The sequence below is a fragment of the Rhododendron vialii genome, chromosome 12a, assembly GCF_030253575.1.
Source record: "Rhododendron vialii isolate Sample 1 chromosome 12a, ASM3025357v1".
Classification (NCBI taxonomy): domain Eukaryota; kingdom Viridiplantae; phylum Streptophyta; class Magnoliopsida; order Ericales; family Ericaceae; genus Rhododendron; species Rhododendron vialii.
The window spans coordinates 23,129,230-23,198,698 of record NC_080568.1 but is presented as its reverse complement, the minus strand read 5'-3'; the positions used below and the strand labels follow the sequence as shown (position 1 = coordinate 23,198,698).

At 38.6% G+C, this 69,469-nt stretch overlaps 8 protein-coding genes across 10 annotated transcripts; 4 read left to right on the top strand and 4 right to left on the bottom strand.

The window, feature by feature from the left end:
- Positions 1-4,619: 4,619 nt before the first annotated feature.
- Positions 4,620-11,931, bottom strand: LOC131310640 (putative potassium transporter 12). Its single transcript, XM_058337782.1, has 9 exons — positions 11,372-11,931; positions 10,067-10,295; positions 9,736-9,984; positions 8,183-8,233; positions 7,119-7,379; positions 6,905-6,957; positions 6,640-6,754; positions 6,293-6,547; positions 4,620-5,870 (listed from the first exon to the last, which is right to left on the bottom strand). Exons 1-9 carry the CDS (start codon positions 11,600-11,602, stop codon positions 4,813-4,815), a joined length of 2,502 nt encoding a protein of 833 aa, XP_058193765.1. The 5' UTR covers positions 11,603-11,931; the 3' UTR covers positions 4,620-4,812.
- Positions 11,932-26,508: 14,577 nt separating this feature from the next.
- On the bottom strand, positions 26,509-27,168 carry LOC131311554 (uncharacterized). Its single transcript, XM_058339050.1, has 2 exons — positions 26,750-27,168; positions 26,509-26,670 (listed from the first exon to the last, which is right to left on the bottom strand). Exons 1-2 carry the CDS (start codon positions 27,074-27,076, stop codon positions 26,572-26,574), a joined length of 426 nt encoding a protein of 141 aa, XP_058195033.1. The 5' UTR covers positions 27,077-27,168; the 3' UTR covers positions 26,509-26,571.
- A 5,058-nt stretch (positions 27,169-32,226) lies between these two features.
- On the top strand, positions 32,227-33,611 carry LOC131311743 (uncharacterized). Its single transcript, XM_058339311.1, has one exon. The coding sequence runs from the start codon at positions 32,229-32,231 to the stop codon at positions 33,489-33,491; it is 1,263 nt and encodes a 420-aa protein (XP_058195294.1). The 5' UTR covers positions 32,227-32,228; the 3' UTR covers positions 33,492-33,611.
- A 2,671-nt stretch (positions 33,612-36,282) lies between these two features.
- Positions 36,283-48,170, top strand: LOC131311741 (U4/U6 small nuclear ribonucleoprotein Prp31 homolog). 3 transcript variants are annotated; one of them, XR_009195558.1, is made up of 11 exons: positions 36,283-36,461; positions 37,275-37,323; positions 38,414-38,479; positions 38,612-38,749; positions 39,044-39,936; positions 40,051-40,121; positions 40,338-40,440; positions 40,688-40,763; positions 41,807-41,932; positions 42,340-42,440; positions 47,970-48,170. XR_009195558.1 is itself a non-coding variant. In XM_058339307.1 (10 exons), the coding sequence occupies exons 2-9, from the start codon at positions 37,321-37,323 to the stop codon at positions 41,912-41,914; spliced, it is 1,458 nt and encodes a 485-aa protein (XP_058195290.1). In that variant the 5' UTR covers positions 36,283-36,461; positions 37,275-37,320; the 3' UTR covers positions 41,915-41,932; positions 42,340-44,761. The 3 variants fall into 3 exon arrangements, 2 of the variants coding, with proteins under 2 accessions (XP_058195290.1, XP_058195292.1); XM_058339307.1 differs by lacking the exon at positions 47,970-48,170 and having other exon boundaries at positions 42,340-44,761; XM_058339309.1 differs by lacking the exon at positions 47,970-48,170 and having other exon boundaries at positions 36,327-36,461; positions 37,279-37,323; positions 42,340-44,761.
- Positions 43,493-46,751, bottom strand: LOC131311742 (probable xyloglucan endotransglucosylase/hydrolase protein 33). The gene is made up of 4 exons (XM_058339310.1): positions 45,755-46,751; positions 45,558-45,658; positions 44,553-44,761; positions 43,493-44,196 (listed from the first exon to the last, which is right to left on the bottom strand). The coding sequence occupies exons 1-4, from the start codon at positions 45,981-45,983 to the stop codon at positions 43,791-43,793; spliced, it is 945 nt and encodes a 314-aa protein (XP_058195293.1). The 5' UTR covers positions 45,984-46,751; the 3' UTR covers positions 43,493-43,790.
- A 4,688-nt stretch (positions 48,171-52,858) lies between the features above and the next one.
- Positions 52,859-55,387, top strand: LOC131311739 (U-box domain-containing protein 18-like). Its single transcript, XM_058339305.1, has one exon. It carries the CDS (start codon positions 53,069-53,071, stop codon positions 55,112-55,114), a length of 2,046 nt encoding a protein of 681 aa, XP_058195288.1. The 5' UTR covers positions 52,859-53,068; the 3' UTR covers positions 55,115-55,387.
- A 348-nt stretch (positions 55,388-55,735) lies between these two features.
- On the bottom strand, positions 55,736-59,477 carry LOC131311740 (probable receptor-like protein kinase At5g59700). Its single transcript, XM_058339306.1, has 8 exons — positions 57,971-59,477; positions 57,709-57,744; positions 57,527-57,637; positions 57,320-57,433; positions 56,692-56,910; positions 56,490-56,605; positions 56,130-56,390; positions 55,736-56,053 (listed from the first exon to the last, which is right to left on the bottom strand). Exons 1-8 carry the CDS (start codon positions 58,629-58,631, stop codon positions 55,811-55,813), a joined length of 1,761 nt encoding a protein of 586 aa, XP_058195289.1. The 5' UTR covers positions 58,632-59,477; the 3' UTR covers positions 55,736-55,810.
- A 3,068-nt stretch (positions 59,478-62,545) lies between these two features.
- On the top strand, positions 62,546-67,058 carry LOC131311738 (equilibrative nucleotide transporter 1). The gene is made up of 2 exons (XM_058339304.1): positions 62,546-63,202; positions 66,129-67,058. Exons 1-2 carry the CDS (start codon positions 62,653-62,655, stop codon positions 66,857-66,859), a joined length of 1,281 nt encoding a protein of 426 aa, XP_058195287.1. The 5' UTR covers positions 62,546-62,652; the 3' UTR covers positions 66,860-67,058.
- Positions 67,059-69,469: the final 2,411 nt, after the last annotated feature.

Here is a 69,469-nt window from a genome sequence, read left to right as displayed (position 1 = left end):
GAGAGGAGTATTATTGTCTTCAACACCATATATTAGGACTTATTCTTTTCCTATTCTTTTCCTTTCCATGTCTGAACAATTCCAAAAAAGTGTCATGAATTGGGAATAAAGTGCTCCAACCCCCGCTGAACAACTATTCCCCTTTTACTTTTTTTTGTCCATTTGGAAGTTGGGCCCAAGTTGAAGAAGTGGATAAGATTTTGGGCTGCTCAGCAGAAGGTTTTTTTTTTTTTTTTTTTTGACAAAAGTGAGAGGTATTGCATTGATAAAGCCCAACGGCACTAACACAACGAAATTTCATTACAGATAATTTGAACAAAATCAAACTAATCATCTAATTGATATAAAACGAGAAAGAACGAGATGATTGATGTATTTTATCCCCAGCCCAGGCATGTCAGTAGAAGGTTGAACTGGTGAAATATTCTTTCAAATTAAAAAGTCATGCTCGTGGAATAGAGAATAAATTCTTTACACCGCCAGTGTAAACATTTGTTTCATCCAAATCAATTGCATTGCGACACGTGTCAAAACAGTGATCCCACTTAATAAAACATGTCGACGTGATGCAATGTAATTAATTTGGAAGAAATAAATGTTTACACCGACGGTGTAAAAAATTTATTCTATTTGGAATAGGTTTGTATCTTGGGTAGAATGAACCCAATCCAACAACCCAGTTTGATTCATGACAATGGTTAGTTTGATTCATGACAATGGTTGGTTTTTAATTTCTGTATATATGCATTTCTGTTTCCTTATGCATTTCCATTAGGGTCTCATAAAAGTCACGTGATGTAATAGATTGGAGTAGTAAAAGATAAGTTATGTGATCTAGTATAATTGTCCTAGTGTGTCCTAGAAGCCTCCATGAGGCGGACTCAGATCCTGTCCATTTGGACGGCTCAGATTTAAAGAGAGTGTTTTTGATTTTTTTTTTTTTAAAAAAAAACACTTTTTTAAATCTGAGCCGTCCAAAATACTTTTGGACGGTTCGGATGCACCAAATGGACCAAATTGGTCAAAAGCAAATGGACAAGATCAAGCCCCCAATGACGCCTATTGTAACGCCCCGAATTTTGGGTACGTTAAAGAAAACATTTTATTACAAAAACAAGGTGAGTCTAGCTCATTATTACAACATAACTCTCATGAGAGTACTTTTATTACACAAGGGAAGGGAACTAAGGTTCCTAACTACAGCTCCGCCTGCTCCTCCATTCGAGCCAGCTCTTCAGCTCCAAAGGCCTCCAAGATGTACTGCTCACCTTGATCATCTACAAAGTCTGACACATTATACCAGCGTCGCCACCGATATAATATGTCAGGGTCACAAAAGGTAACACCGTGAGCTACAAAAGCTCAGCAGAACAAACCCATAACCGCTAACCCATAACTTACAAACAACAGGTTATACAATCATCGATTTCCACATGATACATGTATATACAGCTAACAATGACACATCCATATTCGTTAATCATCTATCGTTGGTGTCCAAGATTTTCGTGTTTCTCCTACGCGACTCGTCGTAGACCGTGTCAACATTTTCATTTACAAATCAATCTTTCAAAAACCATTTGTTTAACACATCCAACCTCAGTTCCGCCGTTCCGGGTTTCCGAGTATCCTCACAATGGTTCCGCCGCACCGGGTTCCCATTGGCACACAAAATCTTGCATTGGCTCCTCTCCGCGGATAACCAAGCCATACCTCACCATGGTTCCGCCGGTCCGGGTTCCCATGGGAACGCACACAACCTCACAATGGTTCCGCTATTCCGGATCTCCATTGGAACACCCACAACCTCACAATAGTTCCGCTTTTTCCGGATTCCCATTGGAACACACACAACCTCACAATGGTTCCGCTTTTTCCGGATTCCCATTGGAACACACACACCCAACTCACATTATGCCACCAAAACCGGTCATAATGTAGTTTCAAAAATATTTCCTTCCTCGGAAAACATTTCCTTTCATTAATCACACCCTAGGTGCCATGTTTCTACTTTCTCGGTTCTCGTGTCTCGTTTACATGCAAAGACTCTGCAGTAGGACAAAAGTAAGCATGAAACATTCTAACAAGATCATCCAATTCTATAATATACCACAAGTAACACATTCGATTTATGTATGCAAGCTCATACTCCTTAGAATATCAAAATACGAATACTTCGATTCACATGGTAACGTTTTAACTTTCGAAACCGTTCTTTCTTAAAGATCAAACAACATACATTTTACTTGGAATAAGTAAGTAAGTGAGTAAGGATAAACTTAGAGTTAGGGGTAAGAATAATCTACCTTGATCCGAAACTAGTCGGGGCCGAATAAGCTAGTTGGAAGATTTTACGGGTGGTGAAACTCGCAAATCTGGACCGAACTTTAAATGGCAGTAACTCGGTCAGTATTTGGCCGAATATGATCGTTCTTGGGTCAAAATTGAAGCTCTCGAAGTGCTCTACAACTTTCGTGAAGGAAGTTGATCCTAGAAACTACTTTAGGTAGGAGAAAAATGGTGATAAAGGAAGAGACAGTATGCTGTCTGGAAATGGAAATCCGAGATTTTTACTGAAATTCGGATGCCAATATCTTTGTCATTTCTTCACCGATTGGGGTGGTTCTTGGGTCTAACTTGAAGGTTTCGAAGTGCTCTACAACTTTTTCGAAGGGAGTTGGTTCCAAAAACTACTTTAAGCAGAAGAAAAATGAGGATTCGTGAAGGGCAGTAAGCTGTCTGGAAAATGAAAATGGCAATTGAGTGAGAGTGTGAGTTGAATGGAAGACATGGGATGCTATTTATAGCCAACACTTGAGCTCCTCCTCCCTCCTCTATGGCCAGCCATATCTCTCTCTCCCATGGATTTGCTCCATTGAGTGGTCATTTCAAGTCTTTCAATCAAGTCATAGCCTTCCATGACTTGTCACTTCTATTTTAGGCCAAATCTTAGGCCATCATGAAGGGTTTTGGACTTGTCAAGTCTATGGGGAGGTTGCTTGTAAGAAAGAATAAATCATTGGCTAACTTTGTACTTTGAAAGACTAGAAATGGGTTGGCAAGTGGTCAAAAATAGGCTTAAGGCTATAAATGTTGCTTGTGTAAGTAATCAAAACTCATGCACACACTCCACCCCACTCTCTCACTCTCGGCCTCTCTCTCCCTCCTAGGTACATATGTCTAGGAAAGTAAGTCTAGAATTATTAGGTTTAAGTCTAGAACATAGGTGTGCATGCATGGCAAAGCTAGCCTTAATTCCTTTGGAAGCTAAATGATGAGATTCCAAGTATGACTTGTCTTGTCATGCTCATTGGCAAGTCAAAAGTCTATTAACCAAGGGACAAAAATTTTCCTAACAATTATGAACCAAGGGGTAAAGGAATATTGGTAATAATTAGGGTTTGAAATGACTTGTCATGGGAGTAAAATGATTACTCCTATGGTCTAATGGTCCTATAGGGTTTGGAGGGGTTCATAAGGCTCAAAGATGGTCTAAAAGGTCCAATTAGGGTTAGGGTAATGTAACTAGGTGAATCGGTAGTTTGGTTTGTCCAACTAGTCGGTTGGAAACTAACCTTACTCGCCAAGTAGGATTTCTAGCCAAGAAATATAATTTAAAGATTTTATCTAACTCGTTAGGAAAATATACAAGTGCTTTTATAAGCATACTTGTTTTTAGAAAATGACTAGATTGCTCGGCGTGAAAGATATAATTTTATAAGTCTCAAATCTAATTATGACGGATTATAAAAATTAAAAAAAAAATTTAGTAGCAAATCCAAGTAAATAAAAATAAAATTTAAATATTTAACGAAATTTTTATTTACCAAAAATCAGGATCGTTACACCTATACAAACTCAAAACTGTGTTCTCTTTACCTATTCCTTTTTCCCAGCTAATCATTGTGTAATTCCGACTATGCAAATATAGCATAATAGTTCCGAAGTAATGCTCAGAGGGATGGTGTTAAGAAATAGAGTCCCACATTACTTAGGAGTAGAATGAGTGATCACTTAATAACATTTTAGACCTCTTCACTCATTGCTAATTAGTTTTAAGATCGATATAAAGTTTCTACAGATGACAACTTCAGAAAAATTGCCATAAGAAACAAATTGCTTCGCGCAACAAGTACGATTTAGAATTCAATAGTACTTGGGGGGGAAAATTTATTTGGCAGAAAAACAGATGAAAACGGGTTGTGCAGCTTAAAACGACCCGGTCACTAGAATTTCTCCAGGTTAATGTGATTAATCCCCTCTAACTAAGGTGCCAAGATTGTTATAATTGGCTTTGCGGATTGTGGTACTGGTACAAGACTTGGGCGGCTGGGCCGTCACCTAGCGGGTGGAATGAGTCAGACTTGGGCTGGTACCCAGGGACTGGAATGAGTCCTGAGAAGATGTACCAGTCTTCATCGAAAGTATCTGCAACAAAAAATTAACTGGTGCGGGGTACTCCAGCATTAAAATGTTCAAACCGGGTGGTGAAATATCTCGCATGGATCAAGTTTTTGTTGCAGACCGAGCTGAAGATGGTCGGTCTTTGCAAGACCCAATTCAATGGGTAATCGCTGCAGTCCTAAATCATTGAAGATTTCGGCTTCTGGTCATGTATGTACAGGGGTCTACTTATCCAAACATAACATTAGGTCCCAAAAACCCACCCAGATATTTCTGGTGGTACAAGTCATGTTGTTTTCAAGAATTTTCCTAAACCTCTCATATATAGGCTTTATCAAGAATTTTCCTAAACCTCATAAAGGCTATAATAGTAGCCAATAAAAAGAAAATTTTTGATTATATACTAGATCAAACCATGTATGTCATTCCAACTCGAATTATATTGGTATGCGGAACCTTCATAGTAGCAGCACCGCCTCTGCAGTTCTTCCTCAGGAATGCATAGAAGTAGTTTATAACTAACTTCTTGATAAACCAAGAGCTTTTCTTCGCCTTCACGGTACCATCTCCAAGCAAGTAAGTAAATCCAGACTCCATGGCTTCGCGAAGAGCTGAAAGCTCATACTCAAGGCTTGGATCCTCATCTGATGACATTACACTAGACGGCAATGCCGCTGACAGATGTTCGAACGAAGCTGAGCTTCCCGCTTCGTCCAATCTTTGATCACCCATCAAAGGAATCCTGAGCTCCAATGTCCCATAAACTTGTGGGAACCCAGAGTCCCTTGATTCCCTTGACTGTTCAGAAATACTGTCGATCTCCTCCAAATTGCTCTCCAAGGCAAAATCTTGAGCCTCCCTTCTCAAAAATTTCTCTAGGCTTTCGACCAGAAGTTGCTCAAACGCACGGTGATCTTCCTTTCTGACATCTTTGTAGCCGTACCGTGCAACACACCGAAACATATGGTAGTCTTTAGGGCCAACCCTCCGGAACAGAAACCTTTCTTCTTGGGGGACAACCGGAACCGGGACATACTTGATGCAAACGAATACGAGTGTAGAGTGGATAGCAGGAAGGTCCAATAGGAACTGTCCAAAAACCGAAGGAATCCCTTGGACAAGCTCATTGTACATTAATCCCATTCCCGGAACCCTAACTGTACCGAGGCTGGAGCCCAGCTCAATTAAGAAATCCATTGAGATCTTCTCCCTTACCTCACTTTGGTACTTTAACACGCTCCCATAGTTCCAAGTGTACATCACACAGAGAAAGATAGAAGCAAAAGCAAGGGGAAGCCAACCGCCTTCTAAGATTTTTGATAGGACTGCAGATAAGTAGATGAGCTCTACTGTTCCAAATACAAGTGGGAAACACAGGGCCAGAATCAAATTGGTTTGCCAAATTAGAAGCATCACAAGTGTCACCAAGGTCGTGGTGACGATCATCACACCAACTTCTGCTATGCCTGCAAGGGAAGTTTAAAGTCTCAGTAGTAAAAACAAAATAGGTCACAAAATTGGGTATCACCTGTAACAGCAAGCTTGTACTTCTCATTCTAATGTCATTGATCCTATGCGATAGCAAAGTATCAAAAGAGTCAGGTACTTATTAGGTCCCAGAAACCATTTAAAGCTTTTAGCATCGATTTATTACATACATGTTCGCACAAACCGTAACAATGAATAATGAGAAGAATTGCATCATCAAGTAAACAATGTCAGCCCTAACTAATTCCCTAGATTTTGCATTTTGCCAGAAATGTTTACATAATTTTTTGATTAAAAGCATTTGAATAATTTCAAACGAAAACTAAGCCCAACCTTTTTAGACAAGACCTTTTGTTACCATTCAAAAAGTACCTTAAGAATGCTTAAACAAAAGCTTTACCATATGCATTTGCAATGTCAGTGGTGCTTCGAAAGGTCGCGACGACCAACACACACATGGTCATCAGAAACCAATTGATCACAGGGATGTATATTTGACCCATCAGCCGCCTTGAGGTGTGAACAATTTTAAGCCTTGGGAAGCATCCAAGAGCCATGGATTGTTTGACACATGAAAATGAAGCAGATATCATGGCTTGACTGGCAATTATTGCAGCAATTGTGGCGATCACAAAAACAGGCCAAAAAAAGACCTCTGTATGATGAAATACAACACCCGTCAATGAAAAGAACATTTATCTTCATTAGGGATTTGAACATCAGCCAAATTATGGAGCTCTACATTACCTGGGATAGAATCATAAAAAATTCGTTCAACTGAATCTGGGTATTTCATTAAATATGCAGCTTGACCAATATAAGCCAACAGAAGGCACGGGAATACCACAAAAGTGAAGGCAATCTGTTGAAGACTCGAAGTCAGTAGAGAATATGTGATAAGCTACTCTTTTTCTTTTTTAATAAAAAATTAAGCTATACTCTGTTTATGCAATTTATGAGTAGATCAGTGCGGGAGCCAAGTCATTGTGGAGTACTAAGGTGAAACTGGTACCTGTATAGACGGTACAGAGAAATGGCCCAAATCAGCAAACATTGCTTCTGCTCCTGCAAACATAGATCATAGGCTGTGTCATGTAACTAGAAGTGAAGTGGTCAAAGGGACTAACTGTTTCTCATTGTGATTTTGAAATCCAAAAGGCATCCCAAACGCAGCCGAAGTAAAGTAACTGCTTCAAAAGGAACATGGGGCTCAACATATTACATACCTGTAATGCATAAAACACAACCACCAAGAGCTGACCATGCCTTTCCAGTGTTCCTCTTGAAGAAAAAATAGATATAAGCTGGATTGAAGGCCCTCAAGACAGTGTAATCGTGCGTAATCAGGTTGTAAAGTCCAATAGCACCCAAACTAAAGAACCACAAAGCAAGTGCAGGAGCAAATGTAACACCAACTTTACTAGTCCCAAACTGCTGTATGCTAAACAACCCCACAAGGATAACAACTGACACAATAACTAAAGCACCTGCAAACAAATTAAAAAAAATTGGTATAAGGGCTCTATGTTAGCATTTCACACCAGTCGTAAAACAAAAGTTCTATGAGCTTCTCGCTGAAAACTTTCATGGTAAGTCTTGCTGCACCCAAGGAAATACCATAAATTAGCTTCCAAGGAACAAAATTCCTTTCTGTTTCCATTGGAACTGCCGATACATCTCTGTTTTCTAGGAGATCCAAACGTAACATTAATGGAATCCCAAAATTCCTAAGTTTCCACCTACACATACCAAAACGCACATGTCGATATTTTACGAAACAAGTCAACACATTGAGTTCTTCGACACCTATTAGAATCATGCACTATGACTTTTGCACTCATTCTCAATCTCATTTGAAATTTCTACCTTTTTCAGCCTATGTTTTCGAAACGTCTCTGAAATGTAGCTAACAAAAGCATCATGCCAACATGAAAATCTGAGCCTTAAGAGCTGCTCAAATTTTGAGAGAATTCGTGGTTTCGGCCGCTCGGCATGGCCTTTGAACTACCTAGGTCAAAAAGGCTACTCAACCATCTCGTAATGAATAGTAGAGCAACTGATGAAAATCTGAGCCTTAAGAGCTGCTCAAATTTTGAGTGAATTCGTGGTTTCGGCCGCTCGGCATGGTCTTTGAACTACCTAGGTCAAAAAGGCTACTCAACCATCTCGTAATGAATAGTACAGCAACTGATGGGAAAACAACAATCTGAAAAGTAAGTTATCCCTCCGCTGAAATTCAGTCAATACAATTGCAATTCAATACAGTTTGAGAGAAGAACAAGTTACCCACTTGTACCGAATCCTGAAATTTTACCCTGAAGACCACTCACAGCAGACATGACTGCAAGAGAGAAAAGCCAAAATCAGAATTCAACTCTTAAGCAAGTTGGATCAATAAAATTCCACAAAGGAAACATGATGGTGAATGCACATCCATACTTAGAGTAAAAGGTCAAATTACACTTTCCTAGTGAAAAAGGCGGTGCTGTGATAAAATTTAGCATCCCTGGCCACGATGATTCCAACCAACAGTTGAAGGACAATGAAAAAATCTGAATGCCATACACACATTGATGTCCAAGATACTTCAGTAAGTTTTAGGTTCAGTTTCAACCTTCAGGTGAAAAAGCTCAGGCATTTCAGGGTTTTATTGTTTCCACCATTCAGAAATGAGCATAGTTTATAATTGGCACGTCATTCCTACCGCACACATCAACCAGACAACCACCATGTAAACCTTGATATTGGGTCTCCTGGAATATGAGTTGTTTCTTCCCTCATAGATTGTGTGAATACTTGTCGTAGGACCTTTTACAAAAGTTATTGCAAGAGTTAGAAGTTGTCCCACCCGCCTCCTAAGTTGATAGATCAGCCTTGGGGGCCTCTCTGTCCATAGTGAAGTGGTTTAAAGTTGTATGCTTTAGCACCAAAACAGAGCTAGGCTTGGGGGGGGCTTTGGTTTAAGACTCAGTTATTTTCCTAGTAATTAGTTCCCCCATTGTTCGTGCCATAAGTGCACCAATTTACATCTCGGATTATGTCTTCCAATTCTATTGTCTACCTCTCCACAAGTGGGTTAGAGTCTCAAGGCTGGTGTTTAAAAAATTGCCACATCAGAATAATAGCATCCCCCATGTAGTATGTGAGACTTGGGCGTTTTGAGCAAGAAATTTAACAGCAGACATGTGATTGTGACTCCATAAGTGAGATGGGGGCATATACTTCTCATCCAAGCAACGTTTTCTCCATAACAATTTATTCAAAGCAACCCAAATGGTATTTGTTTAGCTAGGTGACTTTCTACAGGCATGCATTTTTGAAGATTTTGCAGATAAGAGATAAGCTAACCAATGGTTAGTTTAGTTTGCGAGATAAGCAATTTAATGGTTAGTTTAGTTTGTTTTATAAGTAGCAAAAAGGAATATCTAAGTCAGAACTCAACAAAGTGTTAGTCTCAGTTGATTAGAACACATATCATGCAGTGGAGCTCTATAACCTCCACCAGACCAGGACCCCAGGTAATATTGGTTTTCCTAAGGGTCAAGGCTTTATCAAAAAATCTGTTGCATAAAGATACAACTAGTAGTCTAGTTCAGAGTCTTCATACGGCTAGACTGAATGGAGCTTCTGACAGCATTTTAGTACTCTTCAGAGTTAGTCAATACAAGATACTTGAGGTCTTGCAACTATGAGTCACAAATCTTCATTTGCCAATGAATATTAGCCTTGTTACAAAAGCCTACTTATTGCAACCCTTTTAGCTCAAGGCCTCCAGTTATCTCGCAAACATTTCTGTATACCCTAAATTGTGCTGGAGATGGACTTATATAGGAAACAAATCACCAGATATTGCCGGGGTAAGAATGCCATCTCCTATCACCATGGAAGTTCCCATCAGAACCAACAGCAAGAGAAGGGTCTTCATGGAGGATTTCCGTTCCAAGGTCTCTTTTATACCCAAAGCCCTTTCTAACTCTGGAGTTGGCAGTTTCAGCTTAAAACTGGAGATTAGTTCATCAGCCGGCTGACGATTTGGTAGCCGATTCACCTTCGCGTACCGGCAGATCAGTGAATATAGAGCAAAGGTTCCTCCTAAAAATGGAGTAATCAGCTTGTCAGTAGATTTATGGATGTAAACGTTATTAGAAAATAATTTGGGGATGTGAACCCATACCTTCACCATTATCATTAGCTTTGAGCACTACAAAAACATATTTTGCTAAAGGCAGAAGGGCAATTGTGTACATTACTAGGGATAATGCCCCCAAGATTTCAACCTCTGACTTGATGGGCACCTTGCTGAACACATCAGCAAAAACATATAGAGGGCTTGTGCCCATGTCACCATATACAACGCCAAGTGTTTGAAATGACAATGCAAGAGTTTGCCAAATGGAAGAGTCCTGTTTTATGAATCAATAAGTATTGTAAGAGGCCGATCACACACACACAAAAAAAAAAAAGTATGCAAGAGAAGGATTTTATTCTTTTACTGGCATATAAACCTTTCAATGCAAAGAACTTTGACATTCAAGTGTTAAAAGTTAAAAGAAACATCCTTTATCCCAGTTTTGACAGCAATAGGGTCCTTGTTATTTTGATTCCTTGGCAGGGAAAATAGCCCGGAGAAATAAATAAAGGAGTGCGCATCACAATATAGTAGAATCCTAATTGACAGCAAATAAACCGCCCATGAGTCTGTCTCGGAAACAAAATGGAAGAAAGAATGACTACCGAAAGCCACACACTCCGAATGTGCACTTTCTTGAGTTACAATGTTTGTTTCCCTGAGTTTGACAAGCAAAGTGCCTGGAATGTCACAAGTTAAAAGTGTTTCCTGTCAAGTGTATACCCAAGCTTCATTAATTTGTAGTTGCTTTGGCTATCGAGTAAATGGCTTATGAGATTTGCGTTCCACACACACATACAGACAAAGAGGGTTAAGTTTATCAACAATACACTTGCAATTGGGTGAAATTGCTTAGAGGAGTTCAATTACAGTTATATACTTGGTCACAAGAGTTTTGCAGAACGCCCGTTTGCTAGTGGTTATTGGAATCAACAGAAATGGAGGAACAACAAAGGCCGTGGTCCCCAAATATCGTACAAATTCATTTCAGTTCTGCATCAATCTTAGCCCATCACAAGACAGCATAAGAAGTGCACATATCAGTCCTATGCAACTGATAAAAGTGCAGTGCTACCAACACAGATGTGCTTGGAGCCGTTCAATACATGTGAGTCTTATGTAGACCCCACACGCATCGAACAGGTTCATGTGCGTCCGGACATCTGTGTACAAAGCATTTCCCTGAAATAAGGGCAATTAGAAACTTAATTCCAATACCTAAACAACATACGCATCCCCAATTAGTGCCAGCCCCAACATTAAAGGGAATAATGACATACATGCCTAATTCCAAGGGCCATTGCAGAGATCCATATTTGAACATATGATCCAGGGTTTTTTTAACATTACCTTGGAATGGTGGCCATGAGAACCAGCAATTTCCATGGCTTCGACATCGAAGGAATCAACTCTCCTGGCCTTCTTGACCAACCTCCTCCTGACAGATCCATACGCTTCACCACTCTCATCATGCAACGACCACGGCGTGGTCTCCGAGTCAACTTCACTCCCATCAACCCACCTGGTCGACCCAGTTCTCAACAACCTCTCACTGCTCTCCTCAATCCTTTCTTCTTCCATAGACCCACAAAGAGAAAAACTCTCTTCTCAACCTAGAACCGGAAAAAAAGTTATGAATTCATCATTTTCTGACACAACCCGGAAGAACCCAGGTGTTAGAATTCCCAAATGTTTGGGCAAAACCCTGTTGGGTGCTGTTTTACTTCACCAATAGCAAATCACCAATGGGTGATGTGACGGAAGAGGAGTATTGAGTATTATTTAGGTTTCTTTCTGAAGATCGCGTGCAGACAGGGAAGAAACAGGCACGTTCGTGAGCACAGAGGAGAGAGAGGGGATCACTAATTGGTAACGGACAAAACAACAACAACCGAATCGAAATAGGACATCTGCGGTGACATGTGTGGCCCTAATTATACGAGAAAACGGGATCCTCCTCACAGGTTCGGGTGTGCCCGTTCCAGGCGCTCTTTTTTTTTTAAACGTGGAAAATTATTCACTCTTTTTCACTTTTTTATCTCTTCATCTACAAAAACTTTTTACACCTTGTTCCATAAATTTTCTGAAAAAATAAACAGTTTATTTCACATTTTCAAACTAAAAAATAACGTAAATGAAAAATTATTTTTTTATTTTTTTTGCACCGTATAAAAGATCTTAATGAGATCTATCAAACAAGATTCATATTGGTAGAAAAATTATTTGCGTAAACATATTATTTTTAAACTTAAAATTGCCTTTTTAAAAAATAAGTATTTATTTATGATTCTGGAACGGAGCCTACATGAACTGTCGGGCCATACACGTTCACAACATCTTTGCTGATCTAAAATGTCCTCCTGCTCGTCTTCAATGATCATGTCGTACAAAATAATGCAAGTCTTTCCGATACAATTAAAATCTTTTTGAAATCGTTAAGGCGTAAATAAGCTGAGCCTTGTACAATGGAAAAGTATGCTGCCAGCACTCCAAATGCCATTTCTACATTCTTTCGTGCGCCTCTTACATTCTTGTAAATAGTTGCCTTTTTGTTCTTTGAGGTTGAGAAATCCTTTGAACAAGTGTTGCACAATGAGGTTGGAAATTTGGTGATGGTAGTGAAACATTGGTGCAACGTTGCTATTATATACTAGTAATAACCAGGGACGGATGCACTATGGTCACGTGCTCCCATTCAATTCAAATTTTTTTTTACAAAAATTAATCCAGAAATTAATTATGAAAGTTCTAGAGCTAAAAATTAATTATGATTTTTAAGAATAAAATGATCAGACAAATATGATCTTCGCATCGGTTCAAACGGATTGAAAATTGGAACACTTAAGTATCTGCTCTTTATTTAATTCTACGGCTCTCTTAGGGTTCTCATTTGAAAGCTCTAGAACCAAAAATTAATTATGACTCTTTAGGATAAAATAATCAAAAAAATAAGATCTTTGTACCGATTCAAACGGATTGAAAATTGGAGCACTTAAGTATCTGCTCTTCATTTGGTTCTACGGCTCTCAATAAGATCTCTAAAGACAAAAATTAATTATGACCCTTTAAAATAATATGATCAAAAAAAAAACTTTGTATCTATTCAAATTGATTAAAAATTGAAGCACTTAATTTTTTAAACAATGTAATAAACACACACAATCACATTATAAATAATTCACTAATGAAAAAACATGAGCATTATTTTTTTCAATTTTGCCCCTTGATGGTGGCTCTCATTAGAGAAGCCATAAAGGGATTATAACCCTTTTTTGTGTTTATTTTTAGGAATTTTTTGAAATTATTTCCCCTTTCTCATATGATGAAGTTTAAATTTGGAGAAAATTTCTTTTATATCCCTTCAACTTTTGTCTAAAATTCAATTTGGTCCTTCACCTTTCAATTTGGACAAACAAATACTTCGACTTTCCAATTGGTTCCAATGTCACCCCTTAGTTGGATGCTGTTACATTTTTGGACGGAAAATTTACATGTGCCCAGCACGTGACTGTTTTTGAGGGGTAGAATTGTCCATTCCTCTCCTCCCCCAAAACCCAAGTCTCTCTCCTCCCTCAGCCATCCATTCCTTTCTCCCTCTCTGCAAAACCATGCCCAAATATTTGACCGTGTTTTTGAACTCGCTTAGTGATTAAAGCCAATTTCATGGTGACCCAGTTGCGGGTTTCAATTCAAACAATCGCCACTGTTCTTGATGTTCTTCCATTTCGTGCAATCAAGGTGTCATGTGAAATCAGGGAGTTAATCGAATTGGTTGCCAAGCAAGTGAGGAAGGCGAAATGGAAACTCGGCCCAGTTAGTAAAACCACGATTAATTGAGTTAATTTGATGATGAATCAATTCAAGCCCGACCGGAGCTTCACCAAGCGAGTTCTCGATTACCTCGGGATTAAAGAGCTGGAACAAGTATCAAAGTTAAATCAAACGTTTGGGTGAGGAAATTATTTTAGAATGCGTACATGGTAATGAGAGAGAGCTTCCTTTCCTTTGTTGAGTAGTTTAGTTGGGTTTATGTGCTACTGTGAGGATTCCTGTTCAAAACAGGGGACCATGGGACATTGTATCAAACAGATGGTAGGTGTAATCTGGAAACATTTTCATGCTTAAATTCAGAGGATTTTCGGTGCCCATTCCCTCAAGCTAATGACCAATCTGGTAACGGTATCTACAGATCAAATTAACAATTGGATTTCGATTCAAAAGTGGCTACAAGCTTGAAACCTACTCTATCTCAAAACAGGGGAGATTGTAGCGAACCCAGAATTACTCTTTCTTGGAGTTAGAATTTTAAGAAAGGGTTTTTTTTTACTGGTTTTTTGTTTGGATATAGATGGAGATGAGGGACGAAAGAGAAGGGGAGGAAAGAGAGACGTCGAGGTAGAGGGGTGGTGGTTAGTAGGTGACATGGAATTGGTCAGAGGAGATGGAGGCGGGGAGGAAGGACTGGAGGAGGGAAGGGGAGGAGGAGAGACGTAGAGGGAGAGGGACAGGAGGAAAGGATGGGTGGGGGAGGAGAAAGAAACTTGGGTTTTGAAGGAGGAGGGGAATGGACAATTCTGCCCCTCCCAAGTTGATTTTCCATCCAAAAATGTAACGGTATCCAACTAAAGGGTGGCATTGAAACCAATTGGAAAGTCAAAGTATTTGTTTGTCCAAATTAGAAGGTGAAAGACCAAATTGAATTTTAGGCAAAAGTCGAAGGGAAATAAGAGAAATTTTCCCTTTAAATTTATATTGTGTTTAATTGTAAATTTTTGTTCAAGTGTAGTAAAAATTGGTGCCCTACTGGAGAGAATTCCTGAATCCGTCACTGGTAATAACTACTATTGAGCTCATTCAATGCACGAGAACACAAACAACTATGCTATCCATTAATATCCACTAACGAAGTTAACAATTTATGATAGGGCAATCATTTTAATACTCCTCTTTTGTCTATTAGCACCTTTTTATCTTTATTCAATTCACGTGAAATTATCAACTTATCATTCATATAGAAAAAATGACCCAAGAGGTAAGAGCATCCACATTGTAATAAGCAAATTAATATGGATAAGTAAATTTAACAACAATGTTAAAAAAAATACCTCATATTGTAATAAGCAAAGTTATAAGTCTTTTAGCAAATAACCAAATTTCACTCATTCCATAACCAAACTTAACAATTTTTACCAATAACCAAAACTCAATAGCCAAACCCAATAACCAAATTTAAAACTAAAAAACTAAAAAAACACCCCACATTAGAATCGTCTCATCGAGACGAATAATTTGGTGTGGTCGGGTGCGTGATTAGAACCTGTTTGCAATTGGACATAGGTGCATTGCGTATTGTGAGGAGTTTTTTTTATAGGGATGCAAAAATAATCAATGTGGAGGTAAGTTTGTTAAGTTTGATTATGAACTAAATGGATAATCAAATGCTGACGTGGCACATTTTGATTATTAATTTTGATTATTGCCATTGCGGATGCTCTAAGAAGAGCAAGTTTAATGGTTGACCCATTTTAACTTAAGCCATTTCCATAATATGGCCATGAATATTGTCATTTGGCGCCGAGCAAAAAAAAATAGTCATTTGGCCAAAAAATGGCAATGGTGGGACCAATGGTTCATTATGGCCATTTTTTTTCAAAAATTCCCATTGTATCTTTTTTCTAATTAACTTTCACCAAATACCTCCATTTACCATTCTCCATCTATCCTTCTCCACCCAGGGCCGGCTCAAGGATTTGTAGTGCCCAAGGCCTAATAATCACAATATGAGAAAGCCAAACCAATATAAAGTTCGGCAAAACCTCTTAAGCATAGAAAGGAACATGCCCTTAAAATGCTAATACCAAGCGAGAATTATGTTTCAAAACTAACTTTTCAAATTATGGTTCGCAAACATTTCGAAAATGGCGAATTTTGTAATCTAGAGTGATATCAGGGTCTTTCTTTAGAAACTAGAGCGAGTGGAGTATTGTTACTTTTGATTATTCAAATGCTCAAATTTGATTATTAGTTAGGAGGTTGCTAACTTTGATTATTACAATGTGAGCATTTTTTTAAGCATACATTGCTAACTTTAACAATCTTTTGATTTTGATTATTACATTGTGAATGCTCTAAGAAACTAGAGTGAGTGGAGCTTTAGCCCTCTCACACATGCGGAATGTGAGGATATCATAAATTATAATTGATATGTAATCTGTTGGGATTTTTTGTGTATTTGTTAAAATCTTGTGGTTTCCTTATCCCACATTGGCTAGTTACAAAATCTTTTTCTACCTTAAATGACAATGCACAAGGAGAGGTCTCGCGTGCTCGGGGAAATAGGCCAAAGCCGAAGGCAATTTGAAAAAACTAATCCGGAAACCAATTAACCGGGTGCGTGTCATGAGTTACTCACGCTTAGGGGTGGTGCAAATCCGGGATTTGAGCCTCACGAACACACTACAATTAACCCCACGTTTTGCCAAATTTCTTAAAGAAGAGTCCTACACAAACCCAAATACAAAAAAAATTAAGTGCCCCTAAAAACTCTACCACCTACCATTCTCAATTCATCTCTATAAATAAAAAATCCCAAAACATATTTCTTCTGACTATAATACTACATTAACATTCTTTTATTCACTGCAACGAATAAGTTTAAAAAAAAAAAAAATCCTTGCAGAAGAAATTTTTGCATCTTCATTTTCATTTTCATCGGATGAAGATGAAGATGAGACAATGATGACCTAAATTATGGCACTGGAGTATCGCAACATGTATGCAAATGTAGCGCATATAATTAACAAAGTAAAATAGAATTCTTACCTTATCAGCATCTGTTTAGCCACTTTGATTTAAACTTTCAACTGATTTTAAATAGCCATGATATTTGGTGCAAAACTTTTGGAAGAGATTGGATAGAACTAATAGTTCGAGAACTATCACCAGTGTTCGCAATTAATAAAATCAAAACCCACCAAATCATCTCCCCCTCCGATATCAGATTAACAGAGTTCCCTTAAACCCATTTCGATTCCTCTGATTTTTCAAGAATCTCTCTCTCTCATACACACACGATCGAACATAGGGCCGGCCTTGGGCTAAAGCCCAAGGTGCCATGGCTTTAGGCCTCAAAAAAATACAAAATACAAATAAACAGGGCTTCAAAATGTCTAGTTGTCTTATATAGTACTATACCCAAAAAATGGCCCATTCCAAGTTAAAAAAAAGCCCACATGGATACAATGAGAGCTGGGCCAAAAAAAAAACTCGGTGGCACTTTTGTAAATAGGAAAACTCTATGGCCCATTTTCTTTGAAACAAAACCAAACTCTCACTTTTTTGCCGAAAACGAATTGAAGCCAAAGGGCTTCTAAAATTGAAAGAACGAACAAGGATTTTCTTTTTGGGAAATGATAATGCTAAAATCGTTTTTGTTGGTGCCAAAACTCTAGTGCACAAAAGTCTTGTACTATTTGCACAAAAGACTTGTACTATTTGCAATGTACAAGACTTTTATGCACTGAAGTTTTGGCACCAACAAACACAGTTTTGGCATTATCATTTTCCCTCACACCACCACGGCATGTCGTCGGCTCCACCAGTGAAAAACGAACAAGGGTTGTCTTGGATTATGAGTTCTTTGGTTTGATCCAACATTCCAATGCAGATTTCCATTTTCCACTCGTAATTCAATTCTCTGGCCGATCTTCTTGAATGCAAAGCTGGTGCAAGCGATCTCATATTTAGTAAATTATATTGCTTGAAGTTTGAAAGTGATTTTATATTGCTTAAAGCCTTAAACCTTCAGTCTATGATTACAGTGGTTAATATTGCTTTTGAGAAGTGAGACTCTCTTTAATTAATAATTTTATAGTCTTAATTATTCGATCATGTTGGAGATTTGGAGATTTTTAATTATGATGCCTAAAAAGTTTATGTCCAGACATTATTACTATTTTTGTTGCCACAATTACAAGAAGGTTGATATTTAAGAGATGCCTCTAAAATATTGCAAGTTCGATAACTTTTTTGGACTATTGATATTTAAGTGATGCTTTTGAAATACTAAAATGGTCTGTTATTTGGGATTTTTTTTCTTACTGATCAGTGCTATTTTGTTTTGGAAGAGGTGATTTGTTTATTTTGTTTTGTCTTAAAAATTTGTAAAAGGCCTCATTTTTTATTATGGCTTTAGGCCTCCGAAAACTCAGGACCGGCCCTTGCCGAACAAAACATACGAACGACTAAATAGAACACACTCACAGATTTTTCGGATCCGCTTTGGCTCCAGCAACAACAGATATGGCTTGAGCAAAAACGGGAGGGAAGGATTGTTAGTTGGTTTTGGATGATGTGGCAAAAATAGCCAAGCAATTTTGGGGTGAAACTGGCTATAAAAATGGCTTAATCATTTTATGGCTGCACAAATGGCCACCCATTGGGTTATGTTTTTTTTTTTTTTGTGCCAATTTTGTCATTTTTTGGGAATAGCTTGAGCCATTTGTGTGCCATTGGACTTGCTCTAAGAGTAGTTTATTAATTTCAAATAAATAAAAAACAAAAAGAGGGATTGCCAATAAAAAAAAGAAAGGAAAGCGTGAAAATGAATGGCCCTTTAGGACTTGCTTGGATGGAGTCAAAAGAGGAGTGAAAATAAAGGAGGGGCTAAAAGGGGTGGGCCCAATGGTTTTGCCGCTGCTTGGATTCTCCATTTGTTCCCCTCATTTGTTATCCTCTGTTCTTCGTTTTCACTCATTCGAGGGATTCACCTGTGAAACTTTTGGGCTGGTCTAGGGTTCCCCAAAATTTATCCGGGTGTAGAGGGGTGAAATTTGGACGAAATCACCCCTGGTTATTCCCCTTTCCCCAACCCCAGGCCTCCACTGCTTCCTCATTTCTGTCGCCGACCCATTGTTGTCTGTGGAGCAGAGAAGAAAGGGTTTTGGTGGCAATTTGGAGTGCAGTGCATATTTGCTTCGTGAACTCAGGTATGCCCTCCATTTTAGCAGATCTCTGTGTGCATGTGTGTGTAATGGCTCCTCGTCTGTTGATTTATTGTTTTGTATGGGTCAAAAATGGAACAGCCATGTGTGTGCGCGCAAAAAAATGGGTACTCTTCTGTCTCCTCCATTTTTAGATCCATGTGTGTGTGTGTGTGCGCGCGCGTATGGGTCCTGTTTTGTTGATTTTGTGTTTGGTATGCCTGAAAAATAAAGAACGCCTCTGTATGTGGATGAACTGTGTTTAGGGTTTCGAAATGTGCAAGGGTTTCTGACTGGGTTTCGAGTACAACAAGGGTTTGAACTGTGTTTTGTGTGTGTTTTTGTGTATTTTGGATCTAGGGTTTCGATTAGTGCAACGGTTTCTGACTAGGTTTCAAGTAAAACAAGGGTTTGAACAATGAAGCATGAATTTTTATTTTTTTTTGCAATACTGCTGCAGTTTAAATTGGGTTTTGATTATTGGAAGTGGTTTGTATTCTTATTATAGCATCATATATGTGGCTGCAATATGTTGTTTTTAAGTTATTGTTTCATGCCTGCAAGGGTTTGGATGATTAAGATGAAACCCCAAAAGAAAAGCCTAAAAAAACAGCCCGACCTTTATGTATTGTGTGTGTATGAATAGGGTTAGAAGACATTAGTTTGGTTTAAGAAAATGAAATTGTAATTTAGTGTTTGTAGTGTGTAATTAAGAAAATGACTTGTGCTTTATTCATGAAGCCCTTTTTAGGTTTTTTTACAATGCCGAGATTAAACAGAACAGAATTAAAGAGAAGAGAAGAGGAAGAGGCATTCATCGCAATAAACATGTACATTCGTGCTGCAATGAGTGTGTTTCGGCTTTATTGCTTCATTGTGTCCACGGCACAATATCCTCGTCCTGAGTTGTCCCCAAATCCAAACTACTACCAAACCCAAGTAGATGCTTTGAATAGGCTTGTCAATGGTAATGAAGTAGATTGCCACGAGCAATTGAGGGTAAATAGGCGTACCTTTTTTAGATTGTGTTGTCTACTTCAAGGTGTTGGGTTAGGAGACTCACGAAATGTTTGTCTGGAGGAGAGGGTAGCCATTTTCTTGTGGATCCTAGCTCACCATACAAAACAAAGGCGTATGAAATTGCACTTTTGGAGATCAACTGAAACTGTAAGTAGACATTTCAATGTCGTACTCCTAGGTGTGTTGCGCCTTTATGACATGCTCCTAGTAAGGCCCGAGCCTGTGCCTCCTAACTACCATGACAGTAGATGGAGTTGGTTTCAGGTAAACTTCATTTCAATTATTGTAAAATCTTCCATTTCGTTTTCTCAACTCCACCATATTGACTTAGTTACAATAATGTACTGATTATGTCGTAGAATTGTCTCGGGGCATTGGATGGGACGTACGTGCCAGTGTATCCCCCGGCAGTTGACAAGCCACGTTATAGATCAAGGAAGGGTGAGATTGCCACAAACGTTTTAGGTGTATGTAGTCGAGACCTAAAGTTTGTCTTTGTATTGTCTGGTTGGGAAGGGTCGGCCACTGACTCTAAGATCCTGAGGGACACCATTTCAAGACCTGATGGTTCGATAGTCCCCCATGGTATGTTCTAAATCCTAAAATTCACCTTTTTTTCACTCCATTCTTATTATCAACCCTTCCTTTAAACCATTTGTAGTGAATGTCGTAACTTCCATTTGGTACAGGACATTACTACCTTGTGGATGCCGGATACCAAAATGCCGAGGGTTTTCTAGCACCGTACCGCGGGCAACGATATCACATTAACATTTGGAGGCAAGGTCACATGTCGACTAGCAGAGAGGAGTACTTCACATGAAGCACTCAGCTACTAGGAATGTAATTGAGAGAAGCTTTGGTGTGTTAAAGATGCGCTTTGCAATATTGAGGTCTCCTTCGTATTACCCCATTAGGACTCAAACACGTATCGTCACAGCATGTTGCCTCCTCCATAACCTCATCAAAAGAGAGATGCCCAACGATCCCATTGAGAACGGGTACACGGCATGGGAACGTGATCACATACACGATGTGGAGGTAGATGATCACATCACTACCATTGAGACTTCCAATCAATGGAGCGGGGAGAGGGATGCGTTGGCTACAGCCATGTACAATCATTGGCTAGGAAATGGTGGGGGACAAGAGGTTTTTCCACCATGAGGAACTTTGTTTAGTGTATTTGTATTAATAAGTGTTTGAATAACTTTTATGATGTAAACATTCTATTTCAAGAAGTTTGTATGAACTTTTTATGATTGTAATTGAACTCCGGTTTGTAGTTTTTATTAGACTTCTTAAATAATCATTGTTGTCGAACTTAAAATGCTTTTGCAGTAATGGATACCCAACAAGGTAATGTCCCTAACAAAAAGGCTTCAAGGAGCCATAGGGTGTGGAGGAAATCCGAAGAGGATGCCCTCATGAAATGCATGGTAGCCGAAATAAGTGACAAATGGGGCGCGGATAATGGGTTTAAACCCGGGTTCTTCACGTTACTTGAGAAAGAGATGGCGAAGATCATGCCGGAGAGCAATATTAAGGCCTCCTCCCACATTAACTCCAAAGTCAAGTATTGGAGACGAACATATGCCAAAATATGTGACATTGTGGGACTTAGTGGGTTTGGGTGGGACCATGTCAACAAAAGGATTGACGTGGATGATGATGTGTGGAAAATCTACGAAGAGGTAACTTCCAATGCTTTAATTGGTATGTTATGGCATGGGATCATGTACTTAAACTTGAAATGTTTATGTAGGCCAACCCTAAGAAGGCCAAAGAGGTGGGTGGGAAGCGTTTCCCTTATTTTGATGATTGGGAAATCATCTTTGGAAAGGATAGGGCTAATGGGTGTGGAGCGGAGGCTCCTGCACAAATGGGGCGACTACATCAAAATGTGGTGCATAATGAAGATATAAAGGAGGAGAATGACGGTCTCTACCATCCATTCTTCGGTGAAGAATTTCATCCCACCGACACAAGTGGACCCTCGGGGGTTGCCAATGAAATTCCTTTGGACTCGTCACCTCTGGACTCGACACCTTCAGTCTCGACACCTCCGGTCTCCACAAGTTTGAACTCCGCACGTCGTACGTCACTTCCGACATCCACTCCCCGGACCTCCACACCTCCGGCCAATGCCGAAACTCAAAGGGGAAGAAGAGGACACGGGTGGGTGATGTGGAATCCCTTGCTGTAAGCATGGAGGCATGGCTAGAAAAGAGTGATGTCCATATGGAAAAAATGACCAATGCAATGGGGTATTCCAAAGACGTATCCGCTCGCCGCACACAAGTGCCAAAAGAGCTTGAAAAGCTTGACCTTACTGATACCCAACGATTTAGGTTAGGTGCTGTCATTTGTTCGGCTGAAGATAGGCTAGACCTATTCTATGGCACTCGCGAGGATTTGAAACAAGCTTGGGCTGAGGCCGTCCTGGATGGTCTAATCTTTGGTCCCGTTTAGCTATGAGGGAGAAGAAGTGAAGTAGTAGAAGTTTTTTGAAGTGGCCGACCTTTCACTCTTACACATATGGCCCATTTTTTGAAGCGGCCAATCGATCACGCGTAGATATGTGGTCCGTAGTTGTTAATATTTTGATACATTGAGGCTGTTTGAACAATCTTTTGCAGCCTAGTGTATTGTAATATTGTGTTTATGTTCTCCTTCATCGTCAAACAATATTCTACTTATGCTATGTTATGGTAAAACAATGGTGTATTCGTGGCTTACGTTTGATTATGTTTATGGGTTACAAATGCAGGCCTTGGATGGGTTACTTATGCATTGTACTTATGTTTGTGGGCAATGATGATAGAATTGGATTATTCATTAAGATAGATACCTTGGCGAGGTAACATTAGTTGCAGCCATGAGTACCCTATTGATTTATATGTATTGTTTGAGCCCATTCCACTATTGAACTGTGGTAAAAAGTATAGCAGGTGTGTGTGTGTGTGGCAATGGCTGCAGGTTTTGGTTTAGGTTTTGTGCCTCTATGTGTGGGTTAAAATTGCAGGTTTTGACCGCTATTGATGGGTTAAAACTGCTGGTTTTGGCCACTATTGGCTATGCTTATCTACTGCAAGTTTTGCTTATGTGTTTAAACTGTTGGGTTAGTTCTGTTACAGTGCTGCAGGTTATTGGTGGCTATGATGAAAGCTTTCTGAGCCAAATCGGTACATTAGTTAAAACTGTGTCAGTATTTGTGGCCTATGATTATGTGTTAAAACTGGAGCAAATTGGTTCATCTTTTGTGCATGGTTTGGTTCAGTTTTCTGCCTACAATTTGGTTCAGTTTTGTGGGATAAGAACTGCATGATTTGGTTTAAACATGAGGTTATGGTTATGATTTGGTTCAGTTTTGTGAGTGAGTGTGTGAAACTGCAGGGGTTGGTTATGTTTTGTGGCTGCATTTTTGGGCTGTTTCCTGCACACAGATTTTTGGTTCACTAAAACCTGCAGGTTTTGGTTCAGTTTGGTGGTTCAGTTTGTGCTTTAAAACTGCAGTGCTTGGTTTAGTTTGCTTGCATTTCTGAGTTAAAACTGGGGGTTTTTGTTCAGATGTTTGGGTGGCTATTGTGCTTGCATATTAGTTCATTTTTGTGCATGCATGTGTTGGCTGCAATTTGTTGGCTCTATTTATGTGTTAAAGCTGGAGGTTTTTGCCACTGTTGGTGGGTTAAAGCTGCAGGTTTTTGGCCTACGTTTATATGTCAAAACTGCAGGTTTGTGGCCTCTATTAATGTGTTAAAACTGCAAGGGTTTGGTCCTGTTTTATGCCTCCATTTGTGAGTTTATATTGTAGATTTTGGTTCATGTGTTTGGGTGGCCATGATGAAAGCTTTCTGAGCCACAAACCGAGTCAAAACCTCCTCCATAACCTCACCAAAATGCAGCCTCAAACTAGTGCCAAAACCTGCAGTTTTAACCCATAACCAAAGGCCAAAACCTGGTTTTTTGTGTGGCTATGATAAAAATTGAACAACACGCAATGAGGTCTTAGGCGGGGTAATATGAGAGGGTCGTTTGACAACTCATGTTGCAGCCTAGTTCTCTCAAAAAGTTGTCAACTGTACTCTGAGCCAAATGCCTTAATTATGTCATGTGTTATAACTGCAGCATTTTGGTTCTATTTTTCTAAAGGTTTTGGTTCGGTTTTGTGCCTGCAAGTGTTGGTTTGTGTATCATTTGGTTTCTGTGCTCTGGTTTGGCCTGTGTTTCATTTCGTTTAAAACTGCAAGTGTTGGTTTTTGTTTGTTCCATTCAAAACTGCAGGTTTTGTACTGTATTTGTGGGTTACAGCTGCAGGTTTTGGCCACTGTTGGTGGGTTAGAACTGCTGCTTTTGGCATAAAGCTGTGTTGGTTCAGTTTTTTGCATGGTTTTGTTCAGTTTTCTAGCTATTACAATCATTTGTGGGTATAAACATGAGGTTATGGTATAAACATGTGGGTATAAACAGATTATGGTGCAGTAAAAGCTGTAGGTTATGGTTCAGTTTGTGATTTAAAACTGTAGTACTTGGTTCAGTTTTCTGGTTCAATTTGTGGTTTAAAACTGCAGTGATTGGTTCAGTTTTGTGGTTTAAAACTGCAGTGCTTGGTTAAATTTTGTGGTTCAGTTTATGAGTAAAACCTACAGGTTTGTGGCCTCTGTTTTATGAGTCAATGAGTGTGTGTATGGTGGTACAGTTTTTGGCTGCCATTTGGTTCTGTTCTGTGGATGAAACTGCAGGGTTTGCTTATGTTTTGTGGCTGTATTTTTTGGCTGTTTTAATCCACACAAATTCTGATTTAGTAACACCTACAGGTTTTGGTTCAGTTTTGTGGTTTAAAACTGCAGTACTTGGTTCAGTTTTGTGGTTCAGTTTATGGGTAAAACCTGCACGTTTGTGGCCACTGTGTATGTGTGAAAACTGTTGGGGTTTGGTTATGTTTGGTGCTTGCATTTCTGAGGTAAAACTGGGGGTTTTTGTTTAGATGTTTTGGTGGCTCTGCTCATTTGTCTGCTACAGTTTTGGTTATTCTTCTCAGTTTTGGTTCAGTTTTTGTTGAGTTTTGGTTGTGCTTATCTGTTTTGGTTCTGTTTTGATTTGCCTTGTCTGTCTGGTACAGTTTTGGTTCAATTTTGGCTCTCGTCATCTGTCTGCTACACTTTTGGTTCAATTTTGGTTCTGCTTGTCTGTTTGGTTCAGTTTTCGTTTAGTTTCTTCTCTTGATTATCTATTTGGTTCAGTTTTGTGGCCTATGGTTATGTTTTGCTCAAGTTTCTGCCATGGTTTTGGTTCAGTTTCCTGCACACAGATTGTGGTTTAGTAAAACTTGCAAGTTTTGGTTTAGTATTGTGGTTCTATTTGTGCTTGAAAACTGCATTGGTTGGTTTTGTTATGTGCCTTTGGTTCAGTTTTGGTGAGGAGGTGTTGATTTTTATATTATGACTCAGTTTATGGGTATATACCTGCAGGTTTGTGGCCTTCTGTGTATGTGTGAAAACTGTGGGGCTTTGGTTAAGTTTTGTGCCTGCATTCCTGAGTTAAAACTGGGGGTTTTTGCTCAGAATTTTGTGTGGTTATGATGAAAGTTTTCTGAGCCACGAACTAAACTGAAACCTGCATGTATATACTCAATGAACATGCAGCCATAAACTGAGCCAAAACCTGCAGCTTTAACCCACAAACAGAGGCCAAAACCTTTGTGTGTGTATATCTATGTATGTGGCTGTGATGAAAATTTAACAAGACACGTTGGGGACTTAGGCGGGGCAATGTTTGAGAGGGTCATTTGGCAACTCATGTTGCAGCCTAGTCCTTGCAAAAGATGTCTACAAATCTGAGCTACATGTTTGCAACTATTTGACTACAAAAGTCCTTTTATATATGGTACCATTGTTACTTGTGTCGTAGTCTGTGTCCTAAATGTGTCAATTGGCGATGATGAAATTTGAGCCAAATGCGATTTTTTTTCCAACTATTTATTAGTGATTAAGAGGCATTTTGGTTCATGCGTTTGTGGTGACTTATAATGTTGTTTTCGAATAGATTATTCAATGACAGGTGAAGAAAAAGACTATTATTGGGTGGTTTTCGTTGGGCGTAAGCCGGGCATCTATACAACTTGGGGAGAAGCTCAACTCCAAGTTAATGGATACTCAGGAAGCATGGCGAAAAGATACAGGACATTCGATGGAGCCGAAGAAGCATTGCTCAAGTTTCACTAGAAAAGATACGAGCTCACAAAGTTGGAAGCCAAAAGTTTTACATCTGCAAGTGCGGTGGGACTTCAACATGAAATCAATGGATGCTGGTCATTTGTTCTATGTTTTTTTTTAGGTTTCGTAGGTTGTATTTTGTTGGCACTTGTTCTCCATTCCGAATGAAGTTGGACGTTCCAATATTATGTAAAATTCACATGTTATGAACGGAGACAAGTTGTAATTTATTTTAAATGAAGACGTTTTAACATTATATTCGAACATCATGAACAGAGATAACAAATGACATAACATCCATGAATAATGCTATTTATTTTTCCGCCATCTTGACCTACTCCTCGGGCTCTTCGGGAGGAGGAATGAAGCAAACACGCCAATCTTCAAACAGTGTAAATTGAACATCTCTTGCCTCCCTAGCTTGTTTATTAACCTAAGTTAAAATGAAAAAATTAAGAACAAAAAATATCTTGACATTTCACAAAAATTTATAACACTTTATTAAGTCTTACTTGGACGAATGCATCCCAAACATCGTCTTCAGCCACCACCATGTTTTGACTTGCATCCCATTCAAACCCGGGACGATCAAGTAGGTTGACAATGATGAAGCAAGTACGGCACCACTTCTTTATCTTCGCTTCAATATGCCATTCCTCAATGCTAACATCGGGAAAATCATTGTTCATGAAACGTTTCAAGTAGCTCGTGTAACCTGGACGAAAGTGTCCACTCCTGGTGGTCCACAATCGGGACACCGCCATTGATTTCAGTACCGAAATCAACAGCATCTCCTCAGCCTGGACCCAATTGTGACGAGGAGGCGGACGACCAGCCATACAACAAAAAAGAAATATGACACAAGTTTTTGTAATTGAAATTATTAAATGAGTTTGAACCAAGTTTGCTTGCTATTTATAACCAAAAATTCAACAACTATTCAACTACATATCCACCATTCAACCAACTTTTACTTTTCATTCAATCTAAAATCATACATTCCATTCAAATCTATCCTAATTTGTCTTTTCATTAAAACAAACAAAACCAATTTCCAAAAAAAAAAAAATCATACATAAATACGAACAATTTATATTAAAAACGTTTTTTAATATAAATTTTATAGAATATACATTTTTTAATAAATTCATTTTCTAATACTTCCAATTGTGCAAAATTGCTTAAATATATTGATTTTTAAAATTATATACTGGTTTTAATACATAATCAAATATAACTCTGCACATGGGCAAAATAGTAATTTGACATTTTTTCCCATCATCCACCCCTTCTTATCCCCCCATTCTATAAACCATCCAAACGAAGTTAAATTTTATCCCCTTTTTTAATACCCCATCCAAACCACGTATTATTTTATCCCCCCTTCATATACATCAAATCAATGTGGGCCAACTCATCAAAATTAATACCCCATATTATCTTATCCCCCTTCATATTTTTTACCCCCAATTTTTTCCCCGCATCCAAACGGGCCCTTATAGTGTAAATTAATTAGACCAGAATTATCCTTTAAAGCTACAGCCAAACAACCAATCCGGCCCAATGTCGCAGATGGAGCGATAAATTGCAGGAAATTCAAACGTGGAGGAATAGAAGGGAAAAACAATTACAATGAAAATAGAGTAAAGTAACAAAGTGATCACCATCGTTAACGAAGAAGAGAGAAACTTAAAATTCTAAGTATCAATTAGTTGCTAGAACTCGTACCATATATTACCAAAGTAGTATTTAGAACTATCAAAACATTACGCGCGAGTGAATATTTACAAATTCATGCAAACATTGCTCGTACCAAATTGAGCAATTAATTGAAAGTTGTAATGCAATTGTCCACCAGCTAGTTATTGATGAACACAAAATATATAGTACTAAAAAAAGACTCGCATACCTGCATTTGTAGTCTGCACCTAATAGTTATTTATGGCTTATTATTACTCCCTCCGTCCCATAATGTTTGGCACTTTCACTATTTCAGTCTTATGAAAAAATTAACAATATCTTTTAATCCATAATATTTTTTTATAAGCAATATGGATCTTGTTTGATAGAGTTTAATTTGTTCTATTATACAAAGTTCAAAAAATTGTCTAAAACATTATGAATTGAAAGATATGTGCAATTTAAAAATGGCACGCATTTCTAAAAATGCCAAACATTATGGGACGGAGGGAGTATCTATTTACGTTGTGTAGGTATTTTGGACTTACCGCACAAAAAGGCTTCATCCAAGACTTGAAAAGAGGATTTTGAATCGAATGGGCCCAACCCAATCCAAATTAATTAGAAGACCCCGAAGAAGCGAATTTGATGCGCATGGCAGTGGCTAGCTTGTTGGATCATCATGGGAGTAACAACATTATTTTCGAAGAAGATGCTCAGAAAATCATTTGGATGCTGCAAGGGATGACCAGTCTGGAACTGGAAGTGATTATTCAAGACATTTTAACTTTATCTAGTACTTTTAATTCCTATTTTTTCAGTTTTATTCCTCAGGGTTATATTAGGGTGGCTCACTTGATAGCTAAGTATGTCCTATTTCCTGACTCTCCATTGGATTGGGACTGGGAGGAAGAATTCTCCGTCAGGGGGCTCAGTTGACCTGGGACTTGTTGGATATTTCTTCTAGTGATTAATGAATAAACACCTACCGATTGAAAAAAAAAAAAGAAAAAAAGAAAAGAATCAGCGAATTTGATGGGCCACTAATTTTAAGTGGAGCTCAAATTCTACATGCAATTAATTTTTTGAAAGGCCATGCAATTAATTAAGGAATATGAAACTCCATAATTTGGAGGAACATGGCCAAGATTAAGGAAGTCTCGTGGTCCTTCATTGGAATTTGGATATTGACTTGGATGCTGATTGGTGATCCAACTTAATTGGGTTTGACTTGTAGCCTTAGGCAATTCTAAAGGAATTTTTTTTTTTTTTTTGTAACTTTGGAATTGCTCGGCATCTATATTGGGGAGACTTATTCAAAAAAATTTGCCTAAAAAAAATCCAAATGAATTCTTTTTTAACTTTGGTTTTTATCAGAAAAAATTAGATTTTGATCGTATGTAAAAACAAATAAATTATAAATAAATATATCTCTATTTTATGCTTAGGAGACAAACAAGGAAGCTATTTTACTTTTTAGATTCCTCTCGTCATGACGAAATAATAATTCATAAAAAATTGACAAAAATTAACAAATGCAATTTTTTTTAATAAGAACAAAAAATTATCCATTTGAATTTTTTTAGCCAAAATAGGCCTTGGTAGGGTTTTTGGGGGTTCGGCTGGGAATTAAGAGGAAAAAAAAACTTCGTTGAGGATGAAACCTCCTATTTTGTAGTAATTATTTGTAGACTCTTTATTTATTTTCTGAATGCTTGATTTAATCAAAAAATCATTTTTATCTCATTTTGATTAAGTTAGTAATTTTGGATATGGATATGGATTCAATTAAGTTTTTTTTTCATGATTTGGGATTGCTAGGTAGTTATTTAGTTCTGTTAGAGCATCTCCAGCAGTGTAGCAATTTTCTCCGGCGAGACAGATTCCCGAGCGAAACCATCAAAATTGAGTTTCCAACAGCCTCGCCACGAACTCGCTAGTTGCCCTCCTCGCTCTAGCCCCTCACCTGTTTGAGCGAGTACGGAGGCTCGCTTGGCCAGACAGATCGGAGACGGTGACTTCTCTCCGTTTTCCAGCGACAGTGGCTTCAACGGAGACTTAATCCTAAAATCGTTTTGAGCCCAGAGGATTGTAGATATCGTCGAGACGATTCCAACGCCACCGATCCCCGTCGGCAACTGAGGTCACCGGAGCTCTCACGCGCTGATCAAAGGCCGCGAGTGAGAGAGAGTAAGATCTACTCTCGCGCGTGTTGGTCACGTGCCCGTCTGAATATTTTTTTTTTACTTTGTTGAGGCTTTTATTGAGGCTGTTGGGTGGTGGACATGTTTTGTGGTTAGCCATGAGGGAAATCCTATGGTAAATGGTGAGAATTATGAGAATTATGGCTATATTGCTGGAGATGCTCTTATGCAACTATTGATTTCAAGCACTAGATATCTTTTGTGATCCGAATGTGATGATGATATTAGATTGTTGGGAGTCTGAACCGCCTGAGGTTTTCTTGTGCACGCGTAGGCCCAATGTGCTAGGGAATATCCACGGAGTCCATACCACATTACATAGACCCAATGTACAATATGACTCATACACATTTAAAAGGCCAAGTCTTGTAAGTGGTGAGTCATCTAATTGTATATTAAGATCCACCCTTTTTTTTTTTTATCTAATGTAAGACTCGATCTTTCACACATGTTCCTAACAAAGATGAGTAGGAAAGTAACTAAAAGTTTGATAATAATTGCTATGAATACATAAGTGTGTATTCTAAAACCTTAGTCACGTTTCTTTTTTCAAGTTCGTTCAATCGTCAACATATTTATGTGTTATCACTATTTTTTTTTTTAGTTCTTAGTTAAAATACAAATCAATATTTTTGTTAACTAGATTAGAATTATTCAATCAGTTTAAGTTTTTCTTTTTTTTTAGTTTTCCTATAAAAATACACAAGTCCCTTGTGGATTCGACCTCGCACTTGCATAATTATACTTCGATACGACTCGTGCGCTTGCGAGTACTTTTAAAATTTCACAATTGTTATCTCCTTAATTACATTGTTACACATTTGAAAAAGGACAACACTAATTAACGTGCGGTAGCTTGTGTACAAATTAACATGTCTTTATTATATCTGCCTTCTTTCAGTTATACAGAAATTACGAAGAAAAGAATTTTGACAATAATGTAGTTTTTTGTAATTTTAAATGCTATTTTAATCAACCTAACAAGAGGAAACAACTTAGTACTAAATAAATAAGACCTACTCTTCAAATGTAGAAATTTTCCGTAGTAAACAAATTTGTGAAGAACTTCACATTGAATAGAGATTAATATGATGAAATTCAAATCTTGAGAGGAAAAAAAGGTTATACAAATCTAATACTACTATCTAAACATTTAATATATTAAGACTACAAGTACAGATAAATCTTTGACAAAATATGGATTGAACATAAATAAAAAATGACATGACACGATTAGCCCAAAAACAAATGAACCAGCTTAAAATAAAGAGAATCTTGACATGAATTCTCCAACCTTAAAAACGAATTTAAGATGACACAACACTGGCCACGTCTACCAAGACATTCCAATCTTCCTTCTGTCTGGTCAAAGGAACTGGACAAAATATCTGGACGGGCCTGATAATTAATTAACTCGGGGTACCATACCACTCACGGGGATTTATAGGCTCCCTAAGATGACCTGAGGATTGAATTTCTTATACAGGCCTATCCCTTTGTAGTAACCCAAATAATTTAAAACATGATACGTATATTATGCTCACGTATGTGTTGATATCGACCAATTAAGTTGAATAATCCCAATGACCGGGCTCTCACAATAAATAGTTCGGGAGTATATAAAGGATGGAATATGAAGGGGTAGATGCAACCAAAAATGTTTAAATTGTTAGGGGAAATATTCAAACCATTAACCAATCATTACATTGACAATCACTCAAGAACAACCCCAAGCCAAGTCTTCCACACCATTACTTTCTTCACTGTCCCATTCATGCTAGTGATTAACTTGTGCATCACAATTTTTTTGGTTTTGTCTTTATTCAATTTTTTTTTTTGCGTTTGTTAGTTTTACGTTAAAATTTTATGTGATATGGGCTCGTCTTGACGAGAGGAACCGGAAAAAGTAAAGAATTATGACTTTTACACAAGTATTCTGGAAAATATTCAAAAAAAATCTGAAAACTGATTTTTTTTAGCTTTTCTTTGGATATTTTTCAAAATACTTGTGTAAAAGTCATAATTTTTTACTTTTCCGATACGAACCTATATCACATAAAAGTTTGCTGTAAAACAAACAAACACAAAAAAAAAAAATTAAAAAATTATGCTGCATAAGTTAATCAATAGGGTAAACACAACTAAGGCAATATGTACAAGAGAAAACTTCTCTCTTTCTCTGCATAAGTTAATACAATATATAGCAAATACCATAAGTTCAAGAGAAGACTTCTCTCTCTCTCTCTCTCCCTCACTTCTCGATCAAGAATCCACCACCATTGATGCTAGAATAGAGGTCGGGAAAATTAAAAAAGAAAAGGTAAGCTCACAAATGGAAAACAGTCATGCCGGGATGAGTCAAAAGCTAGAAGTCTCTGGTATACTCAAAAAGGCTGTAAGAATCTCATTCTCAAACATCAACTTCATGAGATTCATCTTGCTAACCTCCCTCCCTCTCTTCGGTATCATGGTTTTCTTCGAATTGATCCTTGGAAGGACACTCGTTAAAGCCTCCAAAATCACGGAGCCGCCCTATAGTTACTTCTACCACGGCTGGCCACTGCCATTTTTTTTACAAGGCCGATTATCGAAGGATTTTTGTGTGGATTTGATACAAGTGGGGTTCTTGTATTTTTTCCCACTTCGTCTCCTGGAGCTCTTCAATGGGATTTTAACTGTTGATTCAGCATCGAAGTTGTACACCGGGGAGAAACCGATGGCACTGGGATTGATGGTGCAAAATTTCGAAGCCAGGTTCAAAAGCCCTTTGATCATCACGTTACTATGCGTTTTCTACACATCAAACTGTGTGATTCTTGGATCGATATGGATAGCGACGCTCTACTTCTTCATCGTAAGAAACATTTCCCATGGCTACTTCTTCGTCTCGGTATTATTTGCAGCAGCGTGCTTAGTTCTGCTAACGAAGTACTTGGAATGGAGCGCGATTTGGACCATGAGTATTGTGATCTCTGTTTTGGAGAAGGGCATATGTGGGAGGGGGGCATTTGCGCTCTCCGATCGTTTTAGCAGGGATAGTAAGGGTGACGGACTCCTTTTGATGCTTGTTTTCTTTCTTTGGGAACTCGGTTTGCGGTCGTTGTGCCTGTATTTCGGCTGCTACAAGAGAGTGGGAGGGGTTATCGTATCAGCTACCCTGATTTGCGTAGGAAATGTGATTAAATGGGTGGCTTGTATGATTTACTTCTACGATCGGAGAGATGGGTTTCTGGTGAATGTCGAAGAGAAAGTACAAGGAAAAGCTCAAGAAGTTGATAGAGAAACAGTGCTTAAAGAGACTGAGAATTTGCAAATAGTGATTGAACATACAAAACGAGAACTGGGTGATGCAAATTTGCAGCTAGTTTAACCTGGACTAAATTCTCAGTTATGTCTGTGATTTTTATTTTTTTACAATGTTTTTAAGTGTATTGGTAAGCCTCTTTTTTTTTTTGCGCAATGGTAAGCCTCTTTTGCAATGCAACTAAGTCAAAGTATGTCTACAAACCCTGTTCTGATGACTTTCACTTTGCATATTCCCAGTGTTCTAAAACAAGAAATTAAAGCGATTAATAGCTGGCAAGACCTATTTGATTAGGACCGACTAACGATTAATCGCCGATTACTAATTAATATACATAGATTAATCGCCGATTACTAATTAATATGTACTGATTAATCGCTAGTTAATCCGATTAGTTGCTCGAAGGTGGCTGACCGCCCGACTAGAGTCTAGTGACTTTTAGAACATTGCATATTCCCCTCGTTAGCTTGGTGTATTGCGCATGACAGTAGTTGATCACAACACAACTAAAGCAGCATCTAGAAAAAGAGATCCTCCATGGCCAACGACCAGTAAAACCATTGCAAAGGAGGATGGGGGCATGGGCTTTCGGGATTTTCGAGCTTTCAATGAAGCCATGCTGGCTAAACAATGCTGGAGACTTCTCTTGAACCCTCAAGCTTACTGGGCTAGATTCTTGAGAGGGATTTATTTCCCCAATTCTTCTTTTCTCCAGGCTGCTCGTGGAAGTCTTGCCTCCTGGATTTGGTTAAGCCTCCTGCAGGGAAGGAATCTTCTGACGAAAGGCCTGCGCTGGCAGGTTCAAAATGGGGCTTCAATCGACTTTTGGGAAGGTAAATGGATCCCCTCTACATCTAATTTCAAGATTAATACCCCCAAGCCTCCCAACTCTGTGATTGAGCTTGTGTCTGATGTGATTGACCATCAAAGGGGGAAGTGGAGCAGTTGGAAAAGGAGGTCTCTCCTGTTTAACTGGAAGCTATTCTCAAGATTCCTCTTCCAGTTTTTCAGAGGAATGATAAGCTGATTTGGCACTTTTCTAACAATGGCATTTACTCAGTTAAATCTGGTTATCGTCTTGCCTTCGTGCCAAAAACAGATGAATGCAAACCAGGCTCTTCTTTTCGTCCAAACCCAAATCTGTGGAAAACCATTTGGAAGCTCAAGCTTCCCAACAAAATCTGTATTTTCTGGTGGCGTGTGTGCAAGGATAGTTTAGCTTCCAAGGAAAACCTTTATAAGAGGAAGTGCGCACCTTCCAACTTGTGTCCTCTGTGCCATTTGCAGGTAGAATCAACTGATCATATTCTATTTTCTTGTTCTTGGGTGCGAGCTGTCTGGTTTGGCTTTAATATTGATCATGGAGGTGTTTCTAATCAACCTGACTCTGCCCTTAAATGGACTTCATCTATCATTGATTCTATTCCTCCTAAAGATGCTTGTGATGTGATCAGTCGTGTTGCCTTTATTGCGTGGAATATTTGGAAAGCGAGAAATGAGTTTATCTTTCGACATGTTGCGGTTAATCCTTTGGATACCATGGCTAGGGCTAGCTTTGCCATGTCTGAATTCTGTACCTCGGTTGTGACTCCACAAGTCCACATGGATAACCATCCGGTAGGGAATGCTCCCTCATCGTGGAAGGCTCCGGACTGCAGGTCTCTCAAGGCCAACTGTGACGTCGCTCTAAAAGGCAATTCCTCCCCAGGGAAAATTGCAGTGGTTATTCGGGATTGGAAGGGCATTATTGTAGATGGGGTGGCTAAGTCTGTTTCGGCTCTCTCTTCGCTCCAGGGTGAACTTTTTGCAATTCGGGAAGCTTGTTTAATGATGACAGCATTGTGTCGTTCTGGGGTTGAAGTGGAGTCTGATAACAAAGTGGCTATTCATCTAAGTGTCTCGGAGCTTGTCCCACCATGGCAGGTCTCAACTTTGGTTCAGGATATTCGACAGATGGTGGCCACAAGCAAGCTTATTCTGAGATGGGTTCATCGAACGGCTGATTGTTTAGCTCATTCGGTTGCGTCTTTAGCTTTAAGGGATTCTCTTCCTTGTAATTGCGTGGCTCTGCCCCCTTTTTCTCTTGTTTCTGTTTCTCAAGCCATTTGGCTGTGTAGTCTCGTTAGACTTTATTGAAGATCACAAAAAAAAAAAGGTTATCAACCGCAAATAGTGGCTTTGGCCAGGGCAACATGAGAGTCCAATACTTGCAATTGACAAATAAATCATCTATTAAAAATATTAAATTGCAATTAATAAATAGTAGTCAGTTCAACAATATTCTAACCAACGAACTTTTCTTAACAACAAATCACAAGAAGCAAAAAAAAAAAACTTTCATCTTTATGGTGATGAACGGTCAGAGCATCTCCAACCCACCCTCCGTATTTCTATTTTTTCCTTCAAATCTTCTTTTCCAATCCTTAGTTTCATGATTCACATATTTAGAAAAGACAGTAATAGAAATGCGACGACATACTTCTATAATTCCGACGTTTGAAAGAGACAATAATAAAAATGTAATTTCTGAAGATACATTCAACCAAGTACCACATTGCCAGAGTGAGTGAGAATCTAATCCCTCTATTATCCCATGGTAATCTTGGATTTCTAGCTTGAAAAAATGAAAATGTTGATTTTGATAAATTTTCAAAGTAATTATTTCATCCATAAGATTACTGAATTAATTTTAATATTAGAATGCAATTAATTTCGGTATTGTATTCTTAGAAATATAATTAGTACAGTATTCCAGAAAATTTAGAAACTTAATTTTTAATAATCATATTTCTATTCCTACTGAGATTCGGTCGTTCAAACATAACTTATGTATTTTTTATCCTGGAAAGTTGGGAAAACAGAAAAACAAAAAATCCTTTGTATTAAAGTGTGTAATAATACTACCATCTTGAACTCTGCTTCTTCACAGACTAGGGTTTCTTCTCAGTCGGTTTCTCTCTCGTCCCTCGGCTCCCGATCACGAGTGAAGCTCCGATCCCTATCGATCGCCGGCTGGGCTTGCTACGATCAGTCCAGGTATATCTCTCTCGCTTTCTGTCCCCGTCTCTCTCTCTGTCTTCATCTCTCTCTCTCTCTCTCTCTCTCTCTCTCTCTCTCTCTCTCTCTCTTGTTGTGTGTATGCGGGTGTGGGTGTGTGTTCGTGCGTTGGTTCATACATGCATATCTCTACCTATATGTTCACTTTTGTATCTACAATTATACGTACACTGGGCGCCCAAATTTGTGGCCTACCCGATACCCGTATATATCTGTTTGAACAAAACCACGAGACCTGACAGGCAAGGTTTCCACACAAGTTCAATGGGACTAGAATTGACAACTAGGAAGAAAGGATTCCAGTTTATTCGTCAGCGTTCACCGCGAATGAAAAATTCTTGATACATCACAGATACAACCACAGACATAGATGATACAACGGGCAACCATAAACAAAACCACCCAACAAAAAGCTCTCCTTTAGCACCTAATTCACCAAACGACCATAGATAGTCAACCACGCCCGTCGATCGGCTTGCTCCTAATTCACCAAGCTTTCCCTAGGGTTTCACATCTGTTGTTTTTATCTTACTTCCCAATTATTCGTCCATTAGTGTTTGTAGTTATTTTTTGATGACAAAAGGCTCTCCTTTAGTGCGTAATTTACCAAATAACCACAGATATTCAACCACACCCGTTGTTGATCTGTTTGCTTCTAATTCACCAAGATTTCCCTAGGGTTTCACATCTGTTGTTATACCTTACTTCCCAATTATTCCTCGGTTATTGTTTTGTAGATATTATTTGATATGTTGAGTTGTTTGTTTTATTGAATTTGTTTATTTTTTGTAGGAAGAACCTTTGGAGGCACAATCCACCATTGCTGGGAGTTTAAAAAATGGTAAGTTTTCTCGCAATTTTAGCTTTTCGAGTGAAACTTCCTGTAATTACTTGCTTCACTTGTTTTTTTTTTTTTTGGGGGGGGTGGGCGTTGAATTGATGGAATCTGCTTCTTTTTTTCTCCCATTTAGGTTAGTCACTTAGTTGCATGTTTAGGTTAGTTCTAAGGCATGTATTGACAGATGAATAATAATAGTTATCGATTTTTATGTTCTTGCTCGTTAGTGATTATAATTATAACAAACATATGAGCCTGTAAATTACCCAATTAGGCCAAGGACCACTTGGTCCAGTGATGGAGTTGCATCAGGCTGAGTATCATCATATTGGTGTGTGAGGTTCCGACATCAATTGTGTAGTTGGGGTTGGGTTTAGGTTACATCAATTTCCGATTACTTTTTGCAAGGTTGAAAAAACGAATTACCAAATGAGAAGGTTAGGTTGGGTGTGGTGGGTTGCAGAGTTATTTTTTTGCCTGTGGTGAATACTCGGGTACGTTGAAGTGCCATCTTGGACCCTTTTCATGACACGGTTGGTTGTTGTGACTTGATACAAGACGCCCTTAATAGAAGCATCCACCATCCATTTTGAGGAAGAAACATGTGTGTGTATTGTCAAACTTTTTCAGGACATGTGGTGGATGATACTTCATCCCATGAGGACCATGATTGTTTCACGTAAGTAAAGCATATGTGTCTGACATGCTTTAGTTACTCGTAACTTCAGTGTGCTTTGAGAAAGGGTTGAAGAAAAGTACGGTATTTCATACATTGTTTCTTACTGAATATACTCAAGTTATTGTATAAACTAATTGAATCAAGTTTTCAGGAATTTATCTGGTGGTTTTGTAGGTTAACTACTAACCAGTGCAACACAGAGTGAATTTATGCCGTAGTGTACACTGTATATTGTTCCTTTAAGTTGTATATTTTGATTTTCCTGTCTCCATCCCTCAAAACAAGAACAATATTTGCTGTAAGGACCATATCACTGCCATCTGAAAGTTGAAACTAAGTAATTTGCTGAAGTGAAATATGCTTCTTAAACAGATTGCTGCCATTGTGTTTCTAAATATGCTGTGTTTGCTTCAGGCAACTCTTGCTGATTCTTTCCTTGCTGACCTCGATGAATTATCTGACAATGAAGCTAATCTTCCTGTGAGTATCTTTCTCCTTTATTTAACTTGTATTTTGGTCAGGTTATAACGTTGTTATCTTTCCTGGGACAGGTTATACTTATTGGGCTATCACTGATATTTTTCCTTGTGAAAATTAATTTTTCCCTTTCAGTGTGAAGACAATGTCGATACGGAAAACATGGAAGAAGACGTAGATGGGGACATGGTAGATATTGAAAATCTTAATTACGACGATCTAGACAGTGTCTCTAAATTACAGAAAACACAGCGGTACATTGATATCATGAAGGTTAGTTTGTCCTATTTTGACACCAGATATATGTGTTTGCTGATTTTTTTTACTTCTTAATTCTTTTATGTTTCTTTAGTTCTGCATCCTTATGAATCTTATACTATAGGATTTTATCTGCATTTAAATTTCTAATGTTTTTCCAACCTTCTCCTGTAGTATCTTCAGGCTACTGTTACTAACATACTTGTCCTTGTTCTTCATTTGTAACTTGTCTATTTATCAACATCGCTGAGTTTCCTGATTTTGGATATTCATATGGGAAAACAGTTGACACATGCTCTCTTTTTGCAGAAAGTTGAAGATGCTCTTGAAAAGGGATCGGATATGTCAGATAATGGCATAGTTCTAGAAGACGATCCCGAGTACCAGCTAATAGTGGACTGCAATGCATTGTCAGTTGACATTGAGAATGAGATTGTTATCATCCATAATTTTATCCGAGATAAGTATCGGCTGAAATTTCCTGAGCTTGAATCACTTGTTCATCACCCTATTGATTATGCTCGAGTTGTTAAAAAGATTGGCAATGAGATGGACTTGACCCTCGTTGATCTCGAAGGACTTCTACCCTCGGCAATTATCATGGTGGTTTCGGTTACAGCGTCAACCACTAGTGGTAAACCACTTCCGGAGGAAGTCCTTCAAAAGACAATTGATGCATGTGATCGTGCTCTTGTTCTTGATTCATCAAAGAAAAAGGTCCTTGATTTCGTGGAGAGCAGAATGGGATATATTGCGCCAAATCTTTCTGCTATTGTTGGGAGTGCAGTTGCGGCAAAACTTATGGGGACTGCTGGTGGTCTATCAGCATTAGCTAAGATGCCTGCTTGCAATGTTCAGCTCCTCGGTGCTAAGAAAAAGAACTTAGCAGGTTTTTCTACTGCAACATCCCAGTTTCGCGTGGGTTATATTGAACAGGCAGAGATACTTCAAAGTACACCCCCTTCTCTAAGGATGCGTGCCTGCCGGCTACTGGCTTCAAAATCGACTCTTGCGGCACGTGTTGATTCTATTAGAGGAGATCCAACTGGGAAGACAGGGAGAGCCTTCCGCGATGAGATTCATAAGAAAATTGAAAAGTGGCAAGAGCCACCTCCAGCAAAGCAACCTAAACCTCTTCCAGTTCCTGATTCTGAGCCCAAGAAAAAGAGAGGTGGCCGTCGGTTGAGGAAGATGAAGGAAAGGTATTATAGTTACTCTGACTTACCTTGACATACTCTCTCTCTCTCTCTGGTAGGTTTGTTTGTGGGATATAATATGGCTGCCTGATTTTTGTTACTTAATGTTTCTAATATCAGATATGCTATAACGGACATGAGGAAGATGGCTAATAGGATGCAGTTTGGTGTCCCTGAAGAGAGTTCCTTGGGTATGTCTCAATAATTTTGGATCACTTAGAATCTTAGATGCTAGAAATTTGGATTACATAAACCTTTATATCCACTTTCACAGCTTAATCAGCAACTTTAAGTAGAAAGTATGTAAACTGTCTGCCCGTTTGCGGCTGCTGCTTTTTTTTTTATTTTTTTAAGATTACTACAAAGTGGGAACTCATTCCATGGTTCTATGCTACTTCTTGGAATAGGTGATGGACTTGGAGAAGGATATGGTATGCTTGGTCAGGCTGGGAATGGAAGGTTGCGTGTATCAGTGGGTCAAAGCAAACTCGCTGCAAAAGTAGCTAAAAAGTGGGTTTATTTTTTCTACCTCATTATTTTGTGTTAATTCTCCAGCCATAATGTATTGCCTAGTTGTTATACCCCTTTTTCATGCTTTTCGGATTTGATAAACCCAAGTCGTATATTTACTTATCAAAAAAAAAAAAGAAAAAAGGAAGAAGATAAACCTGAGTCATATATCATAAGCCAATTTTACTAGTTAATGGTTGATGTCATCCCTGACTATAGGTTCTCATGGAGGTTGTACTCTTTTCAGGTTCAAGGAAAAGAACTATGGAAGCAGTGGTGCTACCTCAGGACTTACTTCAAGTTTGGCCTTTACACCTGTGCAGGTTTGTTCCACTCCTTAACATTCCAAAGCATCTCTATTGATGTCAATTTGCATACATATTCTGATTGTCACATTTAGTATACTTATATCTGTGCATGCTGATTTAGCAATACAGGTATTTCTGACCATTTTTTGTGAAATTGGGTGGATAGTAAATTGCAATCTTGAAGGAACAATCCGTGTTTCTTTATCTATTTGCCCTTGAAAAATTCTACCGACCCTGAAAATACAGCTTGTTGTAGTCTCTTCTAGTGTTTCATGTTGGAGTAGATGATTAAGTCCTTTCCTACTTCTTCCAATCCCTTTTGTGAGAATCCAAAAGGCAAAGCTAAATCAGTTTCAAACAGACCTGGGTAGATCAGTATAATCTGTATTTGCATTTATAGAGCGTAGTTGTCCCAACTTTCAAATACATCTTAAGAAATTGTGAGCAGGCTTTAGAAGGATTTTGGGGCATTCGCTTCTGTTTTAATAAGTGTACGTGGCTACATATTGAAGCTGATCTGTAAAGAAAAATGTGGCTATCCAGTTGGAGTGTACCTTCATCGCGACAGAGTTCAGCTCTTTGTGGCTATAGAGTGTTTACGATTAAGCCCTCCAGCAAGTACATGACTCGGTGCTCACAGTTTATGCTCATGCTAGAGTTTTTTGTTTTTGTTTTTTTGTTCGGACAACCTTCAAAGCTTGCTACACGCTGGTTGCTTTTTCTCTAATAGCTAAATCTTTTTGGACAATTGGTCACTTCTCTTGGTGTCAGTGCTTTGACTTCAAGAGCTCTTTCACTTAGACCTCGTTTGTATTGATCACCGTCATATTATTTGTCGTGCGCGTCACTTGTGTTAAAATATCTGTTTACTGAGTTTGTTCTGTGAAGTCAGTTTTTCTTGTTCGACCTGTCCATCTCTTTGGGAGAAATTTATATTTGGTTATCGAAGCCATTTTTCATGTAAATATGCGCGTGTTTATATGTAGATAGACATCGTATGGAACATTTTTGTGTGATGCGTTTATGTAGTGATTCAGAACGTCGTTTTTCTGTGGCAGGGGATTGAGCTGTCAAATCCACAGGCACATGCAAATCAGCTTGGCAGTGGAACTCAAAGCACCTACTTTTCAGAAATAGGCACATTTTCAAAGATCAAGAGGACCTGAGCTATTCCAATTATGATGGTTGTTGCCCACTCCATGCCTGTCTGAGTGATAAAACTAGATATACTTTACTACAATGGAATTAATGATGCTGTTAGACACCGCGTGACTGATTTCTGTCCGTATCCCCTTTGGTACATGCTTTGTGTATGATACTTTCTTTGGCTCTTTTTCTGAGCATCTGTAACACATTTCAACTTGACTTGACAAATACTGTTGTTATGAAAGTGGATTTTTTTCCAACCAGATAGTGTGGGATGGCTGGATAAGTTCGAGGCTACTGCATAGTTTAGCCTTTTGGTGTTGAATGAATTAGCTAATTACTGATGTGAAGTATTGAGAGAAAGAGTCATTTTTTCTGTCTGACAAAAATTGGAAACCAGATCTGTAACTTAATTTCATCCTCCATTTTTTTGTCCTGTTAACAGGAATAACATCATCATTATATTATCTTTGAGGGAGAAGTTGATATGGATTGAAACCCCCCTATGGTTCAACACATGACGGTTCAGGGTCCCACATGTGATTTGTAAGTAATAGCTGAATCTATATCATTTGTTGTCCCATTTGGTGCATCTGCTTTTGGCGTCATTTCTTTGTTTTGAGAGTTTGTGCTTGTGTTTATGTAGTTCACTGTGTGCAGTTTGTGTGTGAAAATAGCTTACATAAGATAAGAAATATAAATGTCGAAAGTTGAATATGTAGCTTGAGTTTTGTTCATACTTGTTCAGCTCTTCTGACTCTTCTCTAACTGGCTAGTGGCTTATTTATACAGGAAAATTAGCCAGAAGTATGGTAAATAATTTCCATTTAGGGGAAGGACGCTAGCAAAATAGTTTTCAGCGGAGGTCCTTCAACTTTTTGAATTGTTGAGCCACAAGGCCAAAACATGTTTTCACGAACAAAACTACCCTAGGATAGGGTACCCTATGGTTGTAGGTTACCTTAATATAGGGAAGGGTATCTTAGGGTTTAGGCACTTTCATAGGGTTTTAGGATGCACTTTCCTGTTATAGGGTTTTAGTGTCTTAGACACTTTCATAGGGTACCCTAGGGTTTAGGATTTTAGGTACTTTCAATCTTTCATAAGGTACCTAGGGTTTTAGACACTTTCACTAACTTTCAGTTATTAGTGAACTTTCACTAGTTTTGCGAAAGGTGCATGTCCTTATGTTTGATTGCAAAAGGTGCTTGTCCAAGGTGCATGTCCTTGAGCTGAAAAAATGTTAATATGAGGGATTTTTGGCTAAGACTCCCTATTTATACCAAGTTAGGCAATGGAATTCTCTTCTTTTTAGAATAGAAATTTTTTTATTAATGAATCCCTCATTTGTTTGCTTTTTCCTGACTTTTGCTCTTTTTAAGGAATCTCTCATTTACCCAAAAAAGAAGCATATAGTTTTTTGAGAAGTTTCATGCTCTCATTTTTTGGACCATGAAAAAAGATTGGGAAAACTTGCATTATTTGCTTACAAACTCTTCCTTACTTTTTTTTCTTATTTCTTTTCTCAACAAATCCAAAATCCAAAATCAGCATTGAAGTAAGAGGATTGTGGATGCTAAGTTATAACACAGGTTGTCTGCGTAGAACATTGGAATCTTTGACACTTTTATCATTACATGATAGGTGACATAAAAGAACCTCTGCTTTACAATATGGTCTTAATAAATCCTTTATTTCAAGTATTCATGTCTGCCTTTTAGGTTAAAGAAATAATGAATTTAATTTTTTGTTTTTGAACAAGGCAAATCCTATTCTACTACTAAGAAAAGGGGGGATGGGGCTGGTTGGGTTTGAACCCTCACCTCATGCAATGAGAATAGGGCAACCCTACCACTTGGCTGCCACTCCATTTGCTAATGGAATTCCATACAGGGGTTAATTAGGCTTGCATTCTGGTGGTAGAACTTTGTATCTGGTTGTATCTTTACAGTAAGAATAAAACAGGAGCTTCCTCCTTGCCCATTCCAATCCATTGATCTGCTCCTGTGATAGCTTCACAAACTCCTGCCCCTCAACTGGGTCCAAACTAGAAAGCCCACTACTCCTAGGGCAAGACGCAGCTGAGACTTTTGGGTTCCAAACACAGCCTTCCATTTCCATCTCCCCAAATGAAGCAACAAATGGTGCATACTGGTAATTAACTGGGTATTTTCCCCCATGAGTTGCCCACTCTGATGCATCCCAAATTGTTGCGTAAACCGACATGGGTTTTGATGGGTAAACAGAGGAACTGGCAGAATTGTGAACAAATTCTCTAACTGGTACATTGTCCACTAGAAACCTGCATTGTTGGTTTAATGGTAAGTGTCATTTGTAGTTGTACTATTTTGACGGAGAACAAAAAACAACACATTCAAACAAGAATGCAAATGATTAATGAGGTTAGCTTAAACTTACATTCCTGGGAGAACTAAAGAAGAGGAGAAAATAATGAGCCAAGAATGTGTTACTCTCCCACAGAAACAGTAGTGCATTGAAAACCCGGACGTATATAGGGAGATGTTCTTTTTATAGGCAATATATAGGGAAATGTTTTGTGACCGTTTGGAGTGCAAGTCGCGAACGGGATAATATGAATACGAGACAATACACATCATAACCGAAGAGAGCAGTAAACTGTGTAGTTTGTTTTCTTACACTATATGGTGACTGTTCCAGAGGATGCTGTATTGGTGGAACTGCTGTGTCGAGTCAAACCAGAGGTAAATCTTCTCTTCTCTCCCTGTGTGGACACTTCCATTGCCATAGATATTTGTTTGCATTACCCAGTCTCTTCTCTTCTCATGACCAAGCAATTCAATGTCAATCTCATCATGGTTGTGAGGGTAAAGGTCTGCATTAGACAACTGCAAAATTGTTCCAGAGGGTGTGAATGTTAAAATTCACCAATTGTTTAAAAAACTTAGGGTATAAAGAGATGGCTATCAGGCTATCAAGCAAGACCAACACCCTCCTTCACGTGCAGCCCCATTTTGCACATGGGGATGGAAACATGCTTATGTATGTAGAGGCATAATGCAACAAAGTAGGAGAATTCAGTGTCATATAAATGCTGGCACTTGGCAGTGTGGTTGGAATCTGAGAGCTCCCAAGAACCAATCTTTGGAAATGCTTCAGAAGTCACCACTTGTGCCAAAACCCTAACTTATTAGGAAGGGTACAACGGAGAGGGAAGTTGCATCTAATAGCGGTTCGGCCTGAATTTGGGCTTAAACCTGGTACTACCCCGTGGTAGATTTGAATCCCTTGGTCTCACCAAATCCATATGTTTGATGCATGTATTATCGTTTCTAGTATGTGTGCACACCCCAAGGGGTTGTGGTGGTCAAGACTTGGGACTTATGATTAATGGGTTTACTCCCTCGTAGGTGACAGGTTTGGAACTTTGTAAGTGCTCTCAACTCGTGTGGGGTCAATCCATATGAGGGTGGCTTTAAATGGGTTCCCCACTAGTGGACGGTGATATTGCTCCCCCGCGGAGTTTAAGTTGGCCCTAATATAGTTGTCAAAGAGTTACCATGTCTAGTCTACTTTACGCAATACATACAGAGCCCTACTATGGAATGCCACTTGTCGATTTGAAACTGTACTGTGATCGAGTGGAATGTAAAGCCAGCTCTACGAGTGGAAAGGCTAGCTTACATAAAAGGCTATTACAACTCCTGATGTGAAACCAGATGGTAGCTTTATTGCAGCACTGAAGAATCCGTAGTTGTATTTGCTCTGCGAGACCAATCCAGAACCTGCTAAACAATTTGCGACGTTAGAACCCGTGAAACAAACTGTGAAAGCTAGATTTCAGTGATCAATTTTGAAGCTATTTTTGGGGAAATACTTGCCTGAAGATTTATCCAGGACGAGATTGGCATTGGACCCGTTATTCAGTATGTGAATATTTGAGTGTCCGAAGGATTCAGAGTAGCCTTGATTGATCGAGACACGGTTGAAGCGATTTGTTAAACTTGGAACAGTTGGAGGGGTGTAAACTGCACCGCGCGATGAGACTGTGGCAATGAGGGAGAAGACTAAGAGGCTTGAAAAGAGTAATTTCTCTTCTGCAGATGCCATGGCTCATAAGGTAGATGAAGGTTATGGTAGAAAGCCATGGCTATATACGTGGTGGGTACTTCATAGGAGTTTAGGCCTTTTTGCTTAGCTGTTGCAAGCTGGATGATACGTCTTTCGGAATTTAAATTTCATGGGGTGGTTTTCGCTCATTAATACGGAGTACAATGATTTGGAGTTGCATGTGGGGTGAGTTTGGAAATTGAAAGGATCCGGTGGTCAGCCCATCCCTTTGGATGGGGTCCATGTCATGGAAATTCGTGAATCTTTGTGGATTATTGTGTTCAACACAATTCTCCTCAACCTCTTTTTTGAAAATCTAGATGTTCGGGACAGCTTGCGCGCATCGGGCAAACCCTCCAGTGGTCCCTAGTTTGGGATGTTTGGTCTCGAACATGCGACTTTATGGAAGATAAGAACTTATTGCTTTTTCGTGCCCTCTTGGCCAAAAACCCCTTGGGTTTATTCTCCTCCACCCATTGGTTATAATACCATGTCATATTGTGCAATGGAAAGATAGTGGTGAGATCTTTTATCTCAACAAAATATCACCTGAACTCATTTTAGTAGGAGCCACTGGCTGTGGCCTGTGAGGCAGCTTTCGAAAACACAACTCGTGGGGGCATTTTTTAATCTGAATGGTTCAGATTCTATTGTGCTTGTGAGTAGTGAAAAAGTCTAGACTGTTGGTTTTTAAGCTCAGGTGGTGAGATTGCTGAGCTCGAGCCCAGACATTTCAATTCAAACTCGGACTAGAGAAGCCAAATTTCAGAGAATTCTTTCGTTGAAAGAGATGTTGATCATTTTAGCACCACAAACACATACACAAATACCCTCACAGTGCAAGTGACGTTTGTGCAAGTGCTTGTGGTGCTAGCATTTTTTACTCGACATTGTTATATGTTACTCCCTCCGTCCCTTTTTAGATGTCCTGTTTCGTAACTTCAACTTAGTAAAAAGATATTATCATTATACCTTTCACATCAATTTTTTTCTTTACTTTCCCTACTTACTCATCATCGTTATACTTTTACTCACTAACTTTTTAAAATGGAATATACTTTTAGGGACAAAATAGACAATCACTAACTTTTATTCACTAACTTTACAAAATGGATACTTATTAAGGGACAACCCAAAATGGAATACTGGACTTTAAAAAAGGGACGGATGGAATAATAAATTATGGGTACGTTTGTTTGATGACACCAATAGCGAAGGGCATCGGATTGATAGTGATCGAATTGATAACAACACATTTTGTAAAATTACATACCCAAGACATGTTTAATTCAATTCAAAATTTTATTAGTAAAAAATCAAACATTTACTCACGTTGCATATATTAAACTACAATTCGATACTCTTTCGACGACGTAACTTGAGAATAATTGTCAATTGATAGGAAACATGTACTCTTATGTATTTGATAATTGTTTGAGCATTTCTGTTTTTTCTATGGGGTGGTCATGAAATGGACATATCCATAAATGTTTGTGGGTCCTTATGCATCAATTTATTGGAGACCGACTTCTTGTTCACATCAGTGGGGTTGGTCCAAACTACAAAAGGGGAAAAAGGAACTGGGGATGGTGCTGTGCAGTAGTGTGCGCAGCACCGTGTTGCGCACCTCTGAGCCATCGAATCGTGCATTCGACGATTCGGATTTCATCTCGACAATGAACGGCTCTCGATTGTTGAGATGAGATCCGAGCCGTCGAATGCACGATTCGACGGCTCAAAGGTGTACACCTCACTGCACAGCACCAACCCGAAGTGGAGGCCCCTTTGGTCTAGCAGTTTGGGTCACAGCTCATGCTCGGCTTTACCCAACCAAACTGCATTGTGAAATGTCCAAAATGCCCTGCCTCCTTATGTTTTCTTTTGCTTTTTGTGATTATGCAATCATAGTAGGGCCAATTTGGGTGTATTGACCATTCAAGCAATAAATAAGTGCATTAAGAGTTTTTTTTTCCCCTTTTTTTTAAGGTACTAGGTGCAGAGGGGATGGACGGATGCAGATATCTTAGAATTATCTTGTGCCTGGATCCCACAGCTAAAATTTGTTATAAATCAGGTTTGTGATGTTTTTAGTTTGTTTTCCAAGTTTGTGATGTTTATTAATGAAATTTTCCCTAGCTACTTATTAAGGTTAAATGAGTAATTTTTTTATCAATTGTCACTTAAATATCATGCAATTTATATAGGGTTAGATCTCTCTCTCTCTCTCTCTCTCTCTCTCTCTCTCTCTCATAAATGAAGATACCCCCCTCTATTTTTTCCACACTCACATAAATGAAGATATCCCCCCCGCTCTATTTCTTTCCACACTCACATAAATGAAGATATCTGTTGTCTTCTCTCTAGGTATCAGGATGTAAGGTTGGGCGCGGTCACAGTAGCCCGTGCAATCCTCCCCCATCATAGGGCTCGGAATTAGCCCATAGGGTCCAGGTGGGCTTAATTATAAGTATCGATTGTAATAGCATGCGAAGCTTTGGGAGGGATTCAAGTGAAGCCGCGGGCCGGATCCGGGGATGAGGGTTTACAACTCCTTTGAGCTAAATTCCGAATGAGGGTTTTACTAAAATAAGGCCCAATACGAATGTGGATTTATCAATTGTCACTAAAAATAGGCCCACTACGAATGAGTGGGTTTACAACTCCTTTAAACGGGCTTTTTTTTCTTTTTTTTTTTTAATAACGGAGGAACAACCCTATTGCCAAACTACTAAATGGATCCGACTGTGCAATTCAAATCTTCAGGGGAACTCGCGCGGCCACATCAACACGGCCCTCCACTTACTTCATGGTACTCACCTTGTGGGGAATCGAATCTCAGATCTTGAGGAGTATTTTCAAAGTCTGGGCATCTGCCCGAACCACTACAGCCCCTGGGTGTGTGCTTGAAAGGACTTTACTTGAATCCCTCCCATTTGCATGCTAGTATTACTTGAATCCCTCCCAACTCCTATTTTTGGGTTTTTTCAAGGCCTACTAAAATGGACTTTAAGATGAAGGATCTTGATCATCTAAAAGAGTCCAAAATTTTCTTAAGTTGATGGGCAGGATGGTCCAACCCCTTTGAGCGACCCAGAGTACCCCAATATGTAAGGAATGTGATGAACATTACCGGTACGCAATACATGCATCCCATAAAAGTACTCCCTCTGTCCCATAGGACCCGTACGTAAGAAGTTTCTGGCGGTTAAAATTGTTTTTAGAAATGCATTTTTTGGGTTTAAAATTGGCACGAAACTCTAAGCATGACAAAATGGTAAGCTTGATGAAGAATAAATTTATTTTATTTAAATTATGAGAAAGTCCATAATCTAGAATTCATTAAGGTGTCTCTTTAGCTTGTTGTGTTGCTTTTTTGGGGGGGTTTTATAATTTTTTTCCCTTATTCAATTTTTTTTTTGTTAAACTTTTGTGATTTATTGATTCATTTCAACAAGACGCATTGAAAAAGTAAAAAGTGAATTTTACTCGTATTTTTTAAAAAAAATATCTAAGAAAAAATCTAATAAACGAGAAATTTTTGGATGCTGAGCGGGTACCACATGGTGGTACCTAGTGTGCATCTCAGCCATCCAAAAGTATTTTGGATGGCCTATATCCGACCACTCTCTTCTCTTTTTCTCTCTCTAAAATTGTACCCCGTTCAATGCATGGGACAAAAAAATTTACGATTTTGTTTTTTTTCGTTTCCATGTATTGAACAGGCACAACACTAGTTATATTTGTAAAATCAAGTGTAAACAAAGAATATTCTAGGGAGCTGATAATGCCAAAATCCTTTTGTTCCTGTCAAAACTCTTTTTGTTCCTTCCAAAACTCTTTTTGTTCCTTCTAAAACTCAAGGTTTACTTTTGACTGCATAACTTAATTATCGTCCATTACACCAATTGTTTTACACGATGAAATTCCATGACTTAATTCAAATAACTGCACCTCGATAGTGGTTTGAAATCCCATCAATAGGTTTTACTCTTGTCAGCCTACTCAAGGTTCACACTATGAAATCCCATAGGATTATTTTATCATTCTTTTTAATTCTCCTACTCTCAACCCATCAAAGCTTCAAATGAGAGGCGTACAGAGCTTGGCTGTGGTTTCTCTTGGCATTCCTCTAACAGATCTATTGAAAACATAATTGTTAGATGAGTTGCTTTGCTTGCCTGCTTTACTTTGCACTTATAAGGGTTATTTTAATTTGGGATCATAATTAATTTTGCTTGTTACGATCATAATTTTGCTTGAAAACATGGTGTAATGGAGCGCAAGCCGCTCACGATCATAAATTTTTTCAACAAACCCATCTCACCATTGTCATTGTTTTCACGATCATAATATATATATATACAGATTCAATCAGGTAAGGGCGCCCTTACCTTGGTAAGGACCTTCTATTTTCCGATCGAATTTCGATGATCCGAGCCGTTCAATGTGTTTAGAACGTGATTTTAAGGGTACTCGCAAGAAATCGGCAAAAAAAATGACCGGGAAGGGCTTTATCCGAGCAGTTTTTGTTTGTTTTTTATCGACCGGTTCAAATAAAAACTGTTCGAATGAAGCCCTTTCTAATATTTTTTTTTGCTGATTTCTCGCGGGTACCCTTAAAATCACGTTCTGAACACATTGAGCAGCTCGGATCATCGAAATTCGATCGGGAAAAGGGAGAAAAAGGGAAGCCCTTACCTTAATTAGGTAAGGGCGCCCTTACCTGAAGGGGACTGATATACAGATTCAATCAGGTAAGGGCGCCCTTACCTTGTTAAGGTAAGGACCTCCCATTTTCCGATCGAATTTCGATGATCCGAGCCGCTCAATGTGTTTAGAACGTGATTTTAAGGGTATTCGCAAGAAATCAGCAAAAAAAATGACCGGGAAGGGCTTTATCCGAGCAGTTTTTGTTTGTTTTTTATCGAATGGTTCAAATAAAAACTGTTTGAATGAAGCCCTTCCTAATATTTTTTTTTTGCTGATTTCTCGCGGGTACCCTTAAAATCACGTTCTGAACACATTGAGCGGCTCGGATCATCGAAATTCGATCGGGAAAAGGGAGAAAAAGGGAAGCCCTTACCTTAATTAGGTAAGGGCGCCCTTACCTGAAGGGGACTGTATATATATATATATATATTTCAATTTTGCACTTGTGAGATTTGAAAGGGCATTTTTGTAAAGCAAGTGGTATAGTGGAGGGCAATTAAGTGATGCAATGAAAGGACAACCTTAAGTTTTGGAAGAGACAAAAAGGGTTTTGACATTATCAAATCCCATATTCTATTCCCGATTACTCTAATAGTAATTTTTTTGTCTTGTACATTGAATGGGGTATAACGCTAGTTATATTAGTAAAATCAAATGTAAACAGATAAAATTCCATTACCGATTACTCTAGTAGTCCCAAATTAGTTAACTTCCATCATTATTATATTGGTGGAGTATTTTGTTAGTGGATATTGATAATGTTAAAATCAATTTTGTGAATGTTAAAATTAGTAGTGCATAAAAAATTTGTAGCATGTGCATGAGTACAAAACTCTTACGTATTGGATGTTTAGTGTTAATCATTTTCACATTTTCAAAAAAAAAATGTTATTGTTTAATTTGATTACACCAAATTAACGAAAGTTATATGAAGAAATTAAATAAGCATCCTATTTAGAAGACTAAAAAAGAAGAAGAGAGATTTGAAAAATTAGGAGAAAGAAAGGGTAGTATAGGATTTCATTGAATTTGAGGATGGAAAGATAAATATTTAAACACATTAGGATGAACACCTAAATAAATAGGGTAAAAAGGATGGCTAATTAAATTTTCCAAGTTATATTTGCTAAATAACTTTGTTAGATGTTATAACCAATTAATTAGATTTTGAACACTTGGAGGAATTTAGAACCATGGTACATAACTTCCCACTCTCTCCTCCCGCGTACTCCCGCCCCCCAACAACCCCCCCCCCCCCCCCCCCCCCCCGACAAATTAAAAAAATCAAAAAGTCTAGAAATGATTGAAGGTTTGGAAGCTTTTCAATATCAAATACTATATTGGTATGGGATATAGATAACAGTTGTACTACAGGTACAATAACCCGAGTAAAACAGTCGCATACAGAATCATTTTGTCACTATTTTGGATCCTACAAAGATGATCGGAGCCCTTATTTTTTCTTAATATAATTTTTAGGATCCTGGATAAAAATCATCTCAATTCGATATCGGTAAAGACGTTTATGAATCATCTAAATTTGTTTCAAAAATTCAGGCCAAATTCTGAAGCAAAATTGTATGATTCGTAAACACCCTTACCGGTATCGAATTGAGATGATTTTTTACAGTGACCCTGAAAAATATATTTTGAATAAAATGAGAGGTTCCGATTATCTTTGTGAGACCCAAAACAGGCGCAAAATAGATCTATGCGCGACTGCTGTACGGGGTTTGCTGTACCCCTAACATTTCTGTATAGATAAATATCTATACATCCGGACTAGATGAGATCGCCGAAAGAATACCACGTGTGTCGGCTCCTTTTGGCCGGCACCCAAAAATTCCACCACGTAATAAACCCAGCGTCGGCCACGTTCATTTCACAGAGCATCAAGTCAACCAAGACCTCTCTCTCAGTCCATCTCTCCCCGAATACGTGTCACTCTCCCATTCGCTCCCTCGTACGGGCGGAAAATTCCCACGAAGCCGCCACTCCCGTTCCTCATACCTCGCGTGTTATCCACCACGTGTCCCCTCCTCAACCCCGGACACGCTCACCCGTCCCACCGCCTATCCGACAAATCCATAACCCCCAATAACTTTCGGACACGTGTCTCCCCACCCACCCCATCTATAAATACCAGAAAAAACCTCCAAATCCAATAATTGAAACCAAAATTCCAATCATTCCCAGAGTTCAAGAAAAGGTCCAAAACCAAGTTCAAAACTCGTGATATTATTCTCTGTCTTTCTTTTTTTTTTTCTTTCAAATCTTCCTTCTTTTATTTGTTTGGATCATTTTTTTTTCCAAACATTTCTTCGAATCAGCTTACGGCACACCTCATCGACATTATTTCGATCAGTTTTTGTCAAATGAGAAGTAATCACGACGCGTTCACTCGCCGGATTCTGACATTCCCGGCAATCCGTCCTTGCCAATCCATCTCTCCCGCGACCCTTCTTGATTCTCTCATCACTCTCTCATCCAACATATCCAAGTACAAATCGAAAACATTTTTTTCCAACAATCGAAATGCTAGACAATCGATTCTCTTAGTAGAGGTCCTCTCAATCTTCTTCCAAGAAATCCATGAGAACCAGTCTTGTCTCTCTGATTCCTCTGTTTTGAGCTTATCTGAGCTCCACTTCATTTTCCAAAAACTCCAATTCCTATTGGACGATTGCGCCCGCGAGGGCGCTAGGCTATGGATTCTAATGGAATCCGATCACGTGGCCAGTCACTTTCGGATTCTAATAAGAGCGGTGGCGACGGCGCTTGATGTTCTTCCTCTGTTTTCAATCCATGTTTCGATCGAAACCAAAGAATCGACTCAGCTTGTAATGAAACAAGCCTTGAAGTTAAAATTCGAGGTTGACCCAGTTGATGAATCGGCTTCGAATGACGTACTTTCGATCTTGAGCCAATTCAAGAAAAGAATCGTTCCAGATTCGAGTGATCTGAGGCGGGTTCTTAAACATTTGGCTATCAGAAGCTGGAGCGAGTGCCAAAAAGAGATCAAGTTCTTGGAATCCGAAGCGGATGTCGAGCAATTGACATCAGAAAAGAGGGATTTGTCGCTTTTATTCAGTCTAATTGGGTTCATGACATACTGCCGTGGCGTATTATTCGACTCCATTGACAAGAAAAATGACAGCTCTTATAGTAGTAGTGATGTAATCAGGCACCTGAATTGTGAAGATTTCAAGTGCCCAATCTCTCTTGAAATCATGTCCGATCCTGTGACCATCCAAACAGGCCACACCTACGATCGGTCGTCCATTCTGAAATGGTTTAAATCCAGAAATCCCACTTGTCCCAAGACAGGAGAGAAGCTCAAGAGCAAAGATATGGTCCCCAATTTGGCCTTAAAGCAGCTGATTTCGCAATACTGTTGCGAAAATGGCATTCCGTTTAATGAAAAGAGAGCCAGAAGAAACATAACGATGACGGTTATAGCTGGGAGTATAGCTGCGGAGGAATCCGTGAAAATGCTTGCAAATTTTCTTGTCGGTAAGCTCGAACACGGGTCAGGTGAAGAGAGAAACAAAGCAGCTTTCGAGATTCGGGTTCTGACCAAATCAAGCATTTTTAACAGGTCTTGTTTGGCAGATTCAGGAGCAATTCCACATTTACTCAATCTGCTTTCTTCAACAAGTTCATCAACCCAGGAGAACTCTATGGCAGCCGTTTTCAACCTTTCGAGGCATTCAACGAGCAAAACAATCATAGTTCAATACAGTGGTGTGGAATCTATAGTGGTAGTTTTACAGAAGGGGCTGAAAATGGAAGCTAAGCAGCATGCGGCCGGGACCCTCTTTTACCTTGCTTCGGTGGAGGAGTACCGGATTTTGATCGGTGAAACACCGGGGGCTATTTCTGGTTTAATGGAATTACTCAGGGATGGGAGTGAGAGGGGGAAAAAGAATGCATTGGTTGCTATTTTTGGGCTCCTTATGTATTCTGGCAACCACTGGAGAGTTCTTTCTTCTGGGTTAGTCCCATTGGTAGCTAATCTTTTGAAATCGTTCGAAAGGGAAGATCTTGTTACTGATTCTCTAGCAGTTTTAGGTACAATAGCTGAGAAGCAAGATGGGGCGATTGCGATTTTGAGAAGTGGGATTTTGCCTTTAGTTGTGGAGATTTTGAATTCCTCAAGTTCAAAAGCAGGAAAGGAGTATTGTGTTGCTTTGTTGTTGGCTCTTTGTGTCAATGGAGGTGGAGATGAGGTTCTGATTTTAGCAAAGAACCCTTCTATAATGGCTGCATTGTATTCTCTACTTGCGGAAGGGACGTCACGTGGTAGTAAGAAGGCAAGTTCGCTCATCAGACTTCTCCATGAATTCCACGAAAGAAGCTCCTTCTCCGTCTTGATCGCTAACACAGATTTTCCTCGTGATCGATTTGTCCATGTTTGGTAATTCAAAATTATTTGATTCTTCTTTAATTTCTAAGCATCCCATGCCTGTGAATATATAGGTCTAGTGAGGGATGCTTGGTTTGTTTTTGGTTGATGTTTGTGAAATTAGCTCAGTTTTTTCAAGAGCTAATTCACTCGTCGTGCAGCTTCTGTGTTTTTTTGAAGTATGCACAAGACACAGTTGTATCATGATTTGTTTTTTGTCTTTTGGATAACAATAAGACAGTGTCATAGATTAAAATGCCACTGAATAAAAATGTTTTATCCTCTGAAATTTGTCTACTACTTTTTTGGTAATTTCTCAATTAGGAGAATGTAATTACTACTATCATATCGTTGCATGGAAAACCTACACAGAATCATACGGCAGTGAATTTTTCGAATCACGTTGATGGATCTCTTTATTTTCAGTGAGCGAATACGAGAATGCTACGTTGTTTTGCATGAAGTTTCCGTATAAATTCTGTTCCAAAGTCGCTTCCCAGTTAGCCTCTCAACGGTAAGTCACTAAATGCAGAACTCTACTTAAGTTTTCCTCAAGCTAGATTCATAGCAGCATATGGTAAAGCTAATTTACCCTTTCGGATTATGTGTTTACGTGTTTTTCTGAACAAGATTACTAAAAAACCGCATCTGTATTGTGATGTTTCTGATGCGGTTCTAAAATCAAATTCCAACACAATCAAGAATGATCAAACTAGGAATCATTTTGCCTGAAATGAGGAATTACAGGATTCAATACTACTGAAAATGCTACTGAAATATCAAGTGCCTTCTCTAATCTTGCGACCACTTGTTCCATTGATGGCCTCTGCTGCTTAAGCCCGGTGCATGACAAAGCCAACTTCATCACACGTTCGAAAGCTTCATCTGGGAAATCCCCCTTGAGTTTCGGATCAGCGAACTCAGTTATATTCCCACCCCTTGTGAGAAAATTTGCCTGAAAAATATAAATCCCTGATTCGGAAACAGATACTAGAATGTGAAAGCAATTCTGATAGAGAGTTTTTTCTCACCATTTTACTGATAGTCATTGGTTCGTTCGTGTCCATATTGATAACCCGTTGCCCGGATAGGATTTGTAAAAGTACTATTCCAAAACTGTAGACGTCGACAGAAGAATTAACGTGGTGGTTGTTTCGGTACTCAGGATCCACATAACCAAATGTGCCTCTCACTTCTGAGCTCACAAAGGATTGCCCCATGCCCATGACTTTCGATAACCCGAAATCTGAAAGTTTCCCTTGAAAGTTTGTGCCAATGAGAATATTTGTCGGCTGTCAAAAGTCGAAAAACGAAGGGGGAAAAAAAACGATGTCAAAGATTTGCAGTTAAGTATGTGTATGGGAGACGATAATTCACACTAAAGTGCATGCCTTGATATCGCGATGTATAATGCAGCCTTTGGGATACGTGTGGAGAAACGACAGACCCCTAGCGCAATCGATTGCAATCTCAAGTCTTTGGCTCCAAGACAGGATTTTCTCTTTACCTGTTGTTCAGCATTGTCCCAAATGAATCCCCGTGGTACAGAAAAGGAAGAAACAATTGAAAAATCTAAAACGCCCATGAGCATACCAAATAGCCACTCCGAGAGAGTTCCATTTTCGCAAAGCTCATAAACAAGAAAACACTCGTTGCGTCCCTCACAATGACCTAAGAGAGATACAAGATTCGGATGTCTGATGTGCGATAGGCTTGTAACTTCTCTAACAAAAGTCTCCATCTCTCCATCATTGATTATGTGTTTAACCGCGACATGTTGACCATTTGATAAAATCCCCTTGTATACCTTTCCTGGTAAAATAAACAAACGACATCACATAAGAAATCCAACTCAAGAACAAGCAAATTCCTTAACTTTTGGTATTTTTGCCAGAATTCGACGATTAACCACGTTTTTCATGTTATTCGATATTACGCTGTGAAGGTTTTCGTGCTTCTTTAGGCATCACTCTTTAGTCATCTGGTCACTTCCAATTCATCAATCCTCTTGTGATATCTAGTTTTTGTAATCAATAGGGTTGTATCTTCTTATTTTGGCTGCTGTTTTGTTGCAGGTTCTCATTTCTCGGATTATATTGTTTGCAACTCGACTTAATCTTCCATGTACCCTATATTATTGAAGTTCGAACTTCAATACAGAGGACTAATTTGATTTAGATCAAAAAAACAAAGCAAAACATAAAATCCATAAACAACTCACCCGCCATTCCTTGGCCAATGAAGTTCAAGTGACTGAGATCATTTGTCGCGGAATAAATTTCCTTGATCGGTATCTTGTGGCAGCTTGATTCCCCAGATGGTGAAAATTTTGATTCTGAAGGGGAAAAAAAAAAGGGAAGAACCATCAATGGTTGTTCTTAATGTCGTTGTTCCCACCTAGAGCATTTCTGTGACTTAATGTGTGTACCGGTTTTTCCTTTGTGGAGTTTTGGTTTAGATGATCTCCTATACAATATCCAAGACACGACAACGAGCATAACTATAATCCCCAATATTCCTCCAATTAGAATTCCTAACTCTGAAATCAAAGAGAATTTTGTCAGACAAAAATACAAGATTTGCTCAAAGTAGTAGAGGTGATTAGGTCACCTTTGTCCTTCTTTTTGGATTCACCCTCATGATCATCTGCAAAAAAAAATAATAATAAAGCCAGATTGAACCTAATCAGTTAAGATTTCAACTAGGAAATAGGACAATTTGGGGGTACACTTTATGTACATGGATATTAGACCTCTTTCTAACGATCTGCGCATTCTGATATCATGGCCAATCGGTATTCCCAATAACAAAGACGATGCATCAAAAAATGAAGAGAACAAAGAGAGGAAATTTTGGATCAAAGTACTTGAACCTTGATCTAATTTACGGATTGGAAGGCTTTGATCTCCGAGGCACTGATAAACTGCCTGAACCCATTTATCATCGCCAATCCTTCTGCTTGTCATCGAAACAAGTACTGAAAACCTGCAAATATCAGCCTCAACTACAACTGGATCTCTTCTACTGTTTTTCCATATATCCATTTCTTCCCAACTTCTCAAACAATCACTACAAGCCGTATCGGATTGGTTTTTCGAACCCAACAACTTGCAGTTTTCATCTAAAGTCCTTAATCTAGTTCCAAGCTTCCTATCAACATCTGAAACAGAATAGTCAGAACATCCACCACCTCCTTTGCTCAGCTTCTGAATACCACAGTTTACAATACTCTCATAACTAGTCTGCATTGAATCTAAGCAGCCTATTTGCTCAGTGGAATTCAAGAAGATATCTCCTGTTTGGTTGGCGCGATATCCCAACCCATGGAGATACCTGTTGAAAGCAAATCCACAGTGATTCTTGTTTAAGAATCCGCCCCAGTTTCCTTGCGTGCAATTGGAGTCATTCCCAGATGAAGGATTTTGAATATCTAGGATGCAAGTACTGGATAGTAAAGATTGGCAAAATACAAATTTAAGGGTGGTTAATAAGGTGAGAATTGATAAGATGGAGGAGGGGGAGTTTGGATACATTGTTGCATCAATGAGTGGAAATTCAACAAAGAAATAACCCCAGAAGGTTTATTATAACTTGACAATTTCAAGATTCAACAACTGGAGAGTAGCAAAGAGTAGAGAAACAAAGACCAAAACAAGAAGAAGAAGAATGAATATAAACTTTTTGGAACATTAGGGAATGCACGAGATGATTGGAAATATGGGTTTTGGTTGAATACTTGGTTTATTACAAAACTAAAGCAGCTTGCAGTGTTCAAAGTTATAATTTAAGAGAGAGAGAGAGAGAGAGAGAGAGAGAGAGAGAGAGAGAGAGAGAGAGGCAAATGGCTCAAAGGAGTGTGGAAGTCAATTGTTTATTTATTTTTTGACAAGTCAATCACATTCATATCATTTCATAAAGCGAAACGACACTTATAAAGGAATCCGGCCAAAATACAAAGATGATCAAGTTTGTAACGACTGTAATAAAAATAAAAAGGAGTGATGTTGGTCAGAGGAAGGACAATTGGGGGACGGCAAAGAGAGGAATGAAGATGGCGATGGTGGTATTGTATATTGTTTTTATATATGCTTCTTGAATTAAGCAGAGAAAGAATAAACAGACTCGGTATTTTGTTATTTATATTGCGAAAGAGATGGATGGATGAGTTGTATACTTGTAAAAAGAAAGAGATGGCCGGATTCACCAACATGGCTAACAAAGTCGTGGCTGGCTTAGTTGAATTTAGAAAACTGAACCAATGCCCTATCTCTTGAGTCCCCTATGTCCTGGCAAGTAGATTTTTTGAACTGGGCCATTAGGAAAGTTTCTTTTGATTCCTCTGCACGCAATAATAAATGACAGCTTTGCGGATTGAAAAAAGAAAAAGAAAAAATAAAACTGAACCAATGCACCCTTGTTAGTACTGTTATCTTAAGTAAAAGTATCAAATCTCACTTGGATGTATCACAAAGAAGAGAAATAAAGAAATACTAGAGAAATAAAGAAATACTACTTGAGAAGAAATTGGGGAATAGCAATTTGATAGTTCCTGAAACTTCTTTCACATAAATGGAGTTCAGTATTTTATTTTTATTTTTTTGTCGTTAAAGTTCTTTGATATTAGTTTTATGACGCGTTATGAGCACGGAAATTTATATCAAATTGAGAGAAAGGTAAGTGATAGATATAGAATTTCTTTCTTTATTCAATGCTACTAGTTTATTTTTATATATTCTACCTATTATTAATAAGTACCTGAACTCTTTATCAATAACACACCCGAGGTACTTTATTCACAAATAACTAAATACCTGTTATAAATCTGTGCATGTTATGAATTCTGAATTTTCATCTTTTGTCTTCATTTTAGAATATATATTTTTTGAATTTTTCAGCATTCCAAGTCAAAGGATTCATTAGATTCTCGAAGAACTAGGGAAGCAAGGAAGATTAAGCTTTGGTAAAGAGGGAGTATTATTATTCAATTTACTAACTCATGCAGGCTAAGTTTAGAACAATTGTTGTGGAGAACACGAAGCAAAATAATTTGTTCAAAATTTTCAGTATTGGACTCCATAACTGTATGTTGGATTCTGTCGATTTTTTTTCTTCAGATTTTACTAGATTGTAATCCCTAAATCTTTGCATAACTTTCATTCAACCCCATTCAGTATTGGTCTTCATAACTGTATGTTGGATTCTGTCGATTTTCTCAGATTTTACTAGATTGTAACCCCTAAATCTTTGAATAACTTTTATTCAACCCCAATTTTGCAACAATTATGTTTTAATCTACATATCTCCTAATTCAGCCTGCATATTGGCAATAGTTACAATTCTGTAAGAATTTGTTTGATCTACTGTTGCTTGGTACGACACTTCGATGTCTTGCCGATGTGAGATTTATGGGATTTCGGCTCGATTTGGGGTAATCAAGTGAATTTAGTTCTAACAGGAATAAAATCAAGTTAACAAAAGAAAAACAATTCATTACACATATAAAAATTTGAATGCACTTTTTTTTTTTCAAAACTCTCCAAACACGAGCATGAAAATTAAATATTCTACACATGAAAGCATAATGTTTCAATAGTATTCGGAAACTTAAAGATACATTTATGGTGAATACTAATGTATCTTCTAAGGAGATAGCTGAAAACAAGTAAAAAGCTGAGGATAAATAGTGGAAATATCAAGGGGCACGAAACCCCCGGTCCCTTCTTGCATCCGCCCCTGTTACATGTAAAATGGGAGTAATAGATAAACAGATAGCCATCTCTCTCTCTCGTCTTCAATCTCCTTCTGCGCTCATTTTTTTATAGTTGAACATTTTCAATTTTGATAGATCGTCACGAATTGTAAACGAAGCAGCGTGCATACCAGAAATGGATTGTTAGCTAGAAATGGTTGGCGGAGCAAGGATGCATAACAGGCTTGAAACACGACACAAGCGGGACGCACTGAGGGTCGAGCTTTCCTCTACTACTCGTTGGAGCCGGCGTACGAATTTTTCCGTTGAAGGCTTCAACTATCACGGCGACTGTAGCGAACCGTATTCACTTTCAAGAGTCATTTTCATTTCAATCAACTATTGTAAAGTTTCCATTCCATTTAAAGACTCATTCAACAATGCAAAAACTTCTACTTATTAAAGTAGAACTGCAAAAAATTTCAAATCGTACTCAAGGAAAAGGTGCAAAATTTCCCCTTACAAATATGAGCATTGACAAAAACTTTGAAAAATAATTTTCACACCCCATTTTTTTGATGAATATACTCATTTTCTTGTCTTTTAGTGGGATAATTACATAGAAAAGTTTCACTAAAAGATAATAAATGAAGTGCATATATCAAGATGGAGGGTGTAAAAAATATTGCCCAAAAATTTTCATTTCAGTAACAACTGCAAAATTTAAAAGCATTACTTAAGGCGAAGGGCCTAGATTTCGCTAAGTAGACCACCACCCCCTACCACCAAAATATAGCCATTGGGAATTTGGTGCAGGATTTGGTTCACTTGAATTTGGTAAATATTTGAGAAAAATTATAAGCTGGTAGGAGTTTGTAAGGATTGGGGACTCACATTCCGTCCAGTATGATTACCCTCCAGTCCGGTCTAGTTTAATTTTTGTTGGCCCATTTCAGGTCCATATTAATAATAGGAATAGTTTATTGTGTAGAACTTGTCGAGTTCTTCAAGTATAATGAAAATCAAGTTTAGTGAATATTGATCGTTAATTACCGATCGGAACACATTTATCTTGAAAAAAAACACCGAGGACACTGAATCAAAACCATCTGTTTTAGGATAAATGTGTTCCGATGGGTCATTTATCAGTATTCAATGAACTTGAGTAGCATCATGCTTGAAAAATTTGATAAGCTCTACACAATGAACGGCTTCGATTATTGTTATAAGCCCGAAATGGGTCCACAAAAATAAGAACTGGACCGGACTGGATGGTAATAATACTACTAGACAGGAACTCAATCCAACGATTGGAGTTGCATTTTGGGTTGTTTCTGTGAACAAAAAATGCTAAAAACTTAACACATTTTATCATCTCGTTTTCACTAATAAAAAAGTTTCAGTATTTTACCATTTTGTTTCTATTAACAAAAAAGTTATCAACAAAATTTTTTTTTACAGTAATTCTACTCACAAACTGACAAACTCATCAACAACTTATTCACTATCGAAAACATCTAATAACTTCTCAATTACAAATAAGAATTTACAAAATTTTCACTGCCAGAAACACCCACTCGGATTTGAATTTGAGATGATCTTAATCACACTGAGATGATCTTAATCACACCGCGACCCGGAGATTAGTAGAATGGAGGTCTATCCTGCAGAAAACGACGTCGTAACATCAAATCTTCTGGGTCTGGCCCACCAAAATTGGGGAATAAAAAAACGGGGCAGTTAGTTTGCACGTGTGCCACTAGACAATTTTTTCAGCACACGCCATAATACTACCCTGTACCTTCGTCGGTCGGACCCATCCCCGACGACCCGACTGGATCTCTGAGAGAGAGAGAGTATCAAAGATGGGCTACACCGTCGCCGGAGCCACCGCCGACGGCGTAGATTCCGAATCCTCATCTCTCCTTCTCGCCACCACCTCCACCATTACCCAAAACACCAAAATCCCCAAAGACTCCTTCAATCTAACCTACCTAATCTACTTCACCCTGGGCGCGGGCTACCTACTCCCATGGAACGCCTTCATCACCGCCGTCGACTACTTCTCCTACCTCTACCCCGCTGCCTCCGTCGACCGCGTCTTCGCCTCCGTCTACATGCTGGTCGGCCTCTTCTCCCTCCTCCTCATCGTCGCCTACGCCCACAAGTCCGACGCCTTCGTCCGGATCAACGTCGGCCTCGGTCTCTTCGTCGTGTCCCTCCTCGTCGTGCCCGTGATGGACGTGGCGTATATTAAGGGGCAGACGGGGCTTTACGACGGGTTTTATGTGACGGTGGGCGCGGTGGCGCTTTCGGGTTTGGCGGATGCGTTGGTGCAGGGTGGGGTGGTTGGGGCGGCGGGGGAGCTGCCCGAGAGGTATATGCAGGCTGTTGTTGCTGGGACGGCTGCTTCAGGTACTGTTTTGATTAAAAAATGCAGCTTGGTTGTTTTGTGTTTTTTGTGGAATTGGAAATGGGGGTTTTTGGATTAAGGGATTTCAATGTCAATTTTGAATTCATTTTGCTGGTTAATATTGGGTGTTCAGTTGTGGAGCTTGATATTGTGAGTTTGTGTTTGGTCTGTCACAATTTTAGGTCTTTTTGATGTACTCACTCTGTCCCAATTTGTTAGTCTGTTAGTCTGTTTCTGGAGTTCGTGCCACTTTTAGATTGCTTATATCTTTTAGTTAATATGTAATTTTGAAAACTTAGATTGGTAATATAATTGAGATCAATGAAACAAGATCCATATTGCATATAAAAAAGTATTATCAATTAAAAGATATAATCAATCTTTTATCTTGTTAAAATAGAATGCTGGACAAACAAATTGGAACAAGAGGGAGTACAACGATTCTTCGTTATGCCATCTTCGGTATCAGTTGTTGACTTGTAAGTACAGTGTTTGCAAGGGCAAAGCCAGGGATTTGCTCGAGCACGAACAACTATTAGCAGAATGTCAAAATGATTTTTTTAGTGGTAAAACTATGGCACGATAACTAAACTTCTGAACTGAACATAAGCACAAAAGTTAATTCATCTGTCGATGAAGTTTATGATCTAGAGTTTCCCACAAATTGTAGACTTGGACCTGAAGTTGATTTCGGTCTGATATTTTTACTTAGGAAGAAAAATTAACCTCCCCTTTGGAGAATCTGACATGTTGAAATTGGGTATTCCTTTTAAAGTAGTATTTATCATAGGCCTTTTTGGAAAAACTGAAGTGTTCATCTAATATATTTTATCCACTTTAATAAAAATTTCAGCACATAAAAACTTATATTTCATAAACAAGGAGAAGTCAAGAGAGATTTAACAATCGATGTGAACTTTCTGCATGGGATTGACAATGAAGGGCCAAATCGGAAGCTTGGAAAAAAAAAAGTAGGACCAACGAGTGATTTTAACCTTTACAGCCCCTTTGGTTTCTCACCATCTTGTTTGGATGGACAAAAGAGATAGCGAGAAAATAAAAGAGAGTCATATATATATTTACCAATATAACCTCAGCCTTGTCATAAATCATTCTCTAGGGTTTTGTACTTGTCGATGCTCCTGCAACTGGGAGAGAACTAATCGACCAGGTACCCTCTCTCTCCCTCTCTCCCTCCAGTTTATTTTCAATCGACCAGTACCTCCCGTCGACCAAAATTGACCAGAATCAGGTACCTCCTGTCGTCTTGGGGTTGAATCGACGATTTGAGGGGGTGGGTTACAGCGGCAGCGAGGAGTGGTGCGGCGGCGGCGAGGACAAAATTGGCAACTTTATGATTTCTCACAGAATCACGCCGGTTTTGGCGAGAAATGAAATGGGCCTGTGAGGGGTTTCTCATTCTCCCCATTTCTCATCCTCCCCATTTCTCATCCTCTCTCGCAAAATTAAGCTCCCAAACATGGGAAAGAATCCCTTCTCTCTCGCAAAATTAAGCTCCCAAACATGGGAAAGAATCCCTTCTCCCTCCATTTCTCTTCCTCTCTCTCGAAATCTCTCAATCCAAACGAGCTGTTAGGAGGGGGCCGAGGGGCTAGAATTTTTTGCAGGAAAGCTGTTATAATTCTTAACCCTAGGTATATAGGTGCCATTTTGGAAAAATTCAGCAGACTAAGTCATAATTCTTGAATTGTGGACTAGATTCCTTTCTTCTTTTTTTCCCCTGGTATTAAATTTATGTCGAGGGAAACCAAACTTACATCAAGTCAAGCAAGGGCATACCCTTGTGGATTACTACGATACATTCCCAAAGGACCCAAACAGAGGGTTTACCAACGCTAGACACACCACCAATACAAACTAATGCTAATTAAGCAAAGATAATACCTCTAAACCACACCAGGTACCAGTTCCTTATTACCCTTTAGAACCCTAGTTGAGATGTTCCATGAAGGCACATATGGTAGTTTGTCTGTGTAAAGCATACTCTATTCCATCAACTAGCTGTGTCTCTTATATCTTTCTCAACTAGGGTGAATACAGCCATAGCATCCTTAGCTTTATCTCTTATATCGATCTCAATGAGCAAGGATGAAGAGCGGTGTCCATGGTGACCCCCAACTTTTGAGTAATTACTATAACACCTCCAAATTATGAAACTCTATGTAAAATGACAACTTAATTTCTTGAAAATTCGTCTTAATGTGTTTATTTATTTCATGACTATTTGCCATAAGTATGTCATCGGATGACTATGCAGATGTTCTCTCTTTATTCACGGCTGGGTATATCATTGGATGGGTCTTAGCTGTGAATAATTGGAATGAAGTAGAACTGCTTTTAGATTGATACATAACTAGGTTGTCAATTATAATGTATCAATTATTGCCATTCTTTTGATAAATGCAATTGATCACAGCAGATTTCAAGCGAACACAGGTGTTGCATTTGACAGAATAGTTCAAAGCTCCAGTAAGTGGAAAGATAGTTAACTGTATATTATGGGTGTTTGTTTGTGAAGTTACTACATCAGGCTTCTGTGCCTATCTATCTGGAGTCTTCATAATAATGGGCAATGACCTTCATATTTAATGTAGTGAAGTTAGCTAGTAGGTCACACTGTCCTGTGAGAAGGAGTACACTACTTACATTACATTGGCTAAATTAGAGAGGATTCGACTCTCTTGTAACTTCTCTTGTCCAAAATCAATTTTGGAGGAAATAGTGATGCAACTTCATATCTAAGTTCACATTAAGAAGTTGGACTAAATTCTGGTTGGGGGTGAGTTCAACATGTTAATGTGCACTGGCAGTAGTCTCCTACATTTTTTTTGCTGCCTCTATATACAAGTTCTGTACATAAAAGCTCCAATATAAGTAGTGTATAATCTTTAATACAATGGACTGCAGGTGTCCTCGTCTCGTTTCTAAGGATTTTTACCAAAGCTGTATATCCGCAAGATGCCCATGGCCTCAGACAGAGTGCAAATCTCTATTTTGCTGTCAGCATTGCCATCATGGTTATATGCATTGTTCTGTACAATGTTGCTCATAGACTGCCGGTTATTAAGTACTACAATGATCTGAAGATTCAGGCTGTAAATGAGGAGAAAGAAGAGAAAGGTTCCCGAACTGGGGCACTGTGGAGATCAACTCTGTTGGACATCGTTGGTAGAGTCAAATGGATAGGATCTGGGGTCCTCATCATCTATGTTGTGACATTGGCCATATTTCCTGGGTATATTACGGAAGATGTCTATTCCAATATTCTAAAGGACTGGTATGCAGTTCTCCTCATCACTGTTTACAATGTGTTTGATCTAGTTGGCAAGTCTCTAACTGCAGTCTATGTACTTGAGAATTCAAAGGTCGCGATTGGTGCATCGTTTGGTAGACTGCTGTTTTTGCCCCTCTTCTTTGGTTGCTTGCATGGTCCTGAATTCTTCCGAACAGAGATTCCAGTGACATTGCTGACTTGTCTTTTGGGACTTACAAATGGGTATTTGACGAGTGTGTTATTTATTATGGCTCCCAAAACAGTACCACTTCAACACGCGGAGCCTGCGGGGATTGTGATTGTGTTGTTTTTGGTGGTTGGCTTGGCGATTGGTTCAGTTGTTTCGTGGGTTTGGGTCATATGACCCCTAATGGTACGATTCCTCTCTATGGATATCTGGGTTGTCCATGGGTTCGCCTATTCATGTTTTCAATCTGTAATCTCCTTTGTAAAGCTTGTGTTAATACTAGACAGTTTCCCCTTCTGCTTTTCAGGATAAAGCAATGGGTGGTAAAAATTCATCATACTTTTCTAAATCTATAAAGTGACATTAAATTTGTGCATTTCTTACCTAGAAATGGTTTCTTTTTTCCTCATACGTGGAAACACAGTTGAATAGCTTCTTTTTTGCTTAGCTCTTAGTGACAGATAATAATCTTGTTTCCCATCTCAAGTACAATATGATAGACTGAAGAGACTGCTTCTCTTCTGTTTGGGCATAACTTGGGATGGTTTATTCATATTGTAATTTTGATCCACAGCAAAGCTTGGGTTTATTGTTGTCTCCTTCTTCTTTGATAATGAAGCTATGGGTGATCAAAAGTTAATATATCTATGTAGCTATTGAGGAACTCGAAAGTCCTACATTGGTAGCTAGCTATCTCGTACTTCATTGTTCTCAGAAACCAAGCTACCATTTGGAACTGGCTGACTATAATCTCTCTGTTTCTGACTAGTAACTGTAAGTTATGGAAACACTGTTGATTTTGTAGTGCTATAGCTGCTTTTTTGCTCATCTCTTGCAGATAAATGAGAAACCCTGATTCTGGTCTACCACATTTCGGTCCACCCATGGTAAAGAGTGTACTACCTCTAACAGAGTTGTTTGACAATGTCCTCATTCGTGGGGGATTTACACCACCCTATTACTCTAGTGACGGTCAATTATCATCTTTTGAATTTTTATTGCCACAAAGTACAGATGCTATAATGGCACACATGCGTATGGTTTTCTATATTTTAACTAGTTCTGGGAGGCTGATTGGCATTTGTGTTTCCTGGGAAATAAAGTTTGGTTGGAAAAAGATGCCGGTGGTTGGCAATATCACAGAACTTTGGACTGTTTTTTTTTTTTTTTTTTTTGGATATTACTTAGGTATCTGGGCAGGCTTATGACAGATCGACTAATCCAAGGGACTAAGAACTTTGGACTGTTGAATGTTGATGGCATTCAGCACAGTCCATATCCATTCCATTCTGGGTACTAGCTAGTTTCGCTTCCTTCTTTGCTATAATAGTTGCATTTCTGGAATCAGAGTTTGACAAAGGTTTCAAGATATTGTGATTTGAGTACATCTCTTACTTAGCTCTGTGAGAATGGGGATATCGCGGTTCACTGGTTGGGGATTGTTCTGTCCACCGAAGCGGATTTAGTCAATCTAGTGCATTCTGTCTTTGGAAAGTGGTAGATTCAGAAGGAAAGAAACAGAAACATTTTCCTTTTTTCTTTGGTATACACAGTATTCCCGGGAGTGTCAAGACTCAATCCTTGATCTCTCCCTAGGCTTCGTTTACTTGGCGAAAAATTGGTGCAGAAAAACTGTTCTCGAAAACATTTTAGTGAAGGGAAGTAAAGGAAAATAAATAATACTCTATAGGAGTATTTTCCTATATGTGTTTATTTGATGAAAGAAATTTATGGGGAAATTAAAAAGCAATAGTTTAATTGCAACGAAAACAAGATTTCTGCAAAATTTTGTGTTTGTTGCAGGATGAATTTTGAGGGAAAACTAATCCTAAAGGGAAAGGTGTCTGCGTGAGCTCCACAACTTTCTTGGCTTCTTGCTAACTAAACACTCACACACACACACACAAAAAATCAGATGTACTTTCCTTTCCTTGCAAGTGAACAATGCCTTTTAATGTGTAGAGATTCTTACCAACCGGACTATCCCTGGTTGATTAGAAACTTCGAATCAAGATTTTCTCATTAGATAGATCATCTCATGTGATCTTATTGTGACTCAAATTGAGACTTAATACGTTCCAACTTAATAATCCTACCTATTCATTTCTTAAGTTTAGATATGTCTATCAGTCATGCAGATAATCGAATTGATCGGACATTTGTGAAAACTTGATCGAATCATACTAGTCATAACCAAAATTGACATCTATTTCTCCTGTGACAATCATGCTTCATTCAGATGGATACTTATGTTTGATCAACCTGATGTTTTGCATGGATAATAAGCACATGATGCTTGCAAAATAAACGGCTCAAAGATCATTAAGTGTGATCGTGGTGTATTTCATTTTACTTCATATGAGGCTCACATGAAAGGACCATCACACTCGATTCGTTAAGCCAAAAGATTTTCTGGTCGCTGGACTCCAAAAGAAAAAGAATTAACACTCCTTTTTTTTTTATGTACTCAGTGCAACCTTTCTCCACTCACCTCTTCTTGATGAAATACTCCATTTAACAGTTCTTAACATTGTTGGTGTATGTTTCTCTGTTACTCAAAAGGGGAAAAACTTTATTACATCCACATGCATTTGCACATGTTGGTGTCCTTGCATGTTTAGATTTTAACCGTGTTTTACAGTTGGACTCAGGTTATGATACACTAACGGACGTTTGGAAGCTTCTTTCTTTTTTAAGATTTTGGATTTTAGAATTTGGATTATAGTCAGAATACATTATGAATTTGAGGTGTTTTTTTTTTCTCAGCAAAAATAGATTTTATTAACT

Excerpts from the sequence above, each read along its gene's own strand:
- LOC131310640 (XM_058337782.1), bottom strand. The coding sequence starts at position 11,602 with ATGGAAGAAGAAAGGATTGAGGAGAGCAGTGAGAGGTTGTTGAGAACT. Across the intron at positions 10,296-11,371 it reads CTCATGGCCACCATTCCAAG|GACTCTTCCATTTGGCAAAC; the intron begins GTAATGTTAAAA and ends TTCATAAAACAG. Across the intron at positions 8,234-9,735 it reads TCTTACCCCGGCAATATCTG|TCATGTCTGCTGTGAGTGGT; the intron begins GTGATTTGTTTC and ends TCTCTCTTGCAG.
- LOC131311554 (XM_058339050.1), bottom strand. The coding sequence starts at position 27,076 with ATGGCTGGTCGTCCGCCTCCTCGTCACAATTGGGTCCAGGCTGAGGAG. Across the intron at positions 26,671-26,749 it reads TTTGGGATGCATTCGTCCAA|GTTAATAAACAAGCTAGGGA; the intron begins GTAAGACTTAAT and ends ATTTTAACTTAG.
- LOC131311743 (XM_058339311.1), top strand. The coding sequence starts at position 32,229 with ATGCTGCATAAGTTAATCAATAGGGTAAACACAACTAAGGCAATATGT.
- LOC131311741 (XM_058339307.1), top strand. Across the intron at positions 40,441-40,687 it reads GCTGCAAAAGTAGCTAAAAA|GTTCAAGGAAAAGAACTATG; the intron begins GTGGGTTTATTT and ends TACTCTTTTCAG. Across the intron at positions 40,764-41,806 it reads TGGCCTTTACACCTGTGCAG|GGGATTGAGCTGTCAAATCC; the intron begins GTTTGTTCCACT and ends TTTCTGTGGCAG.
- LOC131311742 (XM_058339310.1), bottom strand. The coding sequence starts at position 45,983 with ATGGCATCTGCAGAAGAGAAATTACTCTTTTCAAGCCTCTTAGTCTTC. Across the intron at positions 44,762-45,557 it reads GAGTTGTAATAGCCTTTTAT|TTGTCTAATGCAGACCTTTA; the intron begins GTAAGCTAGCCT and ends ACAATTTTGCAG. Across the intron at positions 44,197-44,552 it reads TGGAACAGTCACCATATAGT|GTTTCTAGTGGACAATGTAC; the intron begins GTAAGAAAACAA and ends CCAACAATGCAG.
- LOC131311739 (XM_058339305.1), top strand. The coding sequence starts at position 53,069 with ATGAGAAGTAATCACGACGCGTTCACTCGCCGGATTCTGACATTCCCG.
- LOC131311740 (XM_058339306.1), bottom strand. The coding sequence starts at position 58,631 with ATGTATCCAAACTCCCCCTCCTCCATCTTATCAATTCTCACCTTATTA. Across the intron at positions 57,745-57,970 it reads AATCCGTAAATTAGATCAAG|ATGATCATGAGGGTGAATCC; the intron begins GTTCAAGTACTT and ends TTTTTTTTGCAG. Across the intron at positions 56,911-57,319 it reads CATTGGCCAAGGAATGGCGG|GAAAGGTATACAAGGGGATT; the intron begins GTGAGTTGTTTA and ends TTATTTTACCAG.
- LOC131311738 (XM_058339304.1), top strand. The coding sequence starts at position 62,653 with ATGGGCTACACCGTCGCCGGAGCCACCGCCGACGGCGTAGATTCCGAA. Across the intron at positions 63,203-66,128 it reads TGCTGGGACGGCTGCTTCAG|GTGTCCTCGTCTCGTTTCTA; the intron begins GTACTGTTTTGA and ends AATGGACTGCAG.